The sequence below is a fragment of the Crinia signifera genome, chromosome 5, assembly GCF_055691185.1.
Source record: "Crinia signifera chromosome 5, ASM5569118v1, whole genome shotgun sequence".
Classification (NCBI taxonomy): Eukaryota; Metazoa; Chordata; class Amphibia; order Anura; family Myobatrachidae; genus Crinia; species Crinia signifera.
This window is the reverse complement of record NC_139221.1, coordinates 326,510,162-326,582,250: the sequence shown is the minus strand read 5'-3', so window position 1 is coordinate 326,582,250 and position 72,089 is coordinate 326,510,162. Positions and strand designations below refer to the sequence as shown.

Here is a 72,089-nt window from a genome sequence, read left to right as displayed (position 1 = left end):
GGTACAGGGACCTCTTCATCAGGATAATAACACACCTTTACCACTTTATTTGGCTCCGAGTGCCACTTCTTCCACTTATATATATAAATATTAAAAAAAATGAATTGCGCAAAGAAACCTTGAATAATATCCACCAGTGTAAATGTCCTTAACCCAAAAATAGGGTGTAGTTCTTGTTAAGCACTCTGGGTTCGTTTTGGCCCGGCAGCTCCAACAAAACCTGAATTCCACAGGTAACAAATGGTCTAGAAGTGAAATGAACAGGAGTGCTCCATAGTGCAGGTAAAAGATGATATGTTTTTGTTCCTTTTAAAATCTAGGCATATTAAAGGACAAGGTCACGTACCCCAGCAGGCGGTTTAACAGAACAGCAATGTTAACAACTTAGTGTTTCCCGCAGGGAAAGTTTGACAGCGGCTTGGCTCAGCCATTATAGTGCCATTCGATGCAATGCAATTTTTTTATGTAATTGATTCACTGCTCTGTTGGCCCTAGGGGATTGCATTGCATTGCACCTCCCGAAAAATTGCATGAGATTTTCTAGGGTGCAATGCTATGCCATTAGCTATACACTTGTATGACATACAATGAGGTTTCACTAACCCCCCCACTATCCACGCCACCCCGAAGCGTGGCGAAGGTTTTGCAGTGGCGCACATCTCCACCCATACCCTCAAGGGGATTCGGCGTGGGAGGGGGGGGGCGTTTCAGCATCCAGCGTTGGCGTTTCAGCATTGGTAAGCAGTGAGTTTCGGTGCTTATTGAGCCAGCCTGAATTAGGCCCACAGGGCAGTACCCTCCTGATACGTAATAATGTATTTCATGGTGATTAAATAGTGGCATATTGCTGATAAAGGAATGATGTCATAATTGCATAATCACAACCCTGTGCGTCTGGACGTCCCGGCATGGTTATTGGGCTTATGGTATTTTATCTACAATGTCTAGGTCCACAGTCATCAAGTCGACCACTATAGGTCAACAGCCAAATTGTTGACAGGGTCAAAAGGTCAAAATGGTCAAAAGGTCGACAGAGTCAAAAGGTCAACAGTCAAGAGGTAGACAGGGTAAAATGGTTGACATGAAAAAGTCTAACATGAGTTTTTCAGGGTTTTTTTTGGTGTCAACATAGGTCAGTATGGACACTGTCTAAGTGCACCGCGTCCCCTTGCGTGGCTGGTTACGCTCACCATGCTGTGGGCACACTATTATATTCTCCCTCCACGCCATAGTGGATGGTAGGGCATGAAATTCCGCCTTTCGGCACATGTCGGCTCAAATTTTGACCTTTTAACCATGAAGACCTTTTGACTATCGACCTAGAGTGAACCTATCATGAGTCCGGAAACCGTTCATTGGCTAGTGGTCATCAGACCCATTGTGCGTGCGGCGCTGTGTATAGATATTAGACATTGGAGTTTCCCTTTGATTATAGTACCACCCTAATGCCATGTGACTCATTGTTGATGTTGCAGATACAAAACTCCCAATAACATCATGATATAATGGTTTCCTCCCAGTGCCAATCATCTCCTTTTTCCCGGTAATCTGATCCGTTTCCAAAAACAGTAACTTTAAAACAATAATGAAAGTGTAACAGCGGTGGGCTTGCAGCTAAAACCGCATGAAGTAACATTGTTTGGCAGGAAGTAACAAGCGGCGCGTGTAACAATGGCTGGACTGACCCGCGGCTGGCAAGGCCACCGCCAACTAACGTCTGTATTCATGAGCGCTTATAAATGTCTCCAAGGGTTTATAGATTTTTATTGCAGAATAAATTCAGTTTAAAGCTCTTGGTAGCCTAATACAGTTGTAGAAAGCTTTGATCAATAAAAATGTATCCAGAGTAAAGGATCCGGCTAAATTAAATGACAATTCTTTTTATTCTGAATTCATTCGCTTCGGACAAACAAAATACCAATATATGAATTAAGAGCTGGCAAGATTGATAAAGGCCGCAGAATGATGACTTAAATAGATTTCCCTGCTTGCAATGCATAGGTTACATTTTCCTTATGCAGTCTTTAAATAATTCATTAGTCGCCGAGACAGGTTTATTAAGTCTGTGACTATTACTTTAGAATCCAAAGTAGCTGTTATCGGCTCACGGCGTGTGGTGCAGGCGACGCAAGAAACTATTTCAATGCAATCCAAGAAATGGTAACAGCCCGGGTGTGTTCAGGACCCTTTATCAAGGTACAGATCCTTTGTTCTGTCAATACAGAAGGCAGAACTCTGAGAGACAATGGAGTCATCTCCCACCGGGCTCCTGCTACCAATGGGGCACCACACCTCCCCTGAGAGTTTAAATCCGTTTGTTTAAAGCCGAAGATATCGCTTCTGTGGCTGAGGATCTTAAATATATACTGTATGTGTTTCTCTCTCTCTTTCTCTCTCTCTCTGTATGTATGTATGTATATATATATATATATATATACATATACATATATATATATATATATATATATATATATATATATGCAGAAAGGTGGGATATAGGTGGATCCAATCAGCGCTAATTAGGTGGTCAGCAAACACCAGTCAAAAGAAAAAGGATATGGACACCCTTTTTGATAGTAATTCCTGGGACTCACAGGAACAAACGACAATCTGTACAAAAAGAAACACAGGAGGAGCGCTCCATAGTGTAAAACCAATATGATTTAATAGATATATAAAATATCCACGGTACAGCCAATCAGTACTCGTACTGTTTTAAAAGCAGCAGTGGGCTGGTTACCACATGATGTTATTATAACAAGCCAGGCAAGCCTCCTACCACCATCCGGGGCATCTGCAGCACGACACGGAACCTCACCGAACACTCTGCGAGGGAAGCGGTGCACCGTCAGGCTGGACAGGGTCAGATGCGGCAGGGGGATCCCAACAGACACGGAGCTCGCCGCCCTAACGCGTTTCGTAATCCACTTCGTCGGAGATGCCGATTACACACCTGGCTTCTGCTACTGCTCCAAAACCTGGTCTGGATCCTCCACATTACTGTCACGTGGAGAGCTGCTGTCGTGTGCGGCCAGCCTGGTGTCATTAAAAGACGACGCCATTCAACCAGTCTCCATAGACGGTGCCGCTGTTAGGTCAAAGGTATCACCATGGACGACGGTTGAATTACGTAATCTATTAGATACACAGGTTTTCTCAAGGTTTCTCAAGGTTTTCCCTTATGTCTATGTGACCTACGTATTGCTGTACTACCCAAATCCTATTTATTGAGTGCATTGTTTTCATGTCTGTAAAGCGCCTACTGTTGGAGAAAGTGCGGACTAATAAAATAATTTGGGGTGACATGTAGGGGGAAATTTACCAATATGAAAAACCTAGTTTTTCGTATTGGTATTTCCCCTACGACTGCATACGACTGTTTCAGTCGTATGCAAAGTCGTGTTCCGGAGGATCAGTTACAAAGCAGTCATATACGACTGCTTTGTAACCCACCGATGTCGTAGGAATTCGTATTAGCTGGCCATGTATACGGCCGCTAATGTGAAAAAAAACAGCGTGGGGTCCCCCCCACAGCTGTAACCAGCACCAGGCTGAAGAAGTCGGGGCCGGTAATTAAAAATCAGGGAACCCGACAAATAGGGGTTCCCCGATTTTTAACAACCAGCACCAGGCTCCAGGTCCGGGGCTGGTTCCCAAAATACGGTAGACAAAATGACTAGGGGTCCCCCGTATTTTAAGAACCAGCCCCAAGTCAAACCAGCCAGCAGGGTAATGCCACAGCCGGGGGGAGACTTTTTATACAAGTCCCCCCCGGCCAAAGCATTAACCCTACCGACCAGTCAGCCTGGCCAGGGGCCCTGGGGGAGTGGGGACCCCCCCCCTCCAGGACTTACCTGACCAGGCTGAAGCCTGGTGCTGTCCTCGATGCCCCTGGGCGGTGGGCATCGAGCTGATCTTTGTGTAAAAAATAGAATAATCTATTGTCTAATACTGGGGCACTATGAGTCCCAGCAAGCCTCCCCCGCAAGCTGGGACTTGGAGAACCAAAAGTCCCAGCCTGCGGGGCATTAAAGGGCCCGCTGGGTCTTGTAGTGCCACAGTATTAAAAATAGTAAAATAAAACACACTGACACACACTTAAAATAAAACTTTAATACATACAAAGCCCACACATACTAATACTTACCTCTCTTCTTTCCGTAGGTAGCCCTGGTCCTGATGTCCTGCAGTCCTGTGTCGGCGTTCTTCTTCATGTCGACGTCGCTGTAGGCGATGGTGTCCGGAGTCCGAAGAAATCCATGGAGGAAGCTGTGGAAGGAAACCATACTCACCTGTCCCAGCGCGACGTAGTCCAGGTAAGGGTCTTTGCAAAAAAACAAACCGAGAACTCGAAACCAGCCGGACAGCTGAGCCGCACGGTGTTTGTGTACATCGTGCGGCTCCGCCTCCCGAATGCCGCTATTGGCCACCTTGCGGCCTAGCGGCTCCTGATTGGCCGCTAGGCCGCAAGGCGGCCAATAGTGGCATTCGGGCGGCAGAGCCGCACGATGTATACAAACACCGTGCGGCTCTCTGCTGTCCGGCTGGTTTCGCGTTCTCGGTTTGTTTTTTTGCAAAGACCCTTACCTGGACTACGTCGCCCCGGGGCAGGTGAGTATGGTTTCCTTCCACAGCTTCCTCCATGGATTTCGTCGGACTCCGGACTCCGGACGCCATCGCCGACAGCGACGTCGACATGAAGAAAAACGATGACACAGGACTGCAGGACATCAGGACCAGGGCTGACTGGTCGGTAGGGTTAATGCTTTGGCCGGGGGGACTTGTATAAAAAGTCTCCCCCCGGCTGTGGCATTAACCTGCTGGCTGGTTTGGCCTGGGGCTGGTTCTTAAAATACGGGAGACCCCTAGTCATTTTGTCCCCCGTATTTTGGGAACCAACCCCGGACCTGGAGCCTGGGGCTGGTTGTTAAAAATCGGGGAACCCCAATTTGTCGGGTTCCCTGATTTTTAATTACCGGCCCTGGCTCCTTCAGCCTGGTGCTGGTTACAGCCTTAAACACTGGTGCTGGTTTACCTTAAACACTGAACTTATCTGCATGGTTCTGTCAAATTTGTCTGACAGAACCTGGTCTATTTGTTTGCCGATTTTTAGTAATGTTTCCCAAAAATCGCATACCATTAAATTTGCGAATTCTATACTTTATAATGGGGAAATATCTGGATGCGAATTGACGTTTTACTAAAATTGATACAGTTGGTCAGAATGTGCGAATTTCGCTGCAAAAAGTGCAATTCACATCCTGTTTTTCTGAAATTGTGCTAAATCGGCTGTTTTTGACCAAAATGCACATGTCTACATAATCGTACCCTATTACAGTTAACCATCTTTTATTTCCATTTGTTATTTTCTTGAACCTAACGTTATATAAACTGCTTTTACATGTTTCTATATTTGTGTAACTAAACCTTGGAAATATTTTAGAATACATTTAATCCCTTCAGTGGCAATCCCGAGAATTTTCCAGGCTGTGCCTCAGTGCCCAGTCTGGCAAGCCCGGAAAATTCTCGGGATTGCCACTGTTTAGGGCTCCCTCCCCTCTGCCGCCCCTCCTCCTCCCCATCTGGCTTTTCTATACAAGTCTCCGGCACAGGCTTATAACAAGCCGGCTTCCAGGAACAGGGACGGGGCACAGGTCCGAGCAGCGGCTGATTGACAGTTCAGCGGCACTGCCCGGACCCGGGGAGGCAGTGGTTGGGGTTTTTAAGGGAGCGCTCCCCATTAAAAACTCACCCAGTGGGGAGCGCTCTAAACCCCCCCCCCCCCCACCACCACTGAAGGGGTTAATGAAGGCTATTCTCTGCATTTCTTGCTGAAGCTGTACCCCTGTGTGGCCAAATTTTACCTACCTACTGTATGTGTGAGAAATAATTACTGAGGCAGAGGAAGTAGAGACTCCATGAAGATCATTCTGTGTGCTTGTCATTGAGTGACCTTGTGTGCTCGTCATTGAGTGACCTTGTGTGCTCGTCATTGAGTGACCTTGTGTGCTCGTCATTGAGTGACCTTGTGTGCTCGTCATTGAGTGACCTTGTGTGCTCATCATTGAGTGGCATTGTGTGCTTGTCATTGAGTGACCTTGTGTGCTTATCATTGAGTGACCTTGTGTGCTTGTCATTGAGTGACCTTGTGTGCTTGTCATTGAGTGACCTTGTGTGCTTGTCATTGAATGACCTTGTGTGCTTGTCATTGAGTGACCTTGTGTGTTTGTCATTGAATGACCTTGTGTGCTAGTCATTGAGTGGCCTTGTGTGCTTGTCATTGAGTGACCTTGTGTGCTTGTCATTGAGTGACCTTGTGTGCTCGTCATTGAGTGGCCTTGTGTGCTCGTCATTGACTGACCTTGTGTGCTTGTTATCGATTGACCTTGTGTGCTTGTCATTGAGTGACCTTGTGTGCTTGTCATTGAGTGACCTTGTGTGCTCGTCATTGAATGACCTTGTGTGCTAGTCATTGAGTGACCTTGTGTGCTTGTCATTGAGTGACCTTGTGTGCTTGTCATTGAGTGACCTTGTGTGCTTGTCATTGAGTGACCTTGTGTGCTTGTCATTGAGTGATCTTGTGTGCTCGTCATTGAGTGGCCTTGTGTGCTCGTCATTGAGTGGCCTTGTGTGCTCGTCATTGAGTGACCTTGTGTGCTTGTCATTGAGTGACCTTGTGTGCTCGTCATTGAGTGACCTTGTGTGCTAGTCATTGAGTGACCTTGTGTGCTTGTCATTGAGTGACCTTGTGTGCTTGTCATTGAGTGACCTTGTGTGCTTGTCATTGAGTGACCTTGTGTGCTCGTCATTGAGTGACTTTGTGTGCTCGTCTTTGAGTGACCTTGTTTGCTTGTCATTGAGTGGCCTTGTGTGCTCGTCATTGAGTGACTTTGTGTGCTCGTCATTGAGTGACCTTGTGTGCTCGACATTGAGTGGCCTTGTGTGCTCGTCATTGAGTGGCCTTGTGTGCTCGTTATTGAGTGACCTTGTGTGCTCATCATTGAGTGGCCTTGTGTGCTCGTCATTGAGTGACCTTGTGTGCTTGTCATTGAGTGGCCTTGTGTGCTCGTCATTGAGTGACCTTGTGTGCTTGTCATTGAGTGACCTTGTGTGCTAGTCATTGAGTGACCTTGTGTGCTTGTCATTGAGTGACCTTGTTTGCTCGTCATTGAATGACCTTGTGTGCTAGTCATTGAGTGACCTTGTGTGCTTGTCATTGAGTGACCTTGTGTGCTTTTCATTGAGTGGCCTTGTGTGCTCGTTATTGAGTGGCCTTGTGTGCTCGTTATTGAGTGACCTTGTGTGCTCGTCATTGAGTGGCCTTGTGTGCTTGTCATTGAGTGACCTTGTGTGCTCGTCATTAAGTGATCTTGTGTGCTCGTCATTGAGTGGCCTTGTGTGCTCGTCATTGAGTGACCTTGTGTGCTTGTCATTGAGTGACCTTGTGTGCTCGTCATTGAGTGACCTTGTGTGCTAGTCATTGAGTGACCTTGTGTGCTTGTCATTGAGTGACCTTGTTTGCTCGTCATTGAATGACCTTGTGTGCTAGTCATTGAGTGACCTTGTGTGCTTGTCATTGAGTGACCTTGTGTGCTTGTCATTGAGTGACCTTGTGTGCTTGTCATTGAGTGACCTTGTGTGCTCGTCATTGAGTGACTTTGTGTGCTCGTCTTTGAGTGACCTTGTTTGCTTGTCATTGAGTGGCCTTGTGTGCTCGTCATTGAGTGACTTTGTGTGCTCGTCATTGAGTGACCTTGTGTGCTCGTCATTGAGTGGCCTTGTGTGCTCGTCATTGAGTGGCCTTGTGTGCTCGTTATTGAGTGACCTTGTGTGCTCATCATTGAGTGGCCTTGTGTGCTCGTCATTGAGTGACCTTGTGTGCTTGTCATTGAGTGGCCTTGTGTGCTCGTCATTGAGTGACCTTGTGTGCTTGTCATTGAGTGACCTTGTGTGCTAGTCATTGAGTGACCTTGTGTGCTTGTCATTGAGTGACCTTGTTTGCTCGTCATTGAATGACCTTGTGTGCTAGTCATTGAGTGACCTTGTGTGCTTGTCATTGAGTGACCTTGTGTGCTTTTCATTGAGTGGCCTTGTGTGCTCGTTATTGAGTGGCCTTGTGTGCTCGTTATTGAGTGACCTTGTGTGCTCGTCATTGAGTGGCCTTGTGTGCTTGTCATTGAGTGACCTTGTGTGCTCGTCATTGAGTGATCTTGTGTGCTCGTCATTGAGTGGCCTTGTGTGCTCGTCATTGAGTGACCTTGTGTGCTTGTCATTGAGTGACCTTGTGTGCTCGTCATTGAGTGACCTTGTGTGCTAGTCATTGAGTGACCTTGTGTGCTTGTCATTGAGTGACCTTGTTTGCTCGTCATTGAATGACCTTGTGTGCTAGTCATTGAGTGACCTTGTGTGCTTGTCATTGAGTGGCCTTGTGTGCTCGTCATTGAGTGGCCTTGTGTGCTTGTCATTGAGTGGCCTTGTGTGCTCGTCATTGAGTGACTTTGTGTGCTCGTCATTGAGTGACCTTGTGTGCTCGTCATTGAGTGGCCTTGTGTGCTCGTCATTGAGTGGCCTTGTGTGCTCGTTATTGAGTGACCTTGTGTGCTCGTCATTGAGTGACCTTGTGTGCTCGTCATTGAGTGACCTTGTGTGCTTGTCATTGAGTGGCCTTGTGTGCTCGTCATTGAGTGACCTTGTGTGCTCGTCATTGAGTGACCTTGTGTGCTAGTCATTGAGTGACCTTGTGTGCTTGTCATTGAGAGACCTTGTGTGCTTGTCATTGAGAGACCTTGTGTGCTTGTCATTGAGTGATCTTGTGTGCTCGTCATTGAGTGACCTTGTGTGCTTGTCATTGAGTGGCCTTGTGTGCTCGTCATTGAGTGACCTTGTGTGCTCGTCATTGAGTGACCTTGTGTGCTAGTCATTGAGTGACCTTGTGTGCTAGTCATTGAGTGACCTTGTGTTCTTGTCATTGAGAGACCTTGTGTGCTTGTCATTGAGAGACCTTGTGTGCTTGTCATTGAGTGATCTTGTGTGCTCGTCATTGAGTGACCTTGTGTGCTTGTCATTGAGTGGCCTTGTGTGCTCGTCATTGAGTGACCTTGTGTGCTCGTCATTGAGTGACCTTGTGTGCTTGTCATTGAGTGGCCTTGTGTGCTCGTCATTGAGTGACCTTGTGTGCTCGTCATTGAGTGACCTTGTGTGCTAGTCATTGAGTGACCTTGTGTGCTTGTCATTGAGAGACCTTGTGTGCTTGTCATTGAGAGACCTTGTGTGCTCGTCATTGAGTGACCTTGTGTGCTCGTCATTAAATGACCTTGTGTGCTCGTCATTGAGTGACCTTGTGTGCTTGTCATTGAGTGACCTTGTGTGCTTGTCATTGAGAGACCTTGTGTGCTTGTCATTGAGTGACCTTGTGTGCTTGTCATTGAGAGACCTTGTGTGCTTGTCATTGAGCGACCTTGTGTCATTGAGTGACCTTGTGTGCTCGTCATTAAGAGACCTATTTGCCCAAACATTATGACTCAGCTTAGATTCCAGTATCTGAGGATGGTATATGGTCACTAGGTTGACACTATGAAGGTTGACATACATTAGGTTGACCGTTAAAGGGCGACAGGGTCATAAGGTCAACACACATATTAGATCGACAATGGGAAGGACAACAGTCAAATTGTTGACATGAGTTTTTCATTTTTTTGTCTGGAATTTCAAAGTCGACATGGTCACCGTATCCACCAGATGGAAGCCACTCCTTAGTAAAAGCACATGGCAGCCCGCCTGGAGATTGCCAAGATGCACCTGAAGGACTCTCAGACCATGAGAACCAAATTCTCTGGTCTGATGAGACAAAGATTGAACTCTCTGACGTGAATGCCAGGCGTCATGTTTGGAGGAAACCAGGCACCGCTCATCACCAGGCCAATACCATCCCCACAGTGACCGGATGGTGGTGGCCGCGTCATACTGTGGGATGTTTTTCAGCATCAGGAACTGGGAGACTAGTCAGGATAGAGGGAAGATGAATGCAGCAATGTAAAGAGACATCCTGGATGAAAACCTGCTCCAGGGAGCTCCTGACTTGTTCATCTTTCAGCTCCTGACCGGTTCATCACACAGCCAAGACATCACAGCAGTGACTTCAGGACAGCTCTGTGGATGTCCATGAGTGGCCCAGCCAGACCCCAGACTTGTATCCGATTGAACATTTCTGGAATGATCTACCAATAGCTGTGGACCAAAGAGGAATGGGTGAAACTGGCCAAAGATACGTGTGCCAAGCTTGTGGCATCATATTCAAAAAGACTTGAGGCTGTAATTGCTGCCAAAGGACCATCAACAAAGTATTGAGCAAAGGCTGTGAATACTTATGTACTTGTGTGATTTCTTAGTTTTTTTTATTTTTAATAAATTTGCTGAAATACTCCCTAAAACTTTTCTCACGTTGTCATTATGGGGTATCGTGTGTAGAATTTTGAAGGACAAAAAAAATGAATTTATTCCATTTGGGAATAAGGCTGTGACATAAAAAAAATGTGGGAAAAGGGAATACTTTCCAGATGCACTATATTTTGACATGGACCAGGAGGTACAGTTATAAGCCCCTGCTTATACAATTTGAAATGCAAATCTATTTGGTTGCTAGAGGTGAAAGCAATTTTTGTAACAGTTGCCGGTGTTACAAGTATCAGATGGTCCCAGTAGTGTGTGGGACTCTTTCTACCGCACCTTAAACACTGTCCCCGCGATGTTGGTCTCTCTATGCTGTCTGGTTTTTGGAAAACTACTACAGTATATTTGTTTTGCATGTGTGGGATAATTTATGATAATTTCTGCTTCCAGATAGTTAACATTAATGAAGCTTGCAGTTATTTTTGATTGATGGAATAATTGCTTTTCATTGCTCCTTCAGTAGCCCACAGTTCATTTACTGTCTCACAGTTCATTTGCCCGCTCGCATTTTTACACCGGTTCCAGGAACATCAAGGGAATTACGGGGCGATTGATCATCCTGCTTCGGTGCCATCCTTCTGTTCCCACCTGTCTCCAGTATGTCCTGCTGCTGATACGATATATACTCTGGATGGGGGAAATAGTAAATGCTGGTTATGGAAAAACAAATCCACTTTTGAAAAGTATTGGGCTAAATCTCTATAAATAGCGTAGATCAGGTAGTAGAAGGTTTATACTTAAATATCTCACCAAAGACATATACCCCTTTTCCACTTGCAAAAATATCCCGGGTTTTTGCACATGAACGCGCATCAACCCGGGATTTAGTGCAGTGTGAAAGGGTCTTTGAGGAATATCCCGTGTTCAGCAATCCGGGATCTCTACCCAGGTCCTTACCTGGGTAGGACCCGGAAACAACACGGGATACGGTCAGTGTGAATGGTCCCGTGGGACTTTTACGCTACCCCAGAATCCGCTGCTGCTGCTGATAGCTGCTCCTCCGTGCACCAGCTCTGCACATTGGCCAGCCAGAGACCCAGGCGGCGCCCGTTGTCCGAGCGGCACGGAGCGCACACCCTCAGGGGGGAGAGACAGCTCATGGCGAGCTGCAGCCACGGCTATACGTCCTCTGCTGCTGATAGCGGCTCGTGTGGCTGTGGGCAGCCCAGGAAAAACTGGCACCGGAGCAAATTCCGGAACACCGGACCGTAAAAAACGAAGCTCCCTGCAGCGACCTGTGCCGCTGAGGAGCCTGGGGCTGTGCCGGAGGGGGGGTGTCAGGCAGTCACCCAGGATTTCCCGGGATCAGTGTGAATGGGGCTGTCCCAGGTCAATCCCAGGTCTGACTGCAGTGTGAAAGGGTACATTCCCGGGTAGTGTCCCGGGAAGCATCCGGGAACACATTCCCGGGTATGACCCCGGACTGCAAGTGGAAAAGGGGTACTGTACTATTGGGGTGGCCAATCCCGGGATTACACATGCAAATGTGCAGTCCAATGCCGGACAGCATCTGAGCACTTGCTTAGATGCTGACGGGCTGTCCCCGACCCGGTGTGAGGCTATGCGCAGTGTGATGTGATGTCAGAGGTCATGCACAGGCCGCATCACCACACTGCCTGCCCCTACCGACCATGTAAGTGTGTGTGACAGTTGGTTGGGGGTGGGGGGGGGTCGTGAGTGTTTTTATTCAATTAGGGATTGGCATCCCTACATACTTTATATAACATCATCGAAAAATTGGTCCCTTAAACTCTGTATCCGCCTATATTCTCTGTATTGTAAACTCTCACGAGCAAGTCCCTCCCTCCTGTTTGTTCCATAATCCGCATGATAGATTGACAGTCAGTGTCGGAAATAAAGGTTGACATTCACTAGATTGACATTGACAATCAATCAGCACAAGCAATGGGTCGACATGTCAATTGTTGACACATGAAAAGGTTGACATGAGTTTTTCTTTGGACGTTTTATGCTTTACTTTCCACGTGGACTATGATTGGGAACAGTAAAGTGTCTCTGAAGCATGTCGAACGAAGGGTACATGTTGTTATTCGTGGGGATCCATGTTGACAGATGTCAACTTTGACACAAAACTGTGAAAATGTCATGTTGACTTTTTCAAGTGTCGACCATTTTCAAGTCTACCTATTGCTTGTGTTGAGCTTTTGTCAGCATCGACCTATATCATGTCAACCTTGTGTCTGTCGATCATTAATAGTCCTGACTTTTCACGTAGACGCTGTCGTCACTATGACCCCCACCCGCTTATTCCGCATAGCGGGGTCTGTTGTGCACTGATATCATATAGTTATATTATATAGTATTTATTTGTATGTGCTATTTTGTGCGGGAGCTTGGTGGAAAAGGGTCCTAGAAAGATTACAGTATTTCGGGTCCAGTCCCCGGGGAATCATACCCGGGTAGCTACCAGGGTCAAACCCAGGTAGCTTGTGGTGTAAAGGTTGCACTAAAGTGTACAAAGTGCTGGATGAAAATTACAGTATATCATCTCCAAGCGGGAAAGTGGTCAACCCTCCAATATGCTGGGTCCAGCCGGCAGTGTGAATGGAGTATGGGGTCTGAACCCGGGAAGGACATAGCATTTTGGCGGAATAGGGGTATAAATAGACCAATCCAGGTGTGTCAGTGTCCCAACCCTTGAGGACCAGGGTTGGGAATCACTGTGCTAGGTATACCTCCACACCAAACCCATCAGCCCCACGTTGTGCACATCAGCCCCACGTTGTGCAGAGACCCTCTCTGCGCTCAGATTCTTCTCCATTCCCAGTTGGTGCGTCTCGTAGCGAATCATCTTTTTGCATTATTGTGTATTCATGATTTCCTACAGGATGGAAAGCTGCCGACTCAGTGAGGCAGAGACGGGTGCTTTTCTTGGGCACAGACCGTGAATTTATGAAAATGAACAAAGTAACATCCAAAAAATCACAAAGTCAGCCATATACACCAACGTGGCGGGAGAGGCGACACAGATGCCTTCTGCAAATAGAACTGTGACAGCGGAACTGGGAACGCTAAGCGACAATCTCAGTGTTCACGTTGGGACATGAATACTTTATAGAACCACAGAAAAGCAAACATAGATGTACTGTCTGCTTTTATGCTGTCATAGTAGGTGACACATCACAAACATATAAAGAGAACTGAATATACAGCTTAATTCAGAGATTGGGTCCATATGACAAAATAAAGGTGGTGATTATGGTTGACTCGCTAATCAGCAAATGCCCGCAGTCCGCACATCCCCCCGCCACTTTGCAAATGGATGTTTTACATATACATCTATTTGCGGGGTAGTGTACTGACCATCAAACGATTTTTACTGACCTAGACTTGCGGCATCCGAGTCCGAGAACAGGTGCCCGCCGGCATTCGCATGGGGACTCCCACCAAATTTTGTGAGTACACCCAGGAAATGCACATGAGAACACCCCCTGGCTATGTCCATCCCGCCGCCACCCCCCCCCATGTGAACGCCACAGTTACTATGGAAGTCGCCAAAGGCATCATGAACATGCGTATATGTGCAGAGCGTAAACATCGGTCCAAGGTGCAAATTCGCAGGACAAGAATCACCCCCAAAGGCACCTATAATACCCAGGTTCCCGAGTCACAATGACTGCGTTACTTCCTGCCCGAACTACGGTTATAATTGTGCCAGGTACTTGTCTGGCTCCTGGCACTGTGAGCAGATTTATTAAGCTCGGTGAAGTGATAAAGTGTCTGGTTTTTATCACCGGCCAATCAGCTCCTGCCTGTCATTTTTCAAACCAAGCCTGTAACTTCACAGTTAGGAGCTGACTGGCCGGTGATAAAAACCAGACACTTAATCACTTCACCGAGCTTAATAAATCTGCCCCTGAGGATCTTACTGACTGTGGTGAAGAGAGGATTCAGAGATATCTGTACACATCAGCATGTGCAAATACTGTCACTAAACCCTCCATACCGGGAGGTACCGCATAACTAGAACTTTGTGGGCCCTATAGCAAAATCTTAAAAGCCCCCACCCACATTGTCACTACAATGCCCCTTAGGGTAGCAAGAGAGAGAGTGAGTGGGACAAATAGAGTGTTAGTGGTAAACAGAGCGAGAAAAAGAAAGAGAGAGGGAGTGAGACAGCATAAAAAAAAACAGTGAGAGAGCGAGGGAGACAGCATCACGGAAACAGCGTCAGAATGTGAGGGAGGCAGACAACTCCAGAACGAGAGAGAGAGAGAGGGAGGGAGGGAGGGAGACAGCGCCACAAAGAGGAAGACAGCATCAGAGAGAGGGGAAGGGAGATCAGAAAGAGATATAGGGGTGAGAGAGTAGAGATAGAGGGGGGCATAGAGTGGTGGGCGAAAGCATTGCCTCTGGGGGCACAGCCAGGTGCCTCTGATGAGGGAGGTCCCTTTAAGGCAATAGTGCCATTATTGGCCAGGAAATCCCTCCTAAAGTTGAATAATAAGTGATTCTGATGCAAGGGAAAATTCAACATATATAGAGGAAATGTACACAGTGAAAAAAACTGCATTTTTTATATATAAACAGATATATATATATATATATATATATATATATATATATACAGTATATATAGATCTTTAAGCTTGAAAGATGTTGGTGGAAGACCGCAGAACCTTCATAGTGTAGCTGGTGGAGGACCTCATAACCTTCATAGTGTATCTGGTGGAGGACCTCAGAACCTTCATACTATGCATGGTGGAGGACCTCAGAACCATAATACTATACTTGGTGGAGCACCTCAGAACCAAAATACTATACTTGGTGGAGGACCTCAGAACCTTCATACTGTACCAGGTGGAAGACCTCAAAACCTTCATACTGGACCTGGTGGAAGACATCAGAACCTTCATACTGTACATGGTGGAGGACCTCAGAACCTTCATACTATAATTGTTGGAGGACCTCAGAACCTTCATACTGTACCAGGTGGAAGACCTCAGAACCTTCATACTGGACCTGGTGGAAGACCTCAGAACTTTCATACTGTACCTGATGGAAGACCTCAGAACCTTCATACTATACTTGGTGGAGGACCTCAGAAACTTCATACTGTACCTGGTGGAGGACCTCAGAACCTTTCCTATGATACTTGGTGGAAGACCTCAGAGCCTGCATACTGTACCTGGTGAAGGACCTCAGAACCTTCATACTATACTTGATGGAGAACTTCAGAACCTTCATACTATACGTGGTGGAGGACCTCATAATCCTAATACTGTTCCTGGTGGAGTAATAATTGTGATGCTTGGGTTTGCACAGTTTAATTATCCTGTCCTTCTGTTTTGTCACATTGTCTGTTTTACAGTACATGGAATATGGATGAAAAATCAGCAATCTATATGTCAACAGTCAAAAGGTCAACACAATATGGTTGACATGAATAAGGTTGACATGTACTTAAGATCAGTAGGTGCAAAAGGTCAATGGAAGAATGGCCAATCATGCTTTAGATGAACAGGTTCAAAAGGTCGACATGAAAATGGTTGGCACCTGGTTTTTCATGTTTCTCCAACATTTTAGTGTTAGGCACTAGATGGAATGTTAGGGTTAGGCTACGGGAGGGGGTGGCCAGGGTTAGGTACTAGATGGAGAGTTATGGTTATGCTATGAGGGGACAGTTAGGGTTAGGCACTAGATGGAGTGTTAGGGTTATGCTAGGAGGGGAAGGTTACAGGTAGACACTAGATGGAGAGTTAGGGTTGTGCTATAGGAGCAGACAGTTATGGTTAGGCACTAAATGGAGAGTTAGGGCTACAGGAGGGGACAGTTACGGTTAGGCACTAGATGGAGATCAGACACTTCATTGGTTACCTGCATTCTTCCGTATTCAATACAAAATACTTTTACTTACACACAAAGCCTTATACTAAACTACACCAACATACATATCTTCTTTTATCTCAAAATATCATCCAACCCGACCTCTACGCTCCTCCCAAGATCTGTGTCTCTCATCCACACTCATTACTCGCTCCCATTCCCGACTGCAGGACTTTCTTCGGGCTGCACCCACTCTGTGGAATGCCCTCCCAAGCACAATAAGACTCTCCTCCAGTCTCCAAACCTATAAGCGTTCCCTGCAAACTCACCTCTTCAGGCAGCTTATCAAATTCCAGAACCAGCCAATTAACCTTTACTGTATGTACCAATCCTATCTAATCACATCCCCACTATACAGTCCACACATATCCACTCTTTTCTTCACATTTTCCATCCTCCTGACCCCTGGCCAAACTGCTAGGTCACCGTATCTTACAGCACACCAGGAACCTTTGCATTCTGGTGGACTTTATGCAATAAATAATATCCATCCTTGTGTATCAATGCCTATTTCCTTATAGATTGTAAGCTTGCCAGCAGGGCCCTCATACCTTTGACTGTCTGTAAATTCCCAGTTTGTTATATCACTCTCCTTTGTAAAGCACAACAGAATATGCTGCGCTATATAAGAAACTGTTAATAAATACATAAGGTGAAGTGCAACATATAGAAAGTGATTATGATCGAGTCACGCAGTGATGTTTCCAGCACTTTTGGCCTGTGGTTTGCGGCCTGCTGCATGAGTATAGAAATAACACATGTACATTTTGTTTGAGCTGTGTGGAAGGGAACTGGTGAGTTAAAATATATTTTGTGACAAGAGTAAAGCCAGGGCAGGTGCAAGCCCCCCGCCCGCCCCAGGCAAAAAACACTGCGCCGCCTGTCCGCCCGTCCGCCAGGGGGGGGGGGCACGGGTGCAGACGATACTGCGGCACGGGGGGGAGGGGGTGTGGCGGGCGATACTGCGGCGGGCGATACTACCCCTCCCGGAGCATAGGTGGTGCCACGCTGAAATCCCCCCAGCGGGGAGCGAGCGGCGCGGGGGGAGCAGGGACCATGCCACGGGCGGGATAGGAGAGGGGAGAGGGAGGATGGATCACACAGACTTACCTGCTCCCCGATCCCTGCTTTCGGGTACCTCTTTATGGTACCTCAGCGGCTCAGTACCGCCCTCCAGCGGCCGGCGTCCTAGGCAAATGCCTAGTCCTGCCTAGTGGTGGCGCCGGCCCTGAGTAAAGCAGAGGCGGCACCAGAGTCGTTGCCAACTGGTGCAGCCCGAGGCTTTACATAAAGTGGGTGTGACCGCATGGGATAACCACTTACATCACTAAAGGGGTGTGGCTTCACAGGGAAGCCCCCATCACCCCACTATGGGAACATGCAGGCTGCCCACAGGCACTCATCCAGCTCTACCGGCTCCTTCTCAGTGACAGGAGCCGTGTGCTGCCAGTTAATGTCACACTGCAGCACACAGCTCCTGTCACTTCGGAGGAGTCGGCATTTTGGTGTCACTCTCTGGAAGGGAGACACCCAGAAGTGTCCCACACCCCCTTGTGATGCAGCTGCGGTAGACATGTGTGTATCCGCAGTGTTGTTGTGGCCTTGTGTATTAACATTTACTAGCAGAAAAATCACCCAAAGCATAGATCGTTACACTGATGACTGAAACTAATTAATTTATGCATTTGGTTATTTATTTATTTTTTGTTTTAATCAATATTTATCAGGGACATGGTTCCCCAAATACTGTAAATCCACTTTAATTCTTCTAGACGGTAAATAAAATGTGAGAGACGTGGGTCCCCTGAAGGCAAGAGCGGCAGAAAACGCAAAGTGCTATCTGCTGTATTATCACAATTGTACAAATATGCTCTCGCCTATCGCACTTAATAGATGTAGATTCCATCCTGAGAGATATTACAGTGTATTATCATCTTGGCACAATGCAGCTATAACTGAAAGTGGCCACTCATCTCTTTTACAATGATGCCAAAGTTAAATGTAAAATGTTAAACTTTATCTCCCACACTTTCCTAAATTTCACACACACTTCAGAAGTACGTTATTAAAGGATCACCGAGGTCTGTATAAAACGGAATATTACATTTAAAATGTAACGGCTGCGTACCAGAAAGTGTTAATGTGCGTTTGTAACACTTTGCTGCCACCACCAGTGTCTCTGCGGTACTGCAGGAAGTTGGACATTTTTCCTGGACGATTCATACAGGGCTGACAATCTGTACAATTCCTCTCTCAGAGCACCAAGGTGGTTGTGCAAAATCATGCAAATGGCAATAAAATGCTGTAAAGTTTGTTGGTTACTTTGTCAGCTAGACTTTATTACCTGTAACATGAATCATAATATAATGATAATAATAATAATAATAATAATAATAATAATAATAATAATAATAATAATAATAAATAATATTAATAACATGCAAGTTATTTTTTTTAAATATACATGTCAAACCTTACAAGACTAATGTGACGAAGGAGAATTTGAACTGATTGTTCTACATTTACTGTAAGTCTTTCTCATTACAGTTTGCAGGGTCATTTATGAGATATTTCTATAGAACATTAGTAACAATATATTTGGAGTTTATACAAGTACAGTATGGATAGTAACACTGCTGTCTGCAATATGTGGTTTCTTGTTTGCAACTATACTGTATATTTACTGTCAGATTTATTTTCTTCTCACCCAGCACAGAATTCATGATTGTATTTATGCAATAAATTCCAAATGCAATTTGACCTTGTGTAAATTCATCCCTAAGCACATACGTATGTTCTCGGGTATATTACATGCTATTTTTATTGTGAACACAAGACTATCTGCGGTACTTATGTAATATCTGGGCTCCCATTTTTCTTATGAGACCGCGTCCCCTCGCGGGGCTCGCTGCGCTTGCCACGCTTCGGGCACGGTGGCTCGCTGTGCTCGCCAAACTATATAAATTCTGCAACTTGTTGGCATTACCTATATTTATTGGATGTGCTGTTTACCATACCATTATAGCATTACACTTACGGTGGGGCCGGGGATGGTCGCATGTACGTGGAGCTCCGGTCCTCCATCCACGGAACTCTACCATCCCCGGCCTCCGGAGCAGCGGGCGGCGTGCAGCAGGCAGCGTGGCAGCGGCAGTGAGGAGAGGGAAGAGGCAGCGCTGCTCACCCCCGGCAGCGAGCGGTGGTGAGTGCCGCAAACCGCTGGAGCAGCAGTGGGACGGTAAGGACCATCGGCCTGCGGGTGGGCGCCCCCCCCCCCCCCCCCCCCTGCTGGGGTTGGAGAGGAAACCACACTAGGAGCTCCAGAACCATCCATGGAGCTTCCATCCCCCGGCCCCCAGCCCCACTGCGGGATCACGAGCTAAGAAGGCCGCCAGGAGTGAAGAGGAGAGAGGGCCGGGATCCCCCCAGGCAGCGGTGGTCCGGCATAGCGGAGGCCCCACACAGAGGTCTGCAGGCGTCTATCCCACGACCCCAGCATCCAGGCGTCCATGCTCCCGGCGACTATCGTGGTAGAGGTGAGGGGAAGCTATGGGAGGGCACCAGCGGTGCTCCCAGGAGACATTGTGGCATGGATCTCATCCCAGAGAGGGCCCAACTCCAGCCCCAGGCCTCACTGACTCTGCCCAGGCCCCACTGACTCTCTCTCCGCCACCCCCACCAACTCCAGCCCCAGGCCTCAGTGACTCTCTCTTTTCCCCTTCCCCCCGCCGCCACCACCACCACCACCCATGCTACCCACGGCTCTTCCTACAGTAAGATGAAAGATGGCGCCGCAATGGCTGCCTAGGAACTGTGCACTCATATGTATCCCGTGTCCTCTATGTGATAACTGTACTGTCTCTGTTACAACTGTGCTGTCTTTGCTTACACTGTTACCTCATACTGTGCTCATACTTTGCAACCAGTAAAAATAAGGAAACATCTAACAAGGTCCAAATATCTACCTCTCACAGCCCCCCCCCCCCCCCCATTAATTAATCATCTCTCAGAACCCCCACTGTGTCCCGAGTGCTGTCAACTAAAATTGTGGAGCCTGATTCTGATAAAACACTACTACAACCACCTCTCACCTCCACATATGTCCAACCAGCAGCCTCCCCATGGTTGCCTACCATCCCGTGCTGGCTGGGAAGCTCCTGAAAATCGGGATCAACCCACTCCCCTGGAAAGGTGGAAAAATTCTTCTCAATGGAACCGCGTCCTAGTGACCCCACCCAAGGCAGTGCATTGCCTGTGATACCAGCATTGATCAGCGGGGGACGTGGCCACCATGATGCATTCAGGATGACCACGCCTCCTCACATGTTTCTTCAGGTAGCCCCGTCCCCGGCTTTGCCTCATTTTGCGGCACATCCATCGGCCCCTTCCCCTATCTCCTGGAGCTGGCTGCCCTCTCCAGGCAGTCCCAAAGTCAGCAACCATGAGTCTCGCACCTCCACCTTGGTCTCCCCAGTTGCCTATCCTTGTCTGTCAAGTAGCCTCTCACCTCCCCCTGTATCATTCAGCAGCCTCTCATTTTCCCCTGTGTCCCATATACCTCCCAGTGTTTCTCAAGCATCTTCTCAACACTCCATGTCCCACTCCCTTCCGCGGCTTCACACCTCCCTGTTCCCATCTCCTTCCAGCTGATGTTTCAGATTATTAAACAAACAGCTGACTCATGTTTTTGGTTGTCTTCTGCACAGAGTGTGCTTGCTGCCTTGCTCCTCTTCCTTGCTCCTCACTGTAGCGGCTGTGACCAGAGGTGGGGGAGACAGAATGACTGACAGCGGTGCCTATTTTACTGTGTGTCATCCAAAGAGCGGTGGGCTCTCTGTGCCGGCAATCCCTCTCTGATGGCAACCTTAGGTCACAGTGTAGTGACAGACAGATTGTGTGTAAAAACATTGCAGTGTGCCCCCTACAAATACATATTTCAGCAATTTCTGATTATGTCGGCACAGTGACCGGGCACACCGCCCTAGTTGTGGTCCTGCCATAGCCTATACCTCTAAACAAATCACAATTTTGGTCTCGGTACCTTCTCTCTGTCCCCCCCGCAAGACGCAGTGGTGAATAGATGTCGCGTGCATGCATACAAAATCTAAATACAGTAGAGAGGGGCTGGAGACAGCCCAGCAACTGGAAATGTGTTGGTCATGCACCCTGTGACCTAGAAATGAGGCATGGCATGCGCCCCTACGATTATGACCAATAGCAGCCATGACGTGCACAAAGTCTCACCTCCCCTCTACCAAATGTTGAAAGCAGAGGCAGAACTACCATTGGTGCAGCAGGTACAGTGCACCGAGAGGCCCTGAGAACTAATGGGCTCACTGCTGTCCCTGTTACCCTTTCCTGTCATCCACTGTGTATCCTTGTCACACTCTGCCTCCCCCTGCCTCTCCCTGTCACACTCTGCCTAACCCTGAACCGACCGTTCACACTCTGTCTCCCTCTGCCTCTCCCTGTCATCCTCTGCCTCCCTCTGCTTCTCCCTGTCATCCTCTGCCTCCCTCTGCCTTTCCCTGTCATGCTCTGCCTCCCCCTGCCCCTTCCTGTCACCCACTGCCTCTCCCTGTCACACTCTGCCTAACTCTGCCTCTCCCTGTCATCATCTGCCTCCCTCTGCCTCTACCTGTCACCCTCTGCCTCCCTCTTCCTCTCCCTGCCTCCCTCTTCCTCGCCCTGCCTCCCCCTGCCTCTTCCTATCACCATGTGCCTCTCCCTATTACACTCTGCCTAACTCTGCCTCTCCCTGTCACACTTTGCCTCCCCCTCCTCCCCCTGTCACCCTCTGCCTTTCCCTGTCACCCTCTGCCTCTCCCTGTCACCCTCTGACTGCCTCTCCCTGTCACCCTCTGCCTCTCCCTGTCACCCCCTGCCTCTCCCTGTCCCCATCTTCCTCTCCCTGTCACCCTCTGCCTCTCCCTGTCACCCTCTGACTGCCTCTCCCTGTCACCCTCTGCTTCCCTTTTCCTCTCCCTGTCACCCTCTTCCTCTCCCTGTCACACTCTGCTTAACCCTGAATCTCCCTGTCACACTATGCCTCCCTCTGCCACCCTCTGCCTCTCCCTGTCACCCTCTGACTGCCTCTCCCTGTCACCCTCTGCCTCTCCCTGTCACCCCCTGCCTCTCCCTGTCCCCATCTTCCTCTCCCTGTCACCCTCTGCCTCTCCCTGTCACCCTCTGACTGCCTCTCCCTGTCACCCTCTGCCCCCCTCTTCTTCTCCCTGTCACCCTCTGCCTCTCCCTATCACCCTATGCTTAACCCTGAATCTCCCTGTCACACTCTGCCTCCCTGTCTCTCTCCCTGTCATCCTCTGCCTCTCTCTGTCACCCACTGCCGTGTTGCATATTATGAAGTTGGGATGGTGTGGAGGAGGGGCCCAAGCTATATTTATGCACCAGGGCCCACCCAGCATTAGCTCCGCCACCATCTTAACTTGCATCTAAATAGGGGTAACTGTGATGTAGTGGGGCAGATTCATGTTAGCAAAGTTCATTGACGGCATGTAGAATTCGACGGAACACTAGATGTGCATTTTGTACCTCTGTTCCGCTCTATGATGACCATTGACAGATAAAGTAACAAATGAATGGAATTGTTTAATTACAACTGACGGGAGAGTTATTTGGTGGCACAACATCGCGTGCAGCTTCTTTGAGTGTATTTTTTTTTTACATTCATTTCCGGCAAGTTTACTGGAACCATTTAAGAACAATTTATCCATTTCCCCATAGAAAGACGGATCGGTCCCTGCCTGGAATTGTTTATATTGCATTTCATCTATATTAAAAGGATGAAGTCCACCTCTATGTAAATATCATTCATATGCAATATGTTCCTTGACATGACGATGAATATCTTTCAGATCCAAGAAACTTTCATGAATATATTAAACTCAAGCACACTATAAATCCCGCAGCTTTATCTCTTCTTATCAGCGAACTGGGATTTCAGATGCTGTAAAGTAATACGTTATTTATAGCCGAAGTAGTCAATAAATATCCAATAAATTAAACAAAAAGCTTGATCATATCTGCCATTGTTGACGTATCTTCCTGTAATGGGTCATTGAGAATATCCAGGGATTCTTTACCTGCGTTGAATAGAATTACTTAACGTCCGCCATTGATTTCCTCTGAATAGATGGAGAATTAGAGAACTTGATTTAGGGACGGAGGGTGTTGCTGGTTGCGGCCTCCACATTTAAAAGGCCATATGACAGCGAGACTGGGAACATTCATAAAAAAGTTTTGTGAATTTATCAGCAATGAGAGTTCATGTGAGGCTGAGACCATTGGGGGAATTATTTTGCTGCGCACATCTGACTTCCTGACTGTAAATTCTACTGAACGGATCTGTTGTATGGAGCCGCTCGGGGGTTAAAGTGGCTGATAGCACATAACCACCACACAATATAATACACCGCAGGGTGAATAATATGGGGGTAGTAAGGGCTTATAGTCTAATAAGGCGGTTACCGTACATTATAAGTCAACAGGTAGGGCATTTTGGGGGCCCAGGACTGATAAAATAAGCAAGCCCCCCTTGCAGTGTCTTCTGATTGCCGGGTTACCTGTCCGCAAGCTCCTTGAGGCAGGTGCCAATTTCAAAATGCTGTGACATGCCATACATGCAGGATTTCAGCTACTCACGAATCACAACGCAAGTTTCTTTACATGCGACGTGTTGGTGTTCAAAGTAACGTTCTCAGTACTCTCTACTTTTTACTGCGCTAATTAGCTAAAGTCTTCCATGAAACCAGCATGGCAGTGGCGTTGGGGGATCCCTGGCTAGTGGCTGCGCTGTGTCCGCTACACTTGTGATGGTTTTTAGCAAGAAGAACAGGTTACAGCAAAAGCCGCTTACAGAACGCAATAGACTTTCCAAGTGTAAACAGGAGATTTTTTGGACATTCAAAATGGACTCACTCTTTCCCAGAGGATTGAATGAGGCAATGGAACTCAATATAGTTCTTTAAATTTATGTTTATCCATTAGCCCCATAAATAGAATATATATTTACATATTTTCTTGTTCTTCTCTTAGTTTCTCTCTTTTCTATTATATTCTTTTTTCTTTTGATGTAAATTAGACATGAAAGGAAATATTAATATTAATAATTACTGTATCCCTAGGAATTTTGCCTATATAAAAAGATGTCTAACATAGATAAAAATCTATGCTTGTTGCCTGCTATGATTAATATAAATATAAATAGGTCTTATTATGATTAGTCTTTTTACTTAACCTTCCCTCTTCTTTGATAATATATATCCCACTGCCTGGTATAAGTAATTGTTTTTATATATATAATTTTTACCTTGATCCGTTTAGAGCCCAATGAGTGTTTCCCGGATATCTAATATGAATCATATATATGTCTTCAATGTCAATTATGTAACGGGATATTCATTTGGTTATCGTAAATTCCTGCTGACTACTAATTGGTTAATCTAGTCACGTGCCCTCTGTTTGGAACGCATATGCGCTCCACAGATGGGCGGAAAAACCTCCAATGAACTCCCAACAAACATACGCCCCCCCTTCATGCGTCATGTAACGACGCTGGATCGACGAGTACACACGGGAGATGACGCTGCTGTACACCGCGCCCCCTACGCCGTCTATTCCTCAAAGCATCCCTTTCGCTTCCGGGGCGGAGGCGGAAGTGATTGAACGCCATCAGATTCAGATTTGGAACGCAATATGCGTTCCATATAGCGTATTGTTTATATAAACATGCGAAACATCTAATATGTTCTATGAATGTCTCTCTATGTTGGAGCTATTAATTGCGATCTTTATTAGTTTACTGATCCCTCTGATTAGGGTTCTAAAGGATACATATCCCCGTTTCTTAAGTGACAGTATCCCGATCACGTGATCTCCGCAAATCACGTGATCGGGATCAAATATAATAATAAAAAGTTTATATACATATAATTCTGAAGTGTTTTTTAAGTGTCTCATGACACTGCTATATTATATGTCTGCCTACCTATTCTTCGATTGTAATTTTTGTTTATTTTGAGTGTTTAATAAAGTTGTGATGCACCGCACAGGTGCTCTAGATTTGTTATTAGAGAAGGTATATATACCTGAACCAGGTACACAGTTCCCCACACCTTTGATAAAGCTGCAGGACGCAGTGAAACGCGTTAGGTGATACCCCTGTTCATCCCTGCCTCAGGACATCGCCCCAGGACACTTTTGTGGACTCTCACCCATTTGTGGACGCTCAATTACACCCCAGTATTGGATCCCACTTAAAGGCGGACACCGTGTTCCATGATACCGCTGGTCAACAACATCTATACCTAGCGAGGTCTCCAACTTGGACACGGAAGCCATATCCCAATTGATTGCTGGTAATCACAGGTCAAATTGCTGTAACAACTTCCCTCCGGTGTTTGAGACATACACCATCTGTCTCACACCTCAACTAGAGGACTGATTCTTCCTGCGACTTTTTGACTCCTCCAGCGGCACATTCCACGGCTGCAAAAATCGTGAGGACTTTCCAGCTACCCCTTCCTTCTTCAAAAAGGATCCACAACTTTAAGCCGGTAAAGTGCACTTACCTGCCCTCCACAATTCAGTGATCAAAAATATATTTTCCCACTACATGCGTGTCCACTGAGGCGGGATACCCTGTTTTTTATTATTGTCATTATTAATTCCAATTTACTTTTACTTCCCCACCTTCCATTTTTATTGAGTTATGTTATTCATTGTTTATTACCTATAAATGTGTATTGTATTTATATGCTATTTTAAACAGTAAAATTTATACCTTTTTACACCATTTTGGGTTATTCATTGAAATAAGCGCTGCCTCACTTGCCTTGTGCAAGTTCCTTCTTAGACTTTCCAAGTGACTGTGCAAAGCCACTGATACAATGGGGGTAATTCAGGCTTGATCGCTGGGTGGCGAACCTTCGGAGTCGAGCCGTCTGCCCTACCAGAGTAAAAACCCACCCCTGTGCATGGCTGCAAATGTCATCACAAGCATATGGAGAACAGCAAATCATTTCATCCACTCACCATCAAATGGATTCTACCCCCCTCGTGCGCAGCGGCGGAGAAGCCACAAACTTATTCCGTGCTACAATAGAACAGAGTTTGGGCAGTTTAAGGGCGGAGCTGACATAAGAGGTCCTCCCATTAAATGCCTGAGACCCACCTGTCTGCGTTTTCCCAGACACTCCGTCAAAATGGCCAGGTTCCTTCTCCAAACGCCGGCCTCCTGTCAATCAAGCAGCATAGGGTCTACAGAAAAAAAATCCCACACTGGCTTTCTTTGCATGGAGGGATCGAGCATGCGCAGTATGATCCAGGCAAACGCCCGGTCCTTCGTTAATCTCTGCTGCTGCGAATTTAGCAGCCCAAGCGCAGTTCTGAATCAGGCCGTATGTTTTTTGCTCGTAGCAAGTCCAGCATTAAGTATTCGGCGGCGGATAAATCCCCTGGTGTAATTTCTGCGCCGTCCCATATATTATTACATTTGATGAACGCTGTAAATATATCTGAAGCAGGCCATGTTTTCCTAAATGCTGATATTGTGTCTCAGTTCGACAGAAGCTGTTGTCATAAATATCTGCATCACACGAGGAATTTAAATGTGTCTTTTGCCAACTCTACGCCGGTTACCGCGCTATTGTCCTACCTGACAGCCTGCCTATTATTTATAGGATTAGAATTGATTTTTTATGTTACAAGTGTTCCAGTTAGAAATATGTTACACATCCAACGCCATAATCAAGTTCCTTCTAAAATCTGTTGCTGTGGATACCGTAATGACTCGTAGATTTAAATTTTGCATATGAATAATGCAGGAATACCTGTCTGGGGGTGGGAGGGATGGGGGAGCCGGGAACAGCCGTACATCAAACTCCATAGCCAGATTCTCAATCTTTCAGCTCAAGTAACTCAGGTAAAATGTATACTGTTGTGTCGCTGACAGCTGTTGATATATGTCACAATGCTGTATTTACTGTATCAGCCTCTTAGACACAATTTACAGACAAGCTGATAATGTCTGGATTATCAGATCAAGAAGATTATGCCAAGGCAATTAGTTCCTAATTAGTGTCAAATCGGCATGCTGTACCTTGCCATTGTTGGGAGAATTCAAATTGGGACAGGGGTGTGACTATGGCACCCCAAGAGTCTCAACTAGGCATGGTCCCAGTGGCACACACAGAGGGGGGGGAGTGGTCTTAGTACCTGGAAACCCACCAGATTAACCACAATCAGTGCACAAGCCACGCCTCCTGTTTCCGTCACTGTGGGGGAAGCTGAGTTGTTGGTACTGCAAAACTAAGTACTAAGTAAAGTACAGATAACAAAAGCTAGACGCTGGGTGGTTTATTAAATGATTTTCTGTAGGAAGTTTCAATTCATTTGAATGCACCCAATTTTTTTTTTTAAATGTGCAAAGGTTATATGTGAAAATGGCGCAATGCGCAGGGCTATCTGTGAAACTAACGCACATACAATATACCAGCTCTATGGATGCAGAGGGGTGTGGCCAGGGTGGGTGTGCACATTGTAGCTCATTATTTATGTTATTTATTAATATCCAATTATTTCTTACAATTTCATTGCAGATTTTGCTTGTTGTAAATATTGTACGGCGACGAAATGAGACCAATCAGTGGGTGTTTGGGCATCCAGATAAAAGTCCCATGGCAGCAAAAGGCCTCAAAAGGATTCTTTACAAATACGTTCCAGGAAATGTACCCAGAGATGTTAGCGTGGACACAGATACGTTATGTATAGATGGTACCTTAAAGGAGAGATGGCATCTCCATTGGTTTGTCCTAGGCACATACACAATATGCAACAATATCTTTGTTCCTTGTAGACACACGTTGTATTGATGAGTACCAGAGATAAGGGGGTCCGGCTCCCGGAGAACCGAGCTCACCTGATCCAAGGCCGGCTCGATGAGGGTTTAATCCTCTGTGACATTTTCTGGATCCAGAACAAGGCCAAACATCATCATTCTACGGATGATCGCGAGTTTTGTTTTTCATATACAGTATAAGTCCCAGTGATCGGCGCCATCTTCATCACAGCTAAGTGTTTCAGACATCGGGGGACATTTACTAAATATCCCCCATCACGTGTCCAGTGTTTGTGCCGCCCATTGGGTCGCTTAGCATTGTCACCCAGCTACCTTGGGGCAACCTTCTGGCCTAAAAACAACATTGTGAGGTGTGCAGAATAGACTGGAAATGAGTGGAGATGAATGTTATTGAGGTTAATATTTCTGTAGCTGCGGCCTAGAAGGGGCACGTGATTTTCAGGATCCTCCTGGCAAGTGTGATACAAAAGTGCACTGACACACTCACTGTTGTGATGTCACCCAATGGGTCTGATTTAGACCTGCTGCTGGCAAGGCTGCAATTTTTGTAGGTGGTACAAAACCATGCTGCACTGCAGGAAAGGCAGATGTAACAGGTGCAGAGAGTTTATTTGTGCACTGCAATATAGACTTCAGTGTGGACACACTTCACCCAAATGTAATCTCTCTGCATGTTACATCTACCCTACCTGCAGCATTTGACATTTGCTTGCCTTTCTGCAACATTCTCCCAACATTGGTGGCAGTGGAGGAGGGACACTTTTAGGGGCGTGGTCTCCCACCAAGGGGTGTGGCCTATGCCCGCGTTGCCCCTTGTCCCTCTCTTCAGTTAATAGCGCACAGCGTCTAGCTACAAATAGCAGGGGGGATTAACAACTGCCTTCCCCTCACCATGACACTGCCAGACCCAGATGGGGGGGGGGGGTCTGGCAAAAATTGGAGGGTATGGAGCATTGTATCAACCCATATAAGGTCGAAATGCATTGGGTCGACCACAGGAGGTCGACATGACTCGACACATGAAATAGGTTGACATGACTAAGGTCGACAGGGTTGGACGGTCGACACAAGCATTAGGTCGACAATGGCTAGGTCAAAATGAGTTTTTCATGTAATTTCTGTCCTGAATGTCGACATGGACACCGTCAAAGTGTACCGCACCCTCTCGCTTCTCCCTCCACGTCCTAGTGGATGCTATGTCGGCATATGTCAGCTCAAAAAAACCCTCATGTTGACCTTTTGACTGTCGACCTAGTTATTGTCGAACTTACATCCCTGTCGACCTTAGCTATGTCATGTGTTTTCCTAAGCCATGTCGACCTTTAGTGCATGTCGACGTAATATGTATCAACCTAACAAACGACAGCTGGGAGGTACCGTATGTTCTGAATAAGGCCCTGTACTACTTCCACCTTGACCTTGAGCAGCGGTCTATCTCCCTCTGTATTACGTACATACAGTAGGATACGGCTCGCACATAAGCAGACAGGAAATAACGACGGCAGCACCCACAATTAGTTACTTCAGAAAAACAAGCGTCTCTTTCAGGCGCCAATGAATAAATTTACATCCCAATCGCCGCGGTTGATGCCGACAGCCACGCTCTGAACTCGCAGATACAAATCTTTATTAATCAGAAAATAATTATAAGAGAGCACGAATTCCATTAGATGTAAAATTGATTGCGTCTGCTAATTTGTCAGGATAAGCCGGAGCCTGAGAAAGACGTTGGAGCTTAAACCTCGGCACACACTTCACAGTGATCGACGTTCTCCGCAGTCTGATGGGGAACAGACCCTCACTGCTCGGGACCAATACAATACACGAATCCCAGAACTATGACATTACAGCGGAGTTACCTGCGGCCTGGAAGCGTCATTTGAATTCATTCACTTTTTCATATAATTTTTTTGCTGGTTATGTATCAAAGGGTCAACAGCTTTAAGGTTGATAGAGTCTAGGTCGAACCAAAAAGTATGACACCGAAAAAAGGTAGACACAAGAAGAAGGTCTGTACATGAAAAGGTCTTCATGGGTGTTTTACGTTATTATGGTGTCAATTTTTACCATGTAGCGCATGGACCCCCTAATCAGTGTACCACATCCCCTCACAGGGCTTTCTTTGCCCAATACATCATGTATCGCAGTGGCTGCATGATATCAAATGCAGCCGCTGCGATCCGTCCCACTAACGGTGCAGACACTCCTCTTTCGAACAGATTGTGCCCCAATGCTACACGTCCCCACTAGAATTTAGACTGCGGTCATTTTTTTCCTGAATGTACAGATATGGCCTCATACATCGTGGCATAACGTGCGCTATGCAAATCGCGCACGAATCGCGCCTGCTCCTTGCGCAATAGTCCCGTTATAGATTGCGTTATAAATGCCCCGTAAAGTACATTACGTACTGTATGACATGCTCCGTATGATACTGTAGGTCCTCAAATAATGTTTTAAGTAGTCATCCAGCACTAGCAAAGGTTAGCATGGCTTCCATGTTCATACAATAGCAATCTGTATCAATAACATAAATAACCGTACGTAACTGCTGCTGTGAATAAAATACAAGCACTCTGTCCCTAAAGTAAGGACAAAATCTGTGGTGTGAAGTTGCGTGACTGCGTTTTGTAGAAGATACTGTACAGTACTGTAGATTTTTTTTCTTTTATAAAGGGAAGAACGTTGATTGGCCAGTTTCTCATACTCTCAATGTCAACTCCAATATCGCTGTATTCGGCACTGTAGTCTTAACGTGCAACATTAGTCACCCAGTGGTTAAACTATGTATTACATGGTGTGGTACATAACACAATCTACAACTCGCGACTCAGAGCCCTCAAAAGCGCGTTGTAAACCACGGTGTACTTGGCCACATCTGTAACTGCAGTTTAAGGCGTCACGCATGCGTAGAGGTAATAATAATAATAATAATAGCATTTTATGTACTTTTTCAAGGATCCCTGTACTACGATGCGAGTGGTTGTGTGTGCCCAATGTTTTTGTGGGCGCACCCATGAAACGCTGGGCGGACCACAGTGTCCTCCTCCTGCCTGTTACTCAATTTGCAAATCCCCCGGTAAGTGAAAAACTCGCCAAAGGGCGTTTGCTCCGGCGATTTGCACATGCGCATGAGGGACTTTGCGCATGCCGAGACCCCCACCATGGGAGCAGGGGACAAATTCGGACGTGAACAAAGGTCTGAATCGGCCCCAGAATGCTATTGCTGGGTCATATTCACATATTCTACCATAATGCAGTAGTGCGCGGTCATAGTGGTCCTGCTCACTAAACACATTGATGATTGCCAGTCATCGTTTTCCTATGACCACCCCTACAGCGTGCAAACAACTATCAACAGGACACAAATTGCAGCAAGCTGCACTATGCCCAGGACGCATATTCTAGATAGGCAGGAAGCTCTGCCGCAGGTATGGCGGACGCCACGACAGGCTGCTGCATTGTGGGTAACCAGCTCCAAGTACCAACAATACAGGGTCGGTTCATCTGGTGACACCACGTCAGGCACCGGCTGCAGGACAGGAACGGCGGCGATTACAATGCAGTCCTGGACTCCGGCATCTAAGTAATAGGTAAAGTCAGAGAAGGCCAAAGGCAAAATTGATAATCTCTATTATCCGCAACACTGATGTTGTCCACTTTATAAATGATTCAATAATAAAAACGTCTCTGGGCTTAATGCAGGCCATTGCTCAGGGATGTGAATCCGTAATCGCCAGCAGCCCAGCACTCAGCCCCACATGATCAGCCGCCCGGGCTGCGCTTTGTTTAAACAACCATCATTACTTCAGTCTGACACTGTCCCCAAGTTATTTTAGGCTTCTTTTTCCCTATCAGCTTATTGTTTGCAGCCCAGGAGATCGGTGGAAGGAGACCACATAGAACGAATGTAGATGTGACGCCACACACCCGCGGCGCTCATTTCACGTATGTGAGTGTTTTGGTGACATGATGTTTTATTAGACGTTGTCATTATTATTAATTCTAAATGATTTGTTTCAGGCACAAGTCCGAGGAGCGGGCACTTTACAAGAAGCAACCAAAATAATGGAAACGTCTATATAATGAAACAGAAGTACAGAACGCTGATAAAAAATTATGTCAGCTCTTCGGCATGGCTGTGCACATGAGCACGCGCTGGCATCACTGCCCATTGTAGGATGACTACCTGCCAGTTTTACTGCCCATTGCATAGTTACCCATCCCCCGCTTCCTTAGTAGTATTGCCCAAACAGTGCAGTAGACAGGAATATTCTGTTTGGGGGGATGGGGGTGGGGGTTTAAATGCATACCTCCAAACTTATAAAGTTTAACACAAAATAGGGGCAATAGCAGGTGGGTTTCCCAACTGCCCCCCCCCTCCCCCGGTAACCATAGAAAAGGGTCAATATGTCACTGTCTACACCTGAGTACGTGGACTCCAAATTTACTGTTCCCAGTCAGAGCACAAGATGGACTCCCATTACCATCCTCCCCTCCCTGTCCCATCCTGTCCCGTCCGCTTTATTGATCTCCAGGGCTTAGTAAATACCACCCGTTGGGGAACATTTATTTCACATGGAATGTTGCTGTGGGCAACCAATCAGATAGTATCTATGATCTTCTAGAAGGTGCTACTCCTTCTTAATTTAGCACCTTCTAGAAGATAATAGATATAATCTGATTGGTTGCCGTTAGCAACATTCCATGTTAAATAGAACTCACATCTAATACCCCGTTCTCACTGCAGGCAAATTCCCGGGTCTACCATGTCGACCTGGGAATTTACCTTTTAACGCGGGTTTTTCTGCAGTGTGAACGGGTCGCATAACTGGATCTCATACACGGGTAATACCCTTCTTTTTACCCGTGTTTCATATCCAGGTATGCAGGCACGGGTTGACCTGTTCACACTGCAGAAAAACCTTCACCCGGGAATTTGCCTTGCAGTGAGAATGGGGGTCCGTCCCTGCAGTCCGAAAAGCCGTGCATTTCTCACTGGCAGTGAGAACACGGTAATAGTAAATCCCCCCCTTTATCTCCTACACCTTAGTAACAGGACGCTCTATTACTACAGTGATTTTGCCAAATCACTTACTGTATTTCCCTCTGTTACTTTAAGTGCTCTCATAAATAGAAACATAGAATTTGACGGCAGATAAGAACCACTTGGCCTATCTAGTCTGCCCCTTTTTTTACCCTTCAGGTAAACTCAACCCTTTTTAATCCTTATTTCTTTGTAAGGATATCAATATGCCTATCCCAAGCATGTTTAAATTGTTCTACTGTACCACCTCTGATGGGAGGCGATTCCACGTATCCACTACCATAATCTGTTACTTTGCAGGAGATTATGGGGCTTATTCTGATTCACTCGGAAAGGCACAATCACTCTCTTATGGACAAAACCATGTGCACTGCAGGTGGGGCTGATGTAACATGTGCAGAGAGAATTAGAGCTGGGTGTTTTATTGTTTCTGTGCAGGGTAAATACTGGCTGCTTTATTTTTACACTACAATATAGATCTCAGTTTGAAGTACAAACCCCACCCAAATCTAAAGGTGGCCATACATCTACAGATCGATTGTCAGATTGGGCCGGTTGGATCAAACACTTGGTAGTATCTGAATGACAGTTTGGCAGTTTTCCAGCATTTCAAAGCAAATGGTCAACTGTCATTTGCTCTCATCCATAACCATGTTTTTGTTCCAACCAGACAGATCTGACAATCAATCTGTAGATGTATGGCCAGTTCAACTCTCTCTACACATGTTACATCAGCCCCACCTGCAGTGCACATGGTTTTGTCCATTAGAGAGTGATTGTGAATTTCCGAGTGAATCAGAATAACCCCCTATGTGTGGAGCAGACAGACAGCAATACTGTGACTGTACATTAACATGTGCTGATGTTCTCTGTCTGTGCGCAGCCATTGGCCAATCACAGCTGGGTCCTATCACGCCACCTGCATCTAAAACTGTTACACACAAACAAAACCAGGTTTATTTTTAGGCCACCAGACAAGTATTTGTTGTGTTCCACACGATTTATTTTTGTGACAAATCGATGCTTAAATATACTAATTACACAGAGTGCGCATCCGGCATAGTACAAAGGAAAGTAAATAAAGCGGAATGATCTTCATTCTCCATTAACCAAATATTAGTCTTCTTTTGTTATGCCCCTCATTATCCAATCCTGGGAATGTAATTGTTATTTCCATGGTAACTAAGTAGCCAGATCTGTCACTCAACCCCTGTGGAGAACGTTCCTGTGTAGAACAGTTTCACTTTCATGTGTATGACGTTCCACCCCCTTGACATCACCTCCCCCCGCCCAGCCAGGGCTACAGTACACGCCCACCATCCACCATTACTCCACAGCCACCATCCACCATTACTCCTGCACATCCCTACCCTCTGCCAGGACCCCCGCGAACCCCCCCTCCCGCGATTCGCGGGCCCCCCGCGACCCCCCTCCCGCGATTCGCGGGACCCCCGCGACCACCCCGGTATCCGGACTATTGTTAGACAGCACTTACATCGACACCATTAGTTCGACAGCTCAATAGGTCGACATGGTTTTAGGTCGACATACCATTAGGTCGACATGTCATTATGTCGACAGCTCATTAGGTCGACAGCTCATTAGCTCGACAGCTCATTAGGTCGACATGTTTTTAGGTCGACACTGCCATTAGGTCGACAGTGTCTATGTTGACAGCCAAAAGGTCGACATGGGTTTTTTCACTGTTTATTGAGCCGACATGTGCCGACAGGCGGTATTTCATGCCCTACTATCCACTAGGGTGTGGTGGGAGAATAAAATAGTGTGCCGAGCGCAGCGAGGCACCGTGCCCGAAGCATAGCGAGCGGCTGCTGGGATACACTTCAAATTGTGTCCATGTCGACTGTGTCGACATTTCGGCCAAAAAAACAGTGAAAAAACCCATGTCGACCTTTTGACTGTCGACATAGACTCTGTCGACCTAATGGCAGTGTCGACCTAAAAACATGTCGACCTAATGAGCTGTCGACCTAATGAGCTGTCGACCTAATGAGCTGTCGACATAATGACATGTCGACCTAATGGTATGTCGGCCTAAAACCAGGTCGACCTATTGAGCTGTCGAACTAATGGTGTCGATGTAATGGCTGTCGATGTAAGTGCTGTCTAATATCCGTCCCAGACCCGACCACCCCCTCCCGCGATTCGCTGGACCTCCGCGACCACCCCCTCCCGCGAAACGCGGGACCCCCGCGACCCTCCCGCAAATCGCGGGACCCCAGCGACCCCTCCCTCCCGCGAGCCCTCTCCCGCGATTCGCAGGACCCCTGCATCCTCCCCTCCCGCGATTCGCCGGACCCCTGCGACCCCCCCTCCCGGCATTAAAAGGGCCCCCCGCGACCCCCCCTCCCGCGATTCACGGCACCCCCCCCCCTACTGTGATTTGCGACCCCCCTCCCGCAATTCGCGCCGCCCCCTCCCGCGATTCACGGAACCCCCCGTAGCGCCCCCCTCCCGCGATTTGCGGGCCCCCTCGGCACTTCTCGCGATTTGCAACCGCCCCCTAATTCACACATTCGGGGACCCCACCTCCCGCGATTCATGCCCAGTGCTTAAAGTGGTCCAGGGGAGGTGGTGGAACTCACCTTTGCTGCCATTCGCGCCCCCCCAACAATATATGTCACAGCCAGGATGGGTGCTAGGGTGTTAGCGCCACCCTACAAGCTTTACATTTCTGGTCTATCATACACACACCCATGAATAGAATCATGTGGGGCACATAATGCCACCTCTAATTGAAATTATGGTGAAAAGTGGCAAACAAGCCCCAAAAAAGTAAGAACCATAACAATGCGCGCCGTAGGCGCGCTGAAAAATTTAGGGCATGGCTTTGTGGAACATGGGGATTATGCACACCGTAATAGCCATTACATACTGCACATCTACATTACACCGCCTACATAACACTGCACGTCCGAGTCTCCCACATCACGCTGCCCATCCCCATTCCCTACATCATGCTGCACATTCCTGTACCCTACATCACGCTGCACATCCCTGTACCCTACATCACACTGCAAGTCTATGTACTCTACATCTCACCGCCTACATAACACTGCATGTCCCTGTCACCTACAGTACATCACGCCACACATCTCCAACCCCATGCATCACGCAATACATCTCCATCCCCTAAATCACACTGCACAACCCCACACCATGCTGCAAGGTTCCGTTCCCTACATCATGCCGCATATCACATACCCTGCATCACACCCCAACATGACATCATTTGCAGAATAAGGACATCATATACAACATTGGCACATGTGTTAAAGTGACAGAATTATAAAACCAATGATGTCATGGCCAGCACAGGGCCCCTCACCTTGATCTTTTTCCTGCTCTCTCCGCTGCTTTGGCCTGCACTGATCTGGACATACTGCTGCTCCCCCAGGCCCCACATCATTGAGATAACAGCTGTGCAGTCAGTAGTACACAGTGTACACAGCCTCAGGCTCTGTGACCATTACCATTTTGTTGGTGAGTTAGTGTACTGTACACTAACTCACCAACAAAATGGTAATGGTCACAGAGCCTGAGGCTGGAGCAGGAGGTGGAGGAGAAGCAGACTGAGTGCGCACTGCGCAGTAAAATGGAAAATGGCGCCGAGGCCAGAGAAAAGGCCCGCCAACGCCACCCCCCCCCCCTCCCTAACTCAATCCCTCCGCGTCCCCCACCCACCTCCCCACAGAAGCCAAAAGCACAGACTTACTTGTTGGGGGGGTAATATAGTTGAACAACTTGTCCAACATGTATGATGTCTCCTGGCGGGGGCTACTAGTAGCGGAGGCAGCGTGTGGTAAGCGCTGGAACCGAGGCTACACAGCGTCCACTACGCTCGAGCTTGCAGCCGTGACAGCCTGCGCATAAGCGCAGGTCCCTCCTCTGTCCCCCCTTGGTGGCCAATCCGAACAGCAGGAGGGGGAGGCAGTCAGGTCAGTCCCCGCCCGGCGCTGTGTACCGCTCGGCGCTCATAGTCACAGCCGCCTGTCACTCAATAGAGTCTCTATTGTGACAGGCGGCTGTGACTGTGAGCGCCAAGCGGTGCACATAGACACAGTCACGGCAGCCGCAGCAGTAGCACTAGCACCCACATCGGCGTGTCCCGTCCCCGCGCATTGAGAGATCCATATGGATTCTCGGCAGGGCGGCAGCAGCAGCAGGCTGGGTGGGCGAAGGAGGCGGAACTGAGTTCCGGCTTCAATTTGAACTGCCGGAACTCAGTTCCGGTGCATTCCGGCCCACTTTAACCCCTGTTCATGCCCCCCTCCCGCAATTCACGGCACCCCCCACGACCCCCCCTCCCGCGATTCACGAAACCCCCCGTAGCGCCTCCCTCCCGCGATTTGCGGGCCCCCTCGGCACCTCTCACGATTTGCAACCGCCCCGTAATTCACACATTCGGGGACCCCCCCTCCCGCGATTCATGCCCCCCTCACGCAATTCACGGCACAACCCATACCCCCCTTCCTGCGATTCGGAACCCCCCACGACCCCCCCTCCCGCGATTCATGCCCCCTCCCGCGATTCACGGACCCCCGCACCACCCCCCTGCACCCACCCTCCCTTGATTCACGCCCCCCTCATGCAATTCACGGCAACCCCCCCACACCCCCCCTCCTGCGATTCGCAGCCCCCCACGACCCCCCCTCCTGCGATTCATGACCCCTCCCGTGATTCACGGACCCCCGCACCACCCCCCCTTGACTCACGGCACCCCACGCGCCCCTCCCGCAATTCACGGACCTCCGCAACCCCCCCTCCCGCAATTCACTAACCCCGACAACCCCCCTCCCGCAATTTGCGGACCCCCCTTCCCACGATTCAAGCCCCCCCGCGCCCCTGCCCACGATTTGCGGACCCCCGCCCCCTCCCGCTAACCGCGGATCCCCACACACCACCCCCCCTCCCGCAATTTGCAGACCCCCCAGACCCCCTTCCGGCAATTCCACCCCCCAGCGGACCACCGCGGCCCCCGCTCCCGCATTTCACGTACCCACGTGACAATGGGGGATCCTGTACCACCACAAGCAGGTACCGCCCCTAGGTGGGAAACCGGCCCTGGATGCCGCACTGCAGGTTTCCCCACTGCCCTCTGCACCAGCGCCACAACTTTTATCAATGTCTTGCCCACATACCACTATTATACAGCCTCCTGCTCTCATGCACGCTCACTCCCTCCCAGTGGGAGGAGACGCTCACCCACTACCGGGAGCTGCATACTGTCCCCCACCCTCCTCCAGTTCTAGGGATGCCCATCGACCATCAATGATTTTCAAATAATCGATGGTTTATGGCCGATGTTGAATACTTTTGCCATCAATGTGGGAGGACACTGCCCTGCCTCCTGTTCTCCTGCCCCGTAACTTCCGCCAGTGGAGACCCGCTCACCCTGTGTTGCCCACATTCCCCTATCATGCTTTACCGCCCAGCCTCCTGCTCTCATGCACCCTAACTCCCACCCAGTCAGAGGAGACACTGACTCCTGTATTTCTGTGCTGCCACGCTGGACCCTCACCCACTGGCAGAAGCTGCACAGTGTCCACCACCCTCTTTAGTCCCCCCGTATGCCCACACACCCCTATCACTACCCAGCTTCCTGCTCTCCTGAACCGTAACTTCCACCACTGGGTAATCGCTGACGCTGTGTTGCCCACATACCCCTATCATGCCTCATATCCCAGCCTCCTGCTCTCATGCACCCTAACTCCCACCCAGTAGGAGGAGACACTGACTCAGGGCCACCGTCCTGTACTCCTGTGCTGCCACGCTGGACCCTCACCCACTGCCAGAAGCTGCACAGGGCATCTTTCATACAATTCTAACCATATTTCTCACAATACAAATGTTCACAAATTAAGGGGCGTAGCCCCTTACGCCGGTGTGAAGAGCGCCCGTAGGGTGCGATGAATCACCTAGTAGACAATAAACACATACTGTATAAAAAAAACGTATTATTTACTTAAATAAATTCTGTGTGTTATTATGTATGAAAAAAACAAAATACAACAAAAATAATACTAAAAAACAAATGTCTAAGTGTCTTTATTTTTCATGTTTTCTAGAGCATTTACCCAATCACATTGTACAATCTTTATTTCTGTTTAATCTGAAAGGTGTTTAATGCAGTAACCATATGTAAGAAGTAGATTTATATTATTTCTCCCTGCAGAATGTGGATATGACCTGTGGGTCAGCCACACTGACCCACTTAATACAGCATTCTCTCCAATCGTACGCATTACCCACCACTTACATAAACTGCAACCCCCCCGCCCAATTATACACAGTATCCCCATTTATCCACAATTACACACATTGCACCACATTTATACACCTTGCCCTCTAAATACACACTGGCCCTTATCCTGGTTCACTAGCAAAGGCAAATACCTTCACAAATGGACAAACCCATGTGCACTGCAGGTGGGGCAGATGTAACTTGTGCAGATAGAATTAGATTTGGGTGAGTTATTTTGTTTCTGTGCAGGGTAAATACTGTCTGCTTTATTTTTACACTGCAATATAGATCTCACTTTGAATTAAAACCCCACCTAATTCTCTCTGCACGTTACATCTGCCTCCCCCCCCCCCTGCAGTGCACATGGTTTTGTTCATTTGAGAAGGAATTTTCCTTTTACGAGTGAACCAAAATAAGGGCCACTGTCCCCACTTATCTACATTACCCCTCACTTACACTCTTTTCCCCACATTATACACCCTGCCTTCCAGTTATACACATTGCCCCCCATAACGCACACTGACCCCCCTCACACTTATAAACTTTACATCCCACTTATACACACTGTCCCAAGTTATACACCTGCCCCCCATTATACAAACTGCCTCCCTAGGGATGGCCATCGACCATCGATGATTCTAAATCATCGATGGTTCATGGCCGATGTTGAATACTTTTGCCATCGATGGGGGAGAACCAAAGTTTTCCTTTTTTTTCAAAGTACCGGGACACGGAGCATAGCTCCGCAGCCGACACCCGCGAAGCCCCACAGGCCAATCAATCAAACACAATGGATGACCATTGATATGTAAATATATCTATGGTCAGCCATTGCATAGTTTAACACTATCGATGGCCAGTTGCAGAATTGGCATAGATGGAAACCATAGATGGCAATTGCAACGATGGTCATCCCTATGCCCCCCTATTAACATTACCACTCACTTACCAGTCCCCTAACTTTACACATTGCCCCCCCATAAACACTGCTCGCACTCTTATACACACTGCCCCATGTAATACACACTTACTTACACAAACTGCCCTCACTTACACACATTACCCCCCACTTATACACACTGTTATAAAACCTGTCCCCAATAATACACACTGCCCCACTTCTACACATTAGTATTTTGGGAACCAGGATTGGCCCTTGAGCCTGATGCTTGTTTTAGAAAATCCAAGGGACCCCTATTTATTTTGCCCTGTGATTTTATGAAACCAGGAGTGTTTCTTTGAGCCTGGGGCTGGTTGTGCTCAGGAGGGGGGACCCCACGCCATTTTTTTTACACAAAATCGTACATGTACGGAAATTCACACATTTTTATGACTGAAAATCTGACTTTTTTGCCGCAAATTCCCATCTCATTAAATAGTCATATTCCGGCCAAAAAATTGTAATTTTAAAAGTGCGATATGGTGCGATTTCGGAAAGTGCCGAAATATTGGATCCTATTAAATGTCACCCATAGTTTCTGCGAATGAAATCTCTGCTCCACATTCTGCACCGAACAATTACAGAAGGAAATACTGCATGAAAGAAACGATTATTAAGTGTTTGCTCTATAAGAATGGTATGTGATCATGTGGGGTCATGGGTCGTATAGATAAGAGAGGTAATAAGTAATTTCATTGTTGCTTTTACACAATAGTGTTTCTATGGAAACAGAACACAAATCAGTTGGAAAGGACATTAACTTCCTCTGACTCTGCACTTCGTGCCCAGAATGCAATAGTGCAAAATGCAAATGAGGAAACAGTCTCTTACTGCTCCCTTGGCTAAATATAAGAATTTATAACTTCATTGCCAAAGCAGGAAACAATATGTATGTGTACTATGCAATTATCACTGCAGGTTTACACAGGAAAAAACAAATAAATAAAAAACTATCTCCATAATTTAAACTACATTAAAAATACAGCCTATATATACAGATATTTCCTAATGTTTATTTGCCCAGATGATCCTCAGTGGTCTGGGGTGCAGGCTTCAAACCTGTAGCTGTCTAACGACAGAGTGGTTCAATTCCACCCTCTGGGCGAGTGCATGACTCAAAGAAGTGTATTTTACCAACTAGGGATGGCAATGGTTGCCATCGATGGCAAAAGTGCACCAGGCCATCGATGGTGTAGTATGCATTGCTTGACCATTGATACTTTTACATATCGATGGTCATCCATTTGCTTTGAAAGATTGGTCTGGGACAATCAAAAAATGGGGGCAGGGCTTCACGTGTGTTGGGGGCGGAGCTCCTTAATGAAAAAAAATAAAAACAAAAATATTCAGTTAAGCCTGACATCAATGGTGGGAAACCATGTTCTTCCCCATCGATGTCAAAACTATTTGACATCGGCCATAAACCATCGATGATTTCTAAACCATCGATGGCCATCCCATAATGTCACAAATACATTTTTTTTTCTCCTGGATAGTAGGGATGGCCATCGTTGCTATTGCCATCGATGGTTGCCATCGTTGGTGCTAATTTTGCAAGTGGCCATCGATGGTGCTAAACTATGCAATGGATGGCCATCAATATTTTTACCTATCGATGGTCATCCATTTTGTTTGACTGATTGGCCAATCATAGCACTAGGCTTAATGGGTGCCGGGGGCGGAGCTATGCTTGCAATGCTTCGGGCACAGTGCCTTGCTACGCTCAGCACACTATTTTATTCTCCCACCATGCCCTAGTGGATGGTAGGGCATGAAATACCGCCTGTCGGCACATGTCGGCTCAAAAAACATTGAAAGACCCCATGTTGACCTATTGACTGTCGACCTAACCCATGTTGACCTAATGCTTGTGTCAACCTAATGACCTATCGACCTAGACCTATGTCGACCTAGACACATGTTGGCCTTGACCCATGTTGACCTAAACCTGCTGCCTGTCGACCTAGTGGTGTCGACTCAATTCTTGTCGACCTAGTTGGTGTAGACCTAATGACCGTATACTGATAGGGATGGCCGTCGTTGCCTTCACCATCGATAGTTACCATCGATTGTAAGGATGACCACAGTTGCCTTTGCCATCAATGGTTGTCATCAATGACAAAAGTACAACTGACCAACGATATTATATTTCTACTTAGTGGATGACCATTGATGTTTATACATATCAATGGACATCCATTTTCTTTGATTGATTGGCCTGTGGGCCAATCAAAATATGGGGGTGGGGCTTTGTGGGTGTTGGAAGCGGAGCTAATCTGTGTCCCAGCTCCTTGGAGGAAAAGCAGAAACTAAACTATTTGTTTATGCTTGACATTGATGGTGGGAAACCATCTGGTTCTCCCCCATCGATAGCAATTCTATTCGACATTGCCCACAATAGATGGCCATCCCTACTTCTGGATAGGGATTTTGATATTGATTAGGGATGGCCATCACTGCAGTCACAATCGATGGTGATACTGCAACCAGTCATCAATAGTATTAACTATGTGAACTTAGGATGACCATCAATAGTTTTACCTATCGATGGTCATCCATTTTGTTTGACTGACTGGTCCGTGGGCCAATCATAATGTGGCTGCGTGGCTACGTGGGTGCTGGGGGTCATGGGACTTTGAAAAAAAAAACAGCAAATCGATTGATGAATGGAAACAATCTGGTTTTCCCACATTGATGCCAAAAGTATTTGATATCGACTATCAACCATTGATGATTTCAAATTATCGATGGTCAATGGCCATCCTATCGATGGCAATAGTGCAACTGGACATCGATAGTGTTAAACTATGCAATACATGGCCATCAATGTTTTAACCTATTGATGGTCATCCACTTTTTGACTGATTGGCCTGTGGGGGGGGGGGGGGAAATAAACTATTTATTTAAGCTTGACATCGATGGTGGAAAACCATCTGGTTCTCCAGATTGATGCCAAAACAGGGGAGGGGATGCAAGTAGTGTGAGGGAAATTCAATACAATTCAATTAAGAAGTCACGGATTTCTCCAAACTAGGTATGAGATGATAGTATACAGCATGGGTCCTCAAACTGCAGCCCTCCAGATGTTGTGAAACTACAAATCCCAGCATGCCTTGCCACAGTTTTGCTATAAAGGAGTGTTAAAACTGTGGCAAGGCATGCTGGGATTTGTAGTTTTACAACATCTGGAGGGCCACAGTTTGAGGACCCATGGTATACAGTATTACCATTCCTATGGTGATCCACTGATGGGTACTGGAACATCTACTTTGACATCTGGTGTGTTTCGGGATTGGCCTAGGTATCCCATATCACTTTACCAGTTCCTTGTGGTGCTCTATGGATTCAGGAGACATGTGGTGGATCACAGGTAGGTATGCAGGGTCCCAGTAGATCAACATATAAGCTCAACGCGTTTCCCCAGATAATATGAACTCCGCCTTCCTCACACTTGCTCCTACGGGCCATTTTCCACTTCCTCTGGGGCTCCAAAATGGAAGCGGATTGTTATGTACAAAGATCCCCTCAAAGGCAGCAAAGACATCCAGACATTCCAACGATGCTAAGAGCCTTCTTTGTGTGTAACGGTATCAGCAGAACTCTCATTGGCACTTGTCAAGGCTCTGCAGGGAACTCCAGGGAACTCCGTGTCCCGCTTCTTCCTCCTATCTCTGTGGAGGACCCTTAAATGGGACAAGTGGGGCAGCTCCAGAGGCGTAGCTACCGTAAGGCAGCCACCGAGGCTGCTTGGGGGAGCAAGCGCCAGCGGGGCGCCCCCGGTGCCTGGGCACTCTGGTCAGACCCCCCCCTTACCCCTCCGCATGCCGCCGCCACCGCATTCAGTCCGGCACCGCAGATAGCCTCCGGGCTCCGTCTCCTGCAGTAATGAAAAATGACACGACAAAATGGCTGCCCCCTAATAGCAGACAGTTTTTAAGGATGCTAGAGGAGGCCGCCGCCTCCTCTAACATCCCTAAAAAAACTGTCTGCTGTACGGGGGCAGCCATTTTGTCGTGTCATTTTTCATTACTGCAGGAGACGGAGCCCGGAGGCTATCTGCGGTGCCGGACTGAATGCGGGGCCAGCGGCGGCGGCATGCGGAGGGGTAAGGTAATTTTTTGGCGGGGGGGCGCCACAATATTAGTTACGCCTCTCGGCAGCTCCATCCCTTACAACTGGTAATATTCCATGGTTCTACCTGGACGTGTCCAAGTTTGTGAGGGAACACCAACTGGAGGGACTGAAACCCGACTTGTGGAAGCCAAAAACTATCCACAAGCTCATCAGAGACAAAGACGTTATGGAACCGATTTCAGGTGCCAGATGACTGCCCAACAGGGGGGGATCCCGACTAACAGGGGCTATCAGGGGCGCTACTAGAACTTTGGGGGCCCCATAGCAAAATCTTGAAAAGCCCCCCCCCCCCAACCCCAAGCCACTGAAATGTCCCTTAGTAGGAGAGTGAGGAGCGAGATAGAGAGAACGGGGCTTTCGTAGAAAAGGAGGAAATGAGGGATAAATCGGGAGAAATACAGGAGTGAGAGAGAGAGAGAAGAGCGGACAGGAGAGGACATAAACAGATGGAGAGGACTAAAACGGACAGACAGACAGGAGGCGACAAAGGGAGAGAGACGGATGGGAGGGGGCTTTGAAAGAGGAATGGATGGGAGGGGGCACAGAGAGAGGGATGGACAAGTGGGGGCACAGAGAGAGGGATGGGCACAATGGGGGAAAGAGATAGGGACGGACAGGAGGTAACACAAAGAGAGAGGGATGGACAGGAGGGGGGCACAGAGAAAGGGATGGACAAGAGGGGGCACGGAGAGAAGGATGGGCACAATGGGGCAAAGAGATAGGGATGGACGGGAGGTGACAGAGAGAGAGGGACGGACAGGAGGGGGCATAAAGAGAGAGGGATGGACAGGAGGTGGCACAGAGAGGGATGGACGAATGGAGGCACAAAGAGAGAGGGATGGACAGAAGGGGGTACAGAGAAAGGGATGGACAGATGGGGCAACAAAGAGAGAGGGATGGGCACAGAGATAGGGACGGACGGGAGGTGACACAGGGAGAGAGGGATGGACAGGAGGGGGCACAGAGAGGGATGGACGGATGGGGCAACAAAGAGAGAGAGATGGACAGAAGAGGGCACTCTAGCGTCAGAGTGGCTTAATTCCACCTTCTGGTAGGCGTGGCCATCAGTGCAGTCACCATCGATGGCGATTCTGCAACCAGCCATCGATAGTCATAAACTATGTGATGGATAACCATCATTAGTTTTAGCTATGAATGGTTATCCATTATATTTGACTGAATGGCCCGTGGGGATGGGGACAGTCAACATGTACTAAGTTGACTTTGAAGGTCGACAAAAGTAAAAGGTCAACACTGAAATGCTCCACGCATGAAAATGACGATATGAGCTTTTATGATTTTTTCATACATTTACATCCACGTGGACTCCGATTGGGAAAGGTAGAGTGTGCCATGGCCCAGAATGCAATAGTGCAGAATGCAAATGAGGAGTCTCTTACTGCTCCCTTTGCTAAATATAGGAATTTATAACTTCATTGTCAAAGCAGGAAACAATATGTTTGTGTACTATGCAATTATTACCTCAGGTTTACACAGGAAAAAAACAAATAAATAAAAAACTATCTCCATAATTTAAACTACATTACAAATACAGCCTATATATACAGAGATTTCCTAATGTTTCTTTGCCCAGATGATCCTCAGTGGTCTGGGGTGCAGGCTTCAAACCTGTAGCTGTCTAGCGACAGAGTGGTTCAAGTCCACCTTCTGGGCGAGTGCATGACTCGAAGAAGTGTCTTTTACCAACTAGGGATGGCCATCATTGCCATCGATGGTGTATAAGTGTGCATTGCTTGACCATCGATACTTTTACATATCGATGGTCATCCATTTGCTTTGAAGCCAATCAAAAAATGGGGGCAGGGCTTCACGTGTGTTGGGGGCGAAGCTCCTGAATGAAAAAATAAAAACAAAACTATTCAGTTAAGCCTGACATCAATGGTGGGAAACCATGTTCTTCCCCATCGTTGTAATAGCAGACAGTTTTTAAGGATGCTAGAGGAGGCCGTCGCCTCCTCTAACATCCCTAAAAAAACTGTCTGCTGTACGGGGGCAGCCATTTTGTCGTGTCATTTTTTATTACTGCAGGAGACGGAGCCCGGAGGCTATCTGCGGTGCCGGACTGAATGCGGGGCCGGCGGCAGCGGCATGCGGAGGGGTAAGGTAATTTTTTTGGCGGGGTGGCGCCACAATATTAGTTACGCCTCTGGGCAGCTCCATCCCTTACAACTGGTAATATTCCATGGTTCTACCTAGACGTGTCCAAGTTTGTGAGGGAACACCAACTGGAGGGACTGAAACCCGACTTGTGGAAGCCAAAAACTATCCACAAGCTCATCAGAGACAAAGACGTTATGGAACCGATTTCAGGTGCCAGATGACTGCCCAACAGGGGGGGATCCCGACTAACAGGGGCTATCAGGGGCGCAACTAGAACTTTGGGGGCCCCATAGCAAAATCTTGAAAAGCCCCCCCCCCCCACCCAACCCCAAGCCACTGAAATGTCCCTTAGTAGGAGAGTGAGGAGCGAGATAGAGAGAACGGGGCTTTCGTAGAAAAGGAGGAAATGAGGGATAAATCGGGAGAAATACAGGAGTGAGAGAGAGAGAGAAGAGCAGACAGGAGAGGACATAAACAGATGGAGAGGACTAAAACGGACAGACAGGAGGCGACAAGGGGAGAGAGACGGATGGGAGGGGGCTATGAGAGAGGAATGGATGGGAGGGGGCACAGGGAGAGGGATGGACAAGTGGGGGCACAGAGAGAGGGATGGGCACAATGGGGCAAAGAGATAGGGACGGACAGGAGGTTACACAAAGAGAGAGGGATGGACAGGTGGGGGGTACAGAGAAAGGGATGGACAAGAGGGGGCACGGAGAGAAGGATGGGCACAATGGGGCAAAGAGATAGGGATGGACGGGAGGTGACAGAGAGAGAGGGACGGACAGGAGGGGGCATAAAGAGAGAGGGATGGACAGGAGGTGGCACAGAGAGGGATGGACGAATGGGGGCACAAAGAGAGAGGGATGGACAGAAGGGGGTACAGAGAAAGGGATGGACAGATGGGGCAACAAAGAGAGAGGGATGGGCACAGAGATAGGGATGGACGGGAGGTGACACAGGGAGAGAGGGATGGACAGAAGGGGGTACAGAGAGGGATGGACGGATGGGGCAACAAAGAGAGAGAGAGAGATGGACAGAAGAGGGCACTCTAGCGTCAGAGTGGCTTAATTCCACCTACTGGTAGGCGTGGCCATCAGTGCAGTCACCATCGATGGCGATTCTGCAACCAGCCTTCGATAGTCATAAACTATGTGATGGATAACCATCATTAGTTTTAGCTATGAATGGTTATCCATTATATTTGACTGAATGGCCCGTGGGGATGGGGACAGTCAACATGTACTAAGTTGACTTTGACGGTCGACAAAAGTAAAAGGTCAACACTGAAATGCTTCACGCATGAAAATGACGATATGAGCTTTTATGATTTTTTCATACATTTACATCCACGTGGACTCCGATTGGGAAAGGTAGAGTGTGCCATGGCCCAGAATGCAATAGTGCAGAATGCAAATGAGGAGTCTCTTACCCTTTGCTAAATATAGGAATTTATAACTTCATTGCCACAGCAGGAAACAATATGTATGTGTACTATGCAATTATTACCTCAGGTTTACACAGGAAAAAAACAAATAAATAAAAAACTATCTCCATAATTTAAACTACATTACAAATACAGCCTATATATACAGAGATTTCTAATGTTTCTTTGCCCAGATGATCCTCAGTGGTCTGGGGTGCAGGCTTCAAACCTGTAGCTGTCTAGCGACAGAGTGGTTCAATTCCACCTTCTGGGCGAGTGCATGACTCAACGTTATGTCTTTTACCAACTAGGGATGGCCATTATTGCCTATGGTTGCCATCGATGGCAAAAGTGCAACAGGCCATCGATGGTGTATAAGTGTGCATTGCTTGACCATCGATACTTTTACATATCGATGGTCATCCATTTGCTTTGAAGCCAATCAAAAAGTGGGGGCAGGGCTTCACGTGTGTTGGGGGCGAAGCTCCTTAATGAAAAAATAAAAACAAAACTATTCAGTTAAGCCTGACATCAATGGTGGGAAACCATGTTCTTCCCCATCGTTGTAATAGCAGACAGTTTTTAAGGATGCTAGAGGAGGCCGCCGCCTCCTCTAACATCCCTAAAAAAACTGTCTGCTGTACGGGGGCAGCCATTTTGTCGTGTCATTTTTCATTACTGCAGGAGACGGAGCCCGGAGGCTATCTGCGGTGCCGGACTGAATGCGGGGCCGGCGGCGGCGGCGGCATGCGGAGGGGTAAGGTAATTTTTTTGGCGGGGGAGCGCCACAATATTAGTTACGCCTCTGGGCAGCTCCATCCCTTACAACTGGTAATATTCCATGGTTCTACCTGGACGTGTCCAAGTTTGTGAGGGAACACCAACTGGAGGGACTGAAACCCGACTTGTGGAAGCCAAAAACTATCCACAAGCTCATCAGAGACAAAGACGTTATGGAACCGATTTCAGGTGCCAGATGACTGCCCGACAGGGGGGTCCCGACTAACAGGGGCTATCAGGGGCGCAACTAGAACTTTGGGGGCCCCATAGCAAAATCTTGAAAAGCCCCCCCCCCAACCCCAAGCCACTTAAATGTCCCTTAGTAGGAGAGTGAGGAGCGAGATAGAGAGAACGGGGCTTTCGTAGAAAAGGAGGAAATGAGGGATAAATCGGGAGAAATACAGGAGTAAGAGAGAGAGAGAAGAGTGGACAGGAGAGGACATAAACAGATGGAGAGGACTAAAACGGACAGACAGACAGGAGGCGACAAAGGGAGAGAGACGGATGGGAGGGGGCTATGAGAGAGGAATGAATGGGAGGGGGCACAGAGAGAGGGATGGACAAATGGGGGCACAGAGAGAGGGATGGGCACAATGGGGCAAAGAGATAGGGACGGACAGGAGGTAACACAAAGAGAGAGGGATGGACAGGAGGGGGGCACAGAGAAAGGGATGGACAAGAGGGGGCACAGAGAGAGGGATGGGCACAATGGGGCAAAGAGATAGGGATGGATGGGAGGTGACAGAGAGAGAGAGGGACGGACAGGAGGGGGCATAAAGAGAGAGGGATGGACAGAAGGTGGCACAGAGAGGGATGGACGAATGGGGGCACAAAGAGAGAGGGATGGACAGAAGGGGGTACAGAGAAAGGGATGGACAGATGGGGCAACAAAGAGAGAGGGATGGGCACAGAGATAGGGATGGACGGGAGGTGACACAGGGAGAGAGGGATGGACAGGAGGGGGTACAGAGAGGGATGGACGGATGGGGCAACAAAGAGAGAGATGGACAGAATAGGGCACTCTAGCGTCAGAGTGGCTTAATTCCACCTTCTGGTAGGCGTGGCCATCAGTGCAGTCACCATCGATGGCGATTCTGCAACCAGCCATCGATAGTCATAAACTATGTGATGGATAACCATCATTAGTTTTAGCTATGAATGGTTATCCATTATATTTGACTGAATGGCCCGTGGGGATGGGGACAGTCAACATGTACTAAGTTGACTTTGAAGGTCGACAAAAGTAAAAGGTCAACACTGAAATGCTCCACGCATGAAAATGACGATATGAGCTTTTATGATTTTTTCATACATTTACATCCACGTGGACTCCGATTGGGAAAGGTAGAGTGTGCCATGGCCCAGAATGCAATAGTGCAGAATGCAAATGAGGAGTGTCTTAATGAAATATAGGAATTTATAACTTCATTGTCAAAGCAGGAAACAATATGTATGTGTACTATGCAATTATTACCTCAGGTTTACACAGGAAAAAAACAAATAAATAGAAAACTATCTCCATAATTTAAACTACATTACAAATACAGCCTATATATACAGAGATTTCCTAGTGTTTCTTTGCCCAGATGATCCTCAGTGGTCTGGGGTGCAGGCTTCAAACCTGTAGCTGTCTAGCGACAGAGTGGTTCAATTCCACCTTCTGGGCGAGTGCATGACTCGAAGAAGTGTCTTTTACCAACTAGGGATGGCCATCATTGCCTATGGTTGTCATCGATGGCAAAAGTGCAACAGGCCATCGATGGTGTATAAGTGTGCATTGCTTGACCATCGATACTTTTACATATCGATGGTCATCCATTTGCTTTGAAGCCAATCAAAAAATGGGGGCAGGGCTTCACGTGTGTTGGGGGCGAAGCTCCTTAATGAAAAAATAAAAACAAAACTATTCAGTTAAGCCTGACATCAATGGTGGGAAACCATGTTCTTCCCCATCGTTGTAATAGCAGACAGTTTTTAAGGATGCTAGAGGAGGCCGCCGCCTCCTCTAACATCCCTAAAAAAACTGTCTGCTGTACGGGGGCAGCCATTTTGTCGTGTCATTTTCATTACTGCAGAAGACGGAGCCCGGAGGCTATCTGCGGTGCCGGACTGAATGCGGGGCCGGCGGCGGCATGCGGAGGGGTTAGGTAATTTTTTGGTGGGGGGGCGCCACAATATTAGTTATGCCTCTGGGCAGCTCCATCCCTTACAACTGGTAATATTCCATGGTTCTACCTGGACGTGTCCAAGTTTGTGAGGGAACACCAACTGGAGGGACTGAAACCCGACTTGTGGAAGCCAAAAACTATCCACAAGCTCATCAGAGACAAAGACGTTATGGAACCAATTTCAGGTGCCAGATGACTGCCCGACAGGGGGGGATCCCGACTAACAGGGGCTATCAGGGGCGCAACTAGAACTTTGGGGGGCCCATAGCAAAATCTTGAAAAGCCCCCCCCCCCCAACCCCAAGCCACTGAAATGTCCCTTAGTAGGAGAGTGAGGAGCGAGATAGAGAGTAAAGGGCTTTCGTAGAAAAGGAGGAAATGAGGGATAAATCGGGAGAAATACAGGAGTGAGAGAGAGAGAGAGAAGAGCAGACAGGAGAGGACATAAACAGATGGAGAGGACTAAAACGGACAGACAGACAGGAGGCGACAAAGGGAGAGAGACGGATGGGAGGGGGCTATGAGAGAGGAATGGATGGGAGGGGGCACAGAGAGAGGGATGGACAAGTGGGGGCACAGAGAGAGGGATGGGCACAATGAGGCAAAGAGATAGGGACGGACAGGAGGTAACACAAAGAGAGAGGGATGGACAAGTGGGGGCACAGAGAGAGGGATGGGCACAATGGGGCAAAGAGATAGGGACGGACAGGAGGTAACACAAAGAGAGAGGGATGGACAGGAGGGGGGCACAGAGAAAGGGATGGACAAGAGGGGGCACGGAGAGAAGGATGGGCACAATGGGGCAAAGAGATAGGGATGGACGGGAGGTGACAGAGAGAGAGGGACGGACAGGAGGGGGCATAAAGAGAGAGGGATGGACAGGAGGTGGCACAGAGAGGGATGAACGAATGGGGGCACAAAGAGAGAGGGATGGACAGAAGGGGGTACAGAGAAAGGGATGGACAGATGGGGCAACAAAGACAGCGGGATGGTCACAGAGATAGGGACGGACGGGAGGTGACACAGGGAGAGAGGGATGGACAGGAGGGGGCACAGAGAGGGATGGACGGATGGGGCAACAAAGAGAGAGAGATGGACAGAGGAGGGCACTCTAGCGTCAGAGTGGCTTTATTCCACCTTCTGGTAGGCGTGGCCATCAGTGCAGTCACCATCGATGGCGATTCTGCAACCAGCCATCGATAGTCATAAACTATGTGATGGATAACCATCATTAGTTTTAGCTATGAATGGTTATACCATTTTATTTGACTGAATGGCCCGTGGGGATGGGGACAGTCAACATGTACTAAGTTGACTTTGAAGGTCGACAAAAGTAAAAGGTCAACACTGAAATGGTCCACGCATGAAAATTACGATATGAGCTTTTATGATTTTTTCATACAATTACATCCACGTGGACTCCGATTGGGAAAGGTAGAGTGTGCCATGGCCCAGAATGCAATAGTGCAGAATGCAAATGAGGAGTCTCTTACCCTTTGCTAAATATAGGAATTTATAACTTCATTGTCAAAGCAGGAAACAATATGTATGTGTACTATGCAATTATTACCTCAGGTTTACACAGGAAAAAACAAATAAATAAAAAACTATCTCCATAATTTAAACTACATTAAAAATACAGCCTATATATACAGTTATTTCCCAATGTTTCTTTGCCCAGATGATCCTCAGTGGTCTGGGGTGCAGGCTTCAAACCTGTAGCTGTCTAGCGACAGAGTGGTTCAATTCCACCTTCTGGGCGAGTGCATGACTCAACGAAGTGTCTTTTACCAACTAGGGATGGCCATCATTGCCTATGGTTGCCATCGATGGCAAAAGTGCAACAGGCCATCGATGGTGTATAAGTGTGCATTGCTCGACCATCGATACTTTTACATATCGATGGTCATCCATTTGCTTTGAAGCCAACCAAAAAATGGGGGCAGGGCTTGACGTGTGTTGGGGGCAAAGCTCCTTAATGAAAACATAAAAACAAAACTATTCAGTTAAGCCTGACATCAATGGTGGGAAACCATGTTCTTCCCCATCGTTGTCAAAACTACTTGACATCGGCAATAAACCATCGATGATTTCTACACCATCGATGGCCATCCCATAATGTCAAACATACATTTTTTTTTCTCCTGGATAGTAGGGATGGCCATCGTTGGTGCTAATTTTCCAAGTGGCCATCGATGGTGCTAAACTATGCAATGGATGGCCATCAATATTTTTACCTATCGATGGTCATCCATTTTGTTTGACTGATTGGCCAATCAAAGCACTAGGCTTAATGGGTGCCGGGGGCGGAGCTATGCTTGCAATGCTTCGGGCACAGTGCCTTGCTACGCTCGGCACACTATTTTATTCTCCCACCACGCCCTAGTGGATGGTAGGGCATGAAATACCGCCTGTCGGCACATGTCGGCTCAAAAAACAGTGAAAAACCCCATGTTGACCTATTGACTGTCGACCTAACCCATGTTGACCTAATGCTTGTGTCAACCTAATGACCTATCGACCTAGACCTATGTCGACCTAGACACATGTTGGCCTTGACCCATGTTGACCTAAACCTGCTGCCTGTCGACCTAGTCATGTCGACTCAATTCTTGTCGACCTAGTTGGTGTAGACCTAATGACCGTATACTGATAGGGATGGCCGTCGTTGCCTTCACCATCGTTGGTCACCATCGATTGTAAGGATGACCACAGTTGCCTTTGCCATCAATGGTTGTCATCGATGACAAAAGTACAACTGACAAACGATATTATATTTCTATTTAGTGGATGACCATCGATGTTTATACATATCAATCGACATCCATTTTCTTTGATTGATTGGCCTGTGGGCCAATCAAAATATGGGGGTGGGGCTTTGTGGGTGTTGGGGGCGGAGCTAATCTCTGTGTCCCAGCTCCTTGGAGGAAAAGCAGAAACTAAACTATTTGTTTAAGCTTGACATTGATGGTGGGAAACCATCTGGTTCTCCCCCATCGATGGCAATTCTATTCGACATTGCCCATAAACCATTGATGGCCATCCCTACTTCTGGATAGGGATTTTGATATTGATTAGGGATGGCCATCACTGCAGTCACAATCGATGGTGAAACTGCAACCAGTCATCAATAGTATTAACTATGTGAACTTAGGATGACCATCAATAGTTTTACCTATCGATGGTCATCCATTTTGTTTGACTGACTGGTCCGTGGGCCAATCATAATGTGGGGGCATGGCTACGTGGGTGCTGGGGGTCATGGGACTTTGAAAAAAAAAAAAAATAGCAAAACGATTGATGAAGGGAAACAATCTGGTTTTCCCACATTGATGCCAAAAGTATTTGATATCGACTATCAACCATTGATGATTTCAAATTATCGATGGTCAATGGCCATACTATCGATGGCAATAGTGCAACTGGACATCGATAGTGTTAAACTATGCAATACATGGCCATCAATGTTTTAACCTATTGATGGTCATCCACTTTTTGACCGATTGGCCTGTGGGGGAAAAAAAATAAACTATTCATTTAAGCTTGACATCGATGGTGGAAAAACACCTGGTTCTCCAGATTGATGCCAAAACAGGGGAGGGGATGCAAGTAGTGTGAGGGAAATTCAATACAATTCAATTAAGAAGTCACAGATTTCTCCAAACTAGGTATGAGATGATATTATACATCATGGGTCCTCAAACTGCAGCCCTCCAGATGTTGTGAAACTACAAATCCCAGCATGCCTTGCCACAGTTTTGCTATAAAGGAGTGTTAAAACTGTGGCAAGGCATGCTGGGATTTGTAGTTTTACAACATCTGGAGGGCCACAGTTTGAGGACCCATGGTATACAGTATTACCATTCCTATGGTGATCCACTGATGGGTACTGGAACATCTACTTTGACATCTGGTGTGTTTCGGGATTGGGCTAGGTATCCCATATGGATAATCAATCACTTTACCAGTTCCTTGTGGTGCTCTATGGATTCAGGAGACATGTGGTGGATCACAGGTAGGTATGCAGGGTCCCAGTAGATCAACATATAAGCTCAACGCGTTTCCCCAGATAATATGAACTCCGCCTTCCTCACACTTGCTCCTACGGGCCATTTTCCACTTCATCTGGGGCTCCAAAATGGAAGCAGATTGTTATGTACAAAGATCCCCTCAAAGGCAGCAAAGACATCCAGACATTCCAATGATGCTGAGAGCCTTCTTTGTGTGTAACGGTATCAGCAGAACTCTCATTGGCACTTGTCAAGGCTCTGCAGGGAACTCCAGGGAACTCCATGTCCCACTTCTTCCTCCTATCTCTGTGGAGGACCCTTAAATGGGACAAGTGGGGCAGCTCCATCCCTTACAACTGGAATATTCCATGGTTCTACCTGGACGTGTCCAAGTTTGTGAGGGAACACCAACTGGAGGGACTGAAACCCGACTTGTGGAAGCCAAAAACTATCCACAAGCTCATCAGAGACAAAGACGTTATGGAACCAATTTCAGGTGCCAGATGACTGCCCGACAGGGGGGGATCCCGACTAACAGGGGCTATCAGGGGCACAACTAGAACTTTGGGGGGCCCATAGCAAAATCTTGAAAAGCCCCCCCCCCCCAACCCCAAGCCACTGAAATGTCCCTTAGTAGGAGAGTGAGGAGCGAGATAGAGAGAACGGGGCTTTCGTAGAAAAGGAGGAAATGAGGGATAAATCGGGAGAAATACAGGAGTGAGAGAGAGAGAGAAGAGCGGACAGGAGAGGACATAAACAGATGGAGAGGACTAAAACGGACAGACAGACAGGAGGCGACAAAGGGAGAGAGACGGATGGGAGGGGGCTATGAGAGAGGAATGGATGGGAGGGGGCACAGAGAGAGGGATGGACAAGTGGGGGCACAGAGAGAGGGGTGGGCACAATGGGGCAAAGAGATAGGGACGGACAGGAGGTAACACAAAGAGAGAGGGATGGACAGGAGGGGGGCACAGAGAAAGGGATGGACAAGAGGGGGCACGGAGAGAGGGATGGGCACAATGGGGCAAAGAGATAGGGATGGACGGGAGGTGACAGAGAGAGAGGGACTGACAGGAGGGGGCATAAATAGAGAGGGATGGACAGGAGTTGGCACAGAGAGGGATGGACGAATGGGGGCACAAAGAGAGAGGGACGGACAGAAGGGGGTACAGAGAAAGGGATTGACAGATGGGGCAACAAAGAGAGAGGGATGGGCACAGAGATAGGGATGGACGGGAGGTGACACAGGGAGAGAGGGATGGACAGGAGGGGGCACAGAGAGGGATGGATGGATGGGGCAACAAAGAGAGAGAGATGGACAGAATAGGGCACTCTAGCGTCAGAGTGGCTTAATTCCACCTTCTGGTAGGCGTGGCCATCAATGAAGTCACCATCGATGGTGATTCTGCAACCAGCCATCGATAGTCATAAACTATGTGATGGATAACCATTATTAGTTTTAGCTATGAATGGTTATCCATTATATTTGACTGAATGGCCCGTGGGGATGGGGACAGTCAACATGTACTAAGTTGACTTTGAAGGTCGACAAAAGTAAAAGGTCAACACTGAAATAGTCCATGCATGAAAATGACGATATGAGCTTTTATGATTTTTTCATACAATTACATCCACGTGGACTCCGATCATTGTCAAAGCAGGAAACAATATGTATGTGTACTATGCAATTATTACCTTAGGTTTACACAGGAAAAAAACAAATAAATAAAAAACTATCTCCATAATTTAAACTACATTACAAACACAGCCTATATATATACAGTTATTTCCTAATGTCTCTTTGCCCAGATGATCCTCAGTGGTCTGGGGTGCAGGCTTCAAACCTGTAGCTGTCTAGCGACAGAGTGGTTCAATTCCACCTTCTGGGCGAGTGGCAGTGCATTTAGGTGATGGCCATTGTTGCCATTACAATTGATAGTAGGGATGGGACATCGAAAGAAAACATCGGTCAAATTATGTTTTTCAACATTGGTTGCAAAACATCATTTAGACCTAAACATTGGTACTGTGACCCTGATGTTTCGATATTTTTTTAAATAAACCAAAGCATATAATACACTAATAAGCTTCTGAAATGATAAATAATCCCTCTATTAAGTTTATCTTGTTGGAGGCTTACAGTTATACACACACAATGGATATATGATTCATGTTTTGTGGCAAATCAAATTTGTTACGGAAGGAAAAAAACATGAAGCGTTAACTATCAAACCTTTATTGCAACAACTCACAATCTGCTATTTTACCTAGATTTTTAACTGTAGCAACAGGCTAATAACTTATGTTGATCATAGAAAATAGCAAAAAAACTGTACACACAGTTCAACATAGAACATACTACATAGAACAATCACATAGTACATTGAAAAAAACCTCTTTGTAGCAAATTGGAATCTACTATTGAGGTACATTAATTATGGGCCTCACAATACAGGTGGATAAAACAAAATAAAAACTGGGAGGAGAATAACAGAAATTGGGGAAGGGGAGACTCCAGTCCAGCATACTTTCAAACTGGCCCCCAAATTTTCTTATCCACATTGTGCAGAAATAGTAATTTTGACAGTAGTATCCCATCTAGCCTATTCCTGGTTTTACTTTTAATTTCACCAGCTTTAGAGAACAGGCGTCCTGAAGGTACTGAAGTGGCCACAGTTGTTAAATATCGTCTAGCTATTTTATATCGTCTAGCTATTTTATATCGTCTAGCTAAATTGGCAAGATCTGGGTATGTTGGTTCCATCAGTTTCCAGAATCTTAGTGGGTTCTCTATGATACTCTCTGACGGAGAACCAGTAACACTGGCTCCCCACTGGCTCCACTGGCTCTTCACTGGCTCCCCATTCCTTTCCGAGTTCTCTTTAAACTCCTCACCACCACCTACAAGGCTCTCTCCTCCTCCACCGCTCCTTACCTCTCTTCACTGATCTCTATCCACACTCCCTCCCGTCCTCTTCGCTCCATCGCTGACCGCCGACTGACCTCTCACCTAATCACCTCCTCCCACTCCCGTGTCCAAGACTTCTCTCGCGCTGCCCCCCTGCACTGGAACAACCTCCCGCCACCCATCAGGCTTTCTGATTCTCTTACCTCCTTCAAGCGCTCCCTCAAAACCCACTTTTTTCAACTAGCCTATCCCTCCTCCTCCTAACCTCTTTCGCTCCTCCTATCCTGCCTCCGTTCCCCTCCGTTCCTACTTATCCTATTGTATTTCGTTCGTCCACCCACCTATTTTTAGTATGTTAACTCTTATGAGTAGGGTCCTCCTTCCTCACGTACTCACCCTACCTCTTTACCTCACCTGTGCTCCTGTCCTGTTCTTCCCTTCCTCTACTTCATCTTCAGTCTCCTCGACAATTTTGATACCTACTTCAGAACTGATGCTGATTTTAGTTCTACCAGCTATACCCCTATTCATACTGTATTTTATCAACACACCCTGTACATTACCTTGTCATTTGTTTTTTGTTTGCTATGTACAGCGCTGCGGACACTTTGCGGCGCCTTATAAATAAACGTACTACTACTACTATAAAAAAAACATGACTATGCTGGCATTTGTAATATCAAGCTATTGCTAATTCATAAAAAAAAAAAATACTTTAATTTAAATACATTTATAACGATTGTTTTAATATGGAAAAACTTTGGGCCTAATTCAGAGGTGGATGCAGTTGCACTCTCAAATCCACCACTTAAGTATAAAAGATGCAACATTGCCAACATCAAACATCTGAGCAACCCGATTGTTGCTTAGAATAACCATCAGAACAAAGACGCTGGAGCCAGTGCAACTGCAAATTAATGTTTGAAACACGTCTGCATTTGACAAACCAGCCCCCATCCCCTCCCTCAAATAGAAACTACTGTACCTGTCACTCAGTATCTGCAGCCGCTGTTACTAATAAATCACTGCACAGAAATAAACAGTGCAAATGTCTGCATCCACAACTGAATCAGGCCCTTTGTAAGGTGCTGTGATATGCTTGCTGCATAATAATAAATCAATTGATAGATTGTAAGCTTGCGAGCAGGGCCCTCATACCTTTGACTGACTGTAAATACCCAGTTTGTTGTATCACTGTCTCCTATTGTAAAGCGCAAGTGAATATGCTGCGCTATATAAGAAATATTAATAAATAAATAAATATGAAGGGAGTTCACCACAATGTCACTACTAGTGACTATCGTATTATACTGTTCATTCTAGCACCCGCTATCTTTGAAAACCCATGCAGTTCCTCTTCCCTGCCTGGAGTGTCGCTGTCTGCTGTAGTGCTTCTAGCACAGTGTGGTCTGTATATCAGCACTGATATGCAAACCAGACCTGTGCGACAGTGACTCACTAACAGCACCAGTTGCAGTGAGGCAGGAATGGGTCTGTCCTGTGTGCTACTGCTGAATGGCTGGCCAGACTGTCTTTCACTGTCAGCTACCAGTCACAGCAGCTGCACACAGCCACACACACATATGAAAGCCCAGCCAGCAGTGATACTGTCATGTTTGTTCATGTTTTTTTTTTTTTTATCCGTCTCTTAAGTTTTTAATGAATATAAATCAAGGAGAGAGTGAGCTGGCTGCAAAGCATTGAAAGCAGCACACATTGAAAAGAAAAAAACATTGGAAGATTGAGAAAAACATAGGGGGGGGGGGGAATCTAGCGATGTAGATGAAACATTGGATCCTCAACATTGCAGGGTTAAACATCGAACATTGGAACCATAAATCCGATGTTACCGATGAAACATCATATGATTACCCATACCTTATTGATAGTGGTAAACTATGCAATGGCTGACCACTAATATTTTTACATATCGATGGTCATCCATTGTGTTTGATTGATTGGCCTGTGGGCCAATCAAAATGCGGGTGGGTCTTTGTGGGTGTTGGGGGGGCGGAGCTATGCTCCGTGTCCCGGCACTTTGAAGAAAAAAAAAGGGTACTTGTGTACTAGCACTGCGCCATCGATAACTAGTCGCCCGATTTTTGATCGCATCGCATGCCATACACCCGATGGCATGCAATGCGATTTTGCCCCATATACGATGTAGAATTGTATAAGCACCCTAATGGGTGCTTACAATGTTAAATGCACCCCCACGCCACCCCCCCACTATAAACGTGAACCCGAAGCGCAGCGAGCCCGCGAGGGGCGGCGGTACGCATCCTACGACCTTTTCATACCCCCCACTATCCACGTCGGTGTGGACAGTGGCGTAACTTGCCAAAAATAATTCTGGCGCCCCCCCCCCCCCCCCCCCAAAAAAAAAAAATTGTATTAATCAGGCACCTCTCCATACCTCCTTCCCTCTATCACCCTTGTACCTCTAATACACCCCTTCCCTCTATTAACCCTGCACCTCTCCCTCCCTCCTTCCCTCTAATACTCTTACGCAGATGTGGACAGAACAAGGGTTCTGCTCCTTCACAGAGGACTGTGGCAGAGCATCACAGCTGGAGTGCCACTTAATTATTTAAAAATAAATTATTATGAGAGCCTTCTATTAAGGGTGAGGCACCCATTTATACAACAACTTTTAAAATTAATGGGCAAAGGGGGCACAACACAAAATCTGTGAGGGGCCAGTCCTATATGAAACGACCCTTAGCAGCTGTGTGGCTGTGTCACCAGAGGCATTACTTAAACTGTATGGGCCCCATAGCACAATTTTGAACACTTAATTCGTGTGGGTGCAGGAGTCAAGAGGGTGGGTTATGGTAAAAAATAAATAGTAAATAAAATTATAATTTAATTATAATTAAGAAAAATTAAAACACACTGGGACTTACATCTTAGTGCTGCTGCACATCGAAGCAGATTTGTGAAGGTGCTTGCGATCAGGCAATAGTGCAGAGATGATCCGGGTCACAGCAGAGATCTTTTTCTGGTGCTGGGAAGAAGGTGTCTGCATCTTGCTCTTCCTAAGTGCACCAGAGTGCATCCCCCTCCTACCCTGGTGGCCATGTCATTAAATATACAGGGCAAGTGCAACACATGGCTTGTTGTGCAGGCTGTGTGCTCAGCTGTCATGCTCTGAGCACACATAGCCACACATATGCCGTCCTGCAGTTCACTTCCCGTTCATGACCGGGAAAGGTGAAAGTGTGTGAGGTCACTTGAACTTCGAGCACTGCCTGTCAGCACTCACACAGCCTCTGAAGCCCCAGCGCTGCTGGCTACAGGGAGCCCAGAAGAGATAACGGAGCGTGCAAGGTGGAAGGGGGAGCTCTGTGGCTGTCTGTGTGAGGACGCTCAATTAACCCTGTCATTGCGTCCTCACACAGACAGCCAGAGGCGGAGAGAAGGTTGCCGCAGCAGCTGCACCTCACTCAGGAATCTTGTCTCCGGCGTCACCCGTGACCCTGCGCCCCCTTGGTGTCTGCGCCCCCCCGCCATGGCGGGGGCTGCTGAGCGTTAGTTACGCCAGTGGGTGTGGAGTTGATTTTATATAGTGTGGCGAGCGCAGCAAGCCACCGAGCCCGAAGCGTGGCGAGCGCAGCGAGCCGCCCGAGGGGACGCGTATACCTGTGAAGTTATGCGCGTCCCCTCGCGGGGCTCGCCACGCTTCAGGCTTCAGGTTCTGTCTGATGTAGAGTTTTTCTGAGGGTTTATTCCAAAAGCCCGGACTCTCCCACTTTGATGGACACTAGAAGCTTGTATCTACTGTTCCCAGAACCAGAGATATCAGCCTTCCAGCAGCTGGTTACTGCTCCACACACCTGGTATGTAGTTTTATATACTCGTTGGCTGATTGCTCTGCCTCCTGAACTCTGATCCCCTAGTCCCCAGGACCACTCCACTATACACTCCTCCTCTGCGTATTATACATCCTCTACCACCCTGGAAGTTATGTATCAGGGCCAGGGGAGGATTTAGGAATGACGGCGCCGCTAGGCACAACAATAACGCCACCCCCTGTCTAATTATATTATTTTTATTGATTATTTATAAGCCCTCATTTGATAATAGCCAATAAAATGGATTTATTACAAAAAGCCACTAACTGTGACATTCTTTTATTATGTATACATATTACTAAGTAGGACAGTTTACAGGGGCAGTATCTGCATGTCCTATCATTTACACTCTATTTAAGATGGAACACGGTACAGTACAGTGGATATTTTTCAGTTATTGGTACACTTTGGGCTGACAGTACCATCACAGGCATCCAAGTGCCGCCCCCAAACATGTGCCGCCCCTAGCCACGTGCTTCACGTGCCTAATGGGAAATTCGGCTCTGATCAGGGCCCCTTCATTAAGCCCAATGCCCCCTTCTCCCATCCCATCTCCCACCATCTGTGCAGTAAAGGGGTAATTAGTGGAAATTACTGATCCAGGCCCTACATGCTGAGCAAACAAGGAAAAGAACCACTAGGCGCCGTTTGCACACACAAAATAACAATTTAATATCACATTAATAACAATTCACAATAAAACAATAAATTGCATGCAAGTATTTTAAAAACACATTAATGTAAATACACATAATTGTCACAACACTAAGCGCTTGTGTATAAAGGCCTTAGTTACCACTGTGGTCACGAGGTATGCAACATAATATGCACAGATGTTGTACTGGCTTGCTGTCACTCCCAGGTGTAACCAAAAGTGTCCCAGCAGTTGGCAAAAAAGTTTGATTATAGCTCACAATGAGTATGGTTGAAGGTGTAATGATTACACTTGTGAGCCCCTATGTTGCAAGCAACTTGTGGCACTCCGTGTGGTGAGTAGAGTCCAGGGCAAGAACAGGGGGTGGGGAGGGGGGGGGGGGGGTTGAGAGCAGGCACAGATGCAGTACTCACTGACTTGAGATGGTATCAGTCCGTTGCTGGCGATGTTTGACCAGCGGATCAGCCACTTAGTGCGTCTGGAGTCTGCCGCCGCTATGCAGCGTCTGTCTGCCTCCAAGCTCTATCACCCCTCAGCGGACCAAGAGTGTGCTGGATGAGATGGATCCCAGCGTGTCCGTTCTGGTGGTGAGAGCTCTCGGTGTGCTCACAGGGCAAGGTGACCGTGCGGCTGGGTCTGTGCAAATGACCCACCAGTTCCTGCGCTGGTAGTACCGTGGCATGAGACCGATGATGTTTTCAGATGTCAGCAGCAACTCACGGTCCTCAGCTTGGATAAACAAGGATCTGCAAAAACGCGTTTCGCCGCGCTCAGGGCGGCTTTTTCAATTCTACATGCTGAGCGGTTGATATAATACCCCCTAACACCCGTGGGACATCAAAGCTTCTCACACCCCTACCGCTGGAGGATCGGTAGGGGCCCCAATACATTAATATGCCCAGGGGTCTACACTGCTGTTGACGCCCCTGTATGTATGTATGTATGTATGTATGTGTATATATATATATATATATAATTATTATTATTATTTATATACATTTGGTCTATCTATAATACGTTAACTGACCTGGCATATACTGGGTCACCTAAGTGTCCATCTCCGTGCTTTGCTCCGCCCCTCTGGAAACCCCCTTCTGAAAATCATGCGTTTGCCACTGAGAATAGGGATGGCCATCGATGGTTACATAACTTGGGGGCGGGACTTCTGCATTTTGGGGGCGGGGCTATGCTCCATGTCCTGGCACCTTGGGGGAAAAAAAGAAACATCGGTTTTCCTTTGCCATCGATGTAGGGAAACCATCTGGGTGTGGTATAACACATTACTCCGACGTCGGAATCCCGACTGCACAGCGGGGGGAGCGCAATGAAGCCCCTTGCGGGCGCGGAGGCCACCTATTTTATTCTCCTTCTATGGGGGTCATGGACCCCCACGAGGGAGCAGTCGGGATTCTGACCTCGAAGTAATGACTGTCGGAATCCCGACTGTCGGGGAGCCGTCTGGCACCCAACCATCTGGTTCTTCCCCCATTGATGGCAAAAGTATTCGACATCGGCCATGAACCATCAATGATTTCAAATCATCGATGGTCGATGGCCATCCCTAGTCCTAAATAGAGAAGGCCATTGACGATACATCCACATGGACTCTGATTGAGAACGGTAGAGTCTGCCATGGCACCTGGCCCAATATAAAAAGCCAAGTGAGCCCAGCCGGTGTACACAAAGTCAAAAACTCATATCAATCCTTTTCATGTGTTGACAATATCTGTGTTGACATTTTGCTTGTGTCTATTTTTTATTCTGTGTCGACGTAGAGCACTTCGACCTTTTGTCATTGTTGACGATGACAACCTTCTGCATATAGACCTTTTGGTGTCTAAATATGGGCGGTCTATCTAGACACAGTTATCCCTGGAATCTGGAACCACATTGGTGTTAGGAGAAAATGAACATGGGGTCTGATTCAGAGATAATTGCAAAAACAAGATTTTTTTCAACTGGCAAAACCATACTGCAGGTGCATTTTGTCTTGTTTGTTTTCCCAACCCCTTCTACAGCCCTGAGGAAGAAACACTAGAGTTTCGAAACATTGTTGGTCCTGTAGAGACTTCTTACTGGAGAGGAACATAAGGTGGGTCCTTATTTGTGATGTAGTCAGCTATCTGGATTGTCTGGCTGTTTTTTCTCCTGGCACTAACATTCAGAGTGTAGGACCTTTCCTGTTCCATTTTTAATATTGTATTCTTTTTTTTATGGTTATCATGTTACTTATAGAAAAAAATTGTCCATTTTTTGAGACGTCTGCTCCATCTTTGACACAAGGAGAAAGATACCTTGTTGTGTGTCATTATACATCTGACGACGTGAGTACCGGTCTGAAAAAGATGCCTCTGAAAACTTCAGTTATCATTTGTAGACGTGAGTGGGGTACGCACCTATTCGCTGGAGATTATTTAAAGATACGATGATATGTTCAGCATAGCTCCCTGTAGAAGTGAGTGGGGGTGCACTTCTTGCTGTTCATGTACTGGGAACCAAGATCGCCAGACTCTGCCGCACAGTGATTCTGAATAGAGTAGGCAGCAGATACAGATAAGAACTTTTTAAGTATAATTTTTATCATGACTCTAAGATGTAGCGCCATGGGAAGTGCATTACATCCATATACATTTGGGAACTGACCCTTCTTGCACATTCCCTAGAGGCCCCAACTTTTTATCAGAATTACTACTTTTACCATAATTTCTAGGTTAAAGGGGCATTCAATCCCGGGACCCGACTGTCGGTACATACTGACAGTTGGGACCCTGGCTTGTTTTTTGGCCCACTCACCAGTTTATCAGCACGCGGGATTCAATGTCCTGCCTGCCGATCGGTGAAAAGGGGGAGTGCCTGCGCAAACTACGTGGATTTTCGAGATAGCCCGTGATTGACAATCCATGGTCGTTTTTGGCAAAACGGGCCTGACTGCTTTTAAAAAGTCAGGTCCGTTCTAGCAGGCCACATCTTTTATGCTATTGGGAACAACAGCATTTAATAGGCGCTCGCTGCTATTTACCCTGTCGGAAATAGCGGTGGGGATTGAATACCCCCTAAGTGTTCAACACAATGTACTTGTTAAAGTGTATTTAAAGTGCATTAGAAATGTCTTTAATACCATTGAATATTTTTCTTTTAGAAAACAGCAGGGACCCATTAGGTCCCCCTTATGGTGTATATATATATATATATATATATATATATATATATATATATATATATATATATATATATTTAAAAAAAAAATACAGAAGAAGTTTCCAATTTGTAATTGTCTTATTGTTTAAACTCATTACTCTAATTTTCCCCGGTTTTCCCTGAGGTTACGCAGTAATTGGATGCTAATCCGCCAACTCTGCGGAAGTGTAGAAACTTTCTGTTCCTTCCATTTGTTTCCATTATATTGGGAGATATATTATCTCAGGAATTAACTAAAGCTTCTTAGGTGGATGATGCGTTGAAAATTAATATGTTGCTATTATCCAAAAGTAAATAGCAGAACAAAAGCAGAAGCAGGACTACAATGAGAGGCATTTGGGAGAAGAAGTCGGTTTTTTAAATGGGTGAGATTTATCGGAATACATTTAGAAGAGGTGAGCACTTAGTAATTATCGGTGCTTAGGCCCAGCATGGGGTACAGGAGAAATCAGCGTGGTATTGCTATCATAGCTGTACCTCTTACCGATGTTCCAATAATTATAAACCCTTTCATTTGTAGCATATTAAATTTGCCATCTCTACAACTGAAAGATGATTTTATTTTTTAAAGGGCATTACTCAGTACAGCGCAGTGCACACACACCGCTGTACTGAGTATTTTGTGCACACTTGAAGATACCTAAAAACTCCTATGTTGCATGCATTACACAGAGGGAGGGTTTCAGGTTGGTTTGCAAAAGCAAACTCCTTTTTTAATGGACAAAACCATGCTGCACTGTAGGTGGGGCAGATGTAACAGGTGCAGAGAGAGTTACATTTGGGTGAGTTACTTTGTTTCTGTGCTGAGTAAATACAGGCTGTTTTTGCAAACCTACCTGAATCACCCCCAGAGTGTACACACATAGGTGCTGTTGTTATTGAGATGCATAGAACTGGAGAATAGCAGGCTGGGGTATTCACTAGTAGGCCCCAGGGATTTTTGACCCTGTCCACTTTTTTAAGGGAACGGGACCTGTTGCAAACATTCAATAAGTGTTTATGCCACCAGGCAGTTAGTAGAAGATGATTAACCCAGCGGCGTCTGCAGGATTTCAGGCTGGTGGGCAGACATCACGTCATGACTTCACGTCATACCATGATGTCATGCGCTGTACCCACCCATACTATCCCCTGGTGGGCCCTTTTGTCCTAGTCCGACACTGGTGCCGTGTGTTCCTAGGTGTGGTTTAATAGCAATAGAGGTTGACCTGATCCAGAAAAGGGGTGCAGAATCTAGCATGCGGGGGGGGGGGGGGGGGGGGTTTGCCAGGAACTCCCATAGGGAGGTATAGACTTCTGAGGCACCTGACATGCAGACCACAACCCCCTGCCTCGGTCCTATATCTAAGATCTTATTCTATATAATAACAATATGCAGGAATTCTGGACCAGTACCCAGGGCCGGTGCAAGGCACAGGAGCGCCCCAGGCGAGTCAAGGTGGGGCGCCCCGGTGCCGGGGGGTGGGGTACCTGTTGCGCCGTCTGGGGACCGGGCAGGGGGTCCATGCTGGCGTCTGACAGGAGCCTGCAGTGCTGTCCTTGCCGCGCGGGTACCTGCGGCTCTGTGTATAAAGCTGGCAGCGGCGGAGGGGGAGAATTCCCAGATGGACTGGACCTGATGACTGGAGAACTGAAGAACTGATGTATACTCAGAACCGGAGAATTACCAGACGGACTGGACCTGATGACTGGAGAACTGAAGAACTGATGTATACTCAGAACCGGACAATTAGCAGACGGACTGGACCAGATGACTGGAGAACTGAAGAACTGATGTATACTCAGAACCAGAGAATTACCAGACGGACTGGACCTGATGACAGGAGTACTGAAGAACGGATGTATACTCAGAACCGGAGAATTTCCAGATGGACTGGACCTGATGACTGGAGAACTGAAGAACTGATGTATACTCAGAACCGGACAATTAGCAGACGGACTGGACCAGATGACTGGAGAACTGAAGAACTGATGTATACTCAGAACTGGAGAATTTCCAGGCGGACTTGACCAGATGACTGGAGAACTGAAGAACTGATGTATACTCAGAACCGGAGAATTTCCAGGCGGACTGGACCAGATGACTGGAGAACTGAAGAACTGAAGAATACTCAGAACCGCAGAATTTCCAGGCGGACTGGACCGGTTGACTGGAGAACTGAAGAACAGAGCAATCACTTGGATCCGGAGAATTACCTAAACTGTGTAATTGCAGGAAAAAGGTGGTTAGAACACTAGCGCACAGATTGACTGTGGATAACATTGTTCTGGTGTCTGGGAATCCGGGGAAGAAACCTTTTAAACCTTTAGAAATGATCCAATTGGCCAGATTGGAATTCCTGCCACCCCCGAGGGAAAAATCTGATGTCACCTTGTAGAAATCATCATGGCGGCAATAACATTTTTTTTTACAATTTCGGAATCAATTTTGAAAGTAATATTAGTTAAAAAGAACGATATTCACACTTCAATCCAGAACATTTTCCTGTGCTTCATCCAGTACAATGTTATTTTAAGCTCTCAGCTATGTAATCGCAGGTCAAACAATGTCCTTGAAATTTCTTACATTTACCTAATGAATTTATTATTTTTTTCCCTGTGTATGCTAATGAGTAATTACATTGTGATTGCCTTGGTGTGATTACAGTGATAGAGATGAAGGTGTTGTGCTATGTTCACTGTAACTCAGACTTACATTGCGAAATGATGATTTATGTTCATCATTGTTATGTAGATTCTATTCAGTTAAAGATCAAGTCGTATCAGTCATTTCATGCATGAAAATAAACATTCATTGATAATAAAACAGGAACTAATGCAATGGGACAAAAACACAAATTGAACGATCATAAGTAGAGATTTAATTAGGTGCATATTGCCACACACACTGTTCTACCATTTAGTAAATGCTGCAATCCATTTAATTATATAATATAACAGGGCTTAATTTCCCCAATTTTTACTGACACCTTTGGAGGGTGCAACCAAAATTAAGGCTCAGGTAAGAAAATGTTTTGTCAGGCACCATGTTGACATCCCTAGACTATCGATATGTTAACAATAGTAAAGAGGGACCACAATGGTTAGAGGTAAGGGCCAATGTGAGGTTCAACCTTAAGCTGTGTGGAGAACTGGGAGTCAGAGGTTCGGTTAGACTGGAAGGGGAGGAGGTTAAATCTAGGCACTACGATAAGAGGTAAGTATTAGGGATAGTTGGAAAAAGACTCACCAAAATGCCACTGCGGAAAACTCGCTGACAGGACTTTGTCTACATCTTTCTGCAGCGTTTGACACTGTGGATCACACTCTTCTCTTACAAACACTACACTCTCTAGGTCTTAATGATACAGCCCTTTCCTGGTTCTCATCTTACCTATCTGATCGCTCTTTCAGTGTTCGCTTCTCTGACTCTACCTCCTCTTCACTACCTGTCAGTCGGAGTTCCGCAAGGCTCAGTCTTAGGTCCTCTGCTTTTCTCAATCTATACTTCCTCTCTTGGCAAACTCATCAGCTCTTTCGGATTTCAGTATCACTTGTATGCAAATGATACTCAAATCTATCTATCAACCCCAGAATTGTCACCGAATGCCTCTCTGCCATCTCATCCTGGGTGTCTTCTCGCCAACTCAAATTCAATATTTCCTAAACGGAATTACTTATATTCCCGTCAACTAAGAACAGTTACCATCCTGACATCTCCATCGCTGTTGACAACTCGACAATCTACCCTGCCCCACAAGCTCGTTGCTTAGGGGTCATCCTTGACTCTGAACTGTCCTTTGTTCCCTACATTCAATTGGTTTCCAAATCATGTTACATGCATCTAAAAAATATACCCAAAATACGACCCTATCTCACACAAGACACTACCAAATCTCTTATCCATGCACTCATTATATCCCGCATTGATTATTGCAATAGTCTCCTAACTGGTCTTCCCAAGAACAGACTCTCACCACTACAATCCATTCTAAATGCTGCTGCTAGGCTGATCTTCGTAGCAAGACGCTCATCGTCTGCTGATCCGCTCTGCCAGTCCCTCCATTGGTTGCCTGTATATTACCGTATTCAATATAAAACACTTCTACTCACATATAAAGCTATTACCCATACTGCACCAGCTTATATCTCTCTACTTATCACAAAATATCTCCCATCTCGACCACTCCGCTCTGCACAAGATCTGCGTCTCTCTTCTGCACGGATCACTAGCTCCCATTCACTATTACAGGACTATCATCGGGCTGCTCCCATCCTATGGAATGCCCTTCCACGCACAATAAGACTCTCCACTAGCCTCCAAACTTTCAAGTGTTCCCTTTCAACTTTCAATTCTATCATATTTAAGTTCCACATGCATAACCCTCTAAGGCACTTATGTATTATATAGCTTCCCTTCTGGACTTGTAACTTGGTGGGACTGCAATGCTCTTACTGGTGCCTGTCCTTGTGTTTCCCTCCCATGTCCCTATACAGTACATTGTAAGCTTGCAGCAGGGCCCTCCTTCCTCCAAGTCTGTGTGTTGTTACCCAGTTTGTTTTATCAGTGTCTACAATTGTAATGCGCAGAATCAGACTTATTGGGGCGGAGCTGAAGTCACATGACTTCCCCTCATACACCTGGCCACGCCTACTTATTACCTGACACTCCCAGATAACAGCCGCTCACCATATAATGATTCCCCAGTGTGTGCAGTCTGTGTGTAGCCCAGGACTTACTCAGCAGCTGTGATAGAATCAGGCTGATTGGGGGCGGAGCTGACGTCACATGACTTCCCCTCACACACCTGGCCACACCCCTCACCATGTAATGATTCCCCAGTGTGTGCAGTGTGTGCGTAGCCCAGGACTTACTCAGCGGCTGTGATAGAATAAGGCTGATTGGGGGCGGAGCTGACGTCACATGACTTCACTCACACACCTGGCCACGCCCCTCACCATATAAGTGTAGCCCAGGACTTACTCAGCAGCTGAGATAGAATCAGGCTGATTGGGGGCAGAGCTGACGTCACATGACTTCCCCTTACACACCTGGGCACGCCCCTCACCATTTAATGATTCCCCAGTGTGTGCAGTCTGTGCGTAGCCCAGGACTTACTCAGCAGCTGTGATAGAATAAGGCTGATTGGGGGCGGAGCTGACGTCACATGACTTCCCCTCACACACCTGGCCATGCCCCTCACCATATAATGATTCCCCAGTGTGTGCAGTCTGTGTGTAGCCCAGGACTTACTCAGCGGCTGCAATAGAATCAGGCTGATAGGGGGCGGAGCTGACGTAACATGACTTCCCCTCACACACATGCCTGTGTTTTCCCTGACACTCCCAGAGAACGTCCAGCTACCACCCACAAACATTGTCTACCTGTCAATCAACTTGCATATGGCCAGCAATAGTAGCAGGATTTTATCACAGGAAGGCCTCATGCATGTATATTATAAGCCGTGATTGCCCATCCTGTGAATTCCAATCCATGTGATCAGGTCTGAATAACCCCATAGATCTCTTATGGGCCCCATACATCAGCAATTAATTGTGACAATTTTCAGATATGGAGATGATTGTCACAATTAATTTTAGATGTGTGGGCTCCCCCTTTTGGCAATCCCAATCAAAATCGCCAATCGATTGCTTAATCAGGTTTTTAAACATGTTTAATAATCTGGTATTATCTGCAGATCTTTTTTATATGTGTGGGCATTCCCAATTCATCTTCTTCATCTATTTACATTATGAACAGCTGAAATGACAATCGATTGGGGCAATTTCCAGATATGAAGATGCAATCTTTAGATGGAAAAATCTGCCGATCACTAAGATAAATCTGTAATGTGTGGGCAAAGTCAGATAGATTGTAAAATCCATTTATCTGGCCAAAAAATCCCTGTATCTGGAAATCCATAAATTGTGATTGCTGATGTATGGGGCCCATTAGATTCCGTGCCAGGAGGACGTACTCTGTATATTGTGAAATATTCCTAAACCCTCTAAAAGGCAGCAAGAATCCAAGTGGCAGTTAGAGAAGAAGCGCTGATAATTGTACATATTTATTTCCGTATTTAAGTCTACACTGAGCGATGTGTGCCAGCTATATGAGCGATGTGTGCCAGCGATATGAGCGATGTGTGCCAGCGATATGAGCGATGTGTGCCAGCGATATGAGCGATGTGTGCCAACGATATGAGCGATGTGTGCCAGCGATATGAGCGATGTGTGCCAGCGATATGAGCGATGCTAGATCGCTCAGATCATTCAGCCAGATTGCTCAGCACACAGCGATCCACCATCGATGTATTCTAAGCGATCTGGCAGTGCCAGTGTTCTGCCCTGGTGGGAGCACCGGTGATCAGACTAGATTTATACTGCATGCTGTATACATCCAGGCGGGCGATAGTGACGCTTAGAGCTGT

At 47.0% G+C, this 72,089-nt stretch overlaps 6 non-coding genes across 6 annotated transcripts; all 6 read left to right on the top strand.

Moving 5' to 3' along the window:
* Positions 1-41,444: 41,444 nt before the first annotated feature.
* TRNASTOP-UCA (transfer RNA opal suppressor (anticodon UCA)) lies at positions 41,445-41,531 on the top strand. The gene has a single exon. It is a non-coding gene; the product is annotated as a tRNA-Sec (tRNA).
* Positions 41,532-46,148: 4,617 nt separating this feature from the next.
* Positions 46,149-46,235, top strand: TRNASTOP-UCA (transfer RNA opal suppressor (anticodon UCA)). The gene has a single exon. It is a non-coding gene; the product is annotated as a tRNA-Sec (tRNA).
* A 2,060-nt stretch (positions 46,236-48,295) lies between these two features.
* On the top strand, positions 48,296-48,382 carry TRNASTOP-UCA (transfer RNA opal suppressor (anticodon UCA)). The gene has a single exon. It is a non-coding gene; the product is annotated as a tRNA-Sec (tRNA).
* A 2,085-nt stretch (positions 48,383-50,467) lies between these two features.
* On the top strand, positions 50,468-50,554 carry TRNASTOP-UCA (transfer RNA opal suppressor (anticodon UCA)). Its single transcript has one exon. It is a non-coding gene; the product is annotated as a tRNA-Sec (tRNA).
* Positions 50,555-52,729: 2,175 nt separating this feature from the next.
* On the top strand, positions 52,730-52,816 carry TRNASTOP-UCA (transfer RNA opal suppressor (anticodon UCA)). Its single transcript has one exon. It is a non-coding gene; the product is annotated as a tRNA-Sec (tRNA).
* A 4,051-nt stretch (positions 52,817-56,867) lies between these two features.
* Positions 56,868-56,954, top strand: TRNASTOP-UCA (transfer RNA opal suppressor (anticodon UCA)). The gene has a single exon. It is a non-coding gene; the product is annotated as a tRNA-Sec (tRNA).
* The last annotated feature ends 15,135 nt before the right edge of the window (positions 56,955-72,089 follow it).